Source organism: Gorilla gorilla, chromosome 6 (genome assembly GCF_029281585.2).
Source record: "Gorilla gorilla gorilla isolate KB3781 chromosome 6, NHGRI_mGorGor1-v2.1_pri, whole genome shotgun sequence".
Taxonomy (NCBI): Eukaryota; Metazoa; Chordata; class Mammalia; order Primates; family Hominidae; genus Gorilla; species Gorilla gorilla.
In genome coordinates, this window is record NC_073230.2 from 127,377,986 (window position 1) to 127,450,074 (window position 72,089).

The 72,089-nt window shown below is 35.8% G+C and overlaps 2 long non-coding RNA genes across 4 annotated transcripts in view; both read left to right on the forward strand.

Annotated features, from left to right (window-relative positions):
• The first annotated feature begins 8,678 nt into the window (after positions 1 to 8,678).
• On the forward strand, positions 8,679 to 44,034 carry LOC134758946 (uncharacterized). Its single transcript, XR_010134751.1, has 4 exons — positions 8,679 to 8,760; positions 20,153 to 21,905; positions 42,659 to 43,001; positions 43,067 to 44,034. It is a non-coding gene; the product is annotated as an uncharacterized lncRNA (long non-coding RNA).
• A 19,697-nt stretch (positions 44,035 to 63,731) lies between these two features.
• LOC129534717 (uncharacterized) overlaps positions 63,732 to 72,089 on the forward strand; it is a 30,068-nt gene continuing 21,710 nt past the window's right edge. The window contains exons 1-3 of one of the 3 annotated variants that reach the window (XR_008681403.2): positions 63,732 to 63,873; positions 70,124 to 70,214; positions 71,098 to 71,205. This is a non-coding gene — a long non-coding RNA (uncharacterized lncRNA). Of the gene's footprint in view, positions 63,874 to 69,073; positions 70,215 to 71,097; positions 71,206 to 72,089 lie in introns of those variants that run through there. The other 2 variants (XR_010134752.1, XR_010134753.1) reach the window with 2 other exon arrangements.

Here is a 72,089-nt window from a genome sequence, read left to right on the forward strand (position 1 = left end):
TTATTAATAAAAACATACATATACTTAACATTTATACATATATGTAAAATATTATACCAGTGTACAGACAGTGCTAGATAATCACTTGTATTAACAGGCCAGTTGAAATAAGCTCATGGCTCCCTCGGCATCTGAACCCCACACATTGGGAACCATTGTTATAGGGGAGTTCTTTTTGTTTCCCTTCTGTCTTTCTCCTCCTCCCATTAACCTTCCTTTAATTAGCTTTCCTTAATGATTATCAATAATTATTTTTTGGCATAGATTATAATACTTTTAAAAGGGTATAATTTTTGTCCAAACAATTTTAATAAAAAGTAATGAAGTCATTGAGCCGAAACACAACATATGAATTGTCAACATAGAACAGTCATACCTGCTGAGGTAGTTATCCAAAGTCATTTGACAACCATCTCTTGTCTAAAAATGGTGTACAAATTAAAATATCAATTAAGTATTCACTAGGAATTATGAAAACAAAATCATCCATCTAAAGCTTTTCTATAAAACAAACATATGCTAACTATAAGTGTGTTCTGCACAAGACAGTTAAATAATTTTACTTTCTGAATAATTGATACCTTTTAGTGGAAACAGAACAAAACATGTTAAAGTTTTAATCAGCCACAGGTTTACTGTGTTTGTAATCTCAAGTTTCTAGTAGCAATGTGTTGTTTAAACTAAGTGATGTAAGACATGTGCCTAATCATACTATGTGGTCATTTTTTCCCCCATTGAACAAGGGTTTTTTATTGTATGTTTGTGTTGCATTCAGAAGCTAATGAACTAGTCGGGATGATCAGTCACATGTAGGTACAACCATAGCAAAGGTTATAAAATGATGAATTTAAAAATGGATGCACAGACACATTTCCACTCCTAAAAAAAACAATCCTCATCAACTTCAGCCATTACAGATCATTTTTAAGAGTGGAGTATTAGGTAAAAATAGCTGCTTCAATAAACAAAGCTAAAAATATATTAAGTCTGAGTAAATTATTGAGAGAATACTGTGTGCCAGATACTCTACTAAATACAAGTGAAACCACCATAACTAAGAAATAAACTTTGCCCTCAAAAAGGTGCTAGTGTGAAAAGGTATATATGAAATAAAATCTTTACAAGAATTTTTGTTAATAGATATAATAGAGGTAGAGGCAAATTTAAATGGGATTTAGAAAGTGGAGAGAATAATGTTGTCAATGGAGGAGATGGTTAGAATGCCCCGTGGAAGTGTTAGCATGTGTCTTGAGGAGTGAGTGGAGTCTGCGAGTCAGATATAAATATAATTTATATTCCTGGAATGGAGTACTTGACTGTGGGACTAGACAATTCTTGGAATAGTCTTTGAGACTCTGGATTGTTAGTTGAACATTCTTTATAATATAAACTATAAAGATTCAAAATTACTAACAATTATTTTATACCTCCAGATCATTTATCATTCTGGTTCTTACCTCTGTTTCTCTTCATGCACAGACACAAACAAAATAATTCACACAAGAGTAACTAAACAAAGTAAACATGATTATTCCCAATTTGGTGAAGTTAATAAAAACTGGTCTGATATTAAGGCAAGAGTTAGCTTTTAAGGATGAAAATCCTTACCAATTAATTGTCTTCTTTGAATAAGAATTGGAGAGAGGATTTGTATCTGACGTCCCATATATGTCCATTATCCTTGTTTGCATCTTGCATTTCTCCATTTCTGAATTATCCACTTAAAAGAAAACTATCTCCAGCACTATGAAAGGAAAGTCTTTTTTTGACCCTTTTACTCAAGTTTCACAAAAAAAATTGAGAGCAGGCCAGGGAACTTCACTTTTGTTTTCCTTCCACCTCTTCCTTCTAATTTCCAAGATATTGCAAGAAATAGTTCTTGTTTTATTAATACGGTTATTGTGAAGATTGAGATTAATCGTGATGCATTATTATGTAGAAAGCATACCCTGAAGATTAACGATTGTTGTGACACTTATCTTGAGTGGAGGGAAAAAAGTTTAGAAACCTAAAGTTCATGGCTTCATCATCCTTTCCCTGGGCATCCCTTTACATCAATTAAAGATAAACGATTGACCAAATTTAGTGATATAATAGTATGTTATCAAGGAAACATTTCACTAGATAATTATTGTGTACATAAAAATGGAGTAGAGAAAATGGAAGAAATATGGAAAATGAGGGTATTAGGATGAGAAGCAGCAAAATACTTTGGAGATCTAGTCTAGTAGAAATATTTGTTGTGGTAGAGTGTATGTCAAATACAGAGAGAATAAATGAAAGAACTGTTGGCAAAAGACAGTTTATTTTGAAAATTTAACCTGAGTTTCTTCTCCAAAAGTGAGCAGTTTCAAGTGTGGATTATTATCAGAATATGCAGCCCAACTTTACATGGATTCATTCAAAAGTAATCTTTAAGCTATGCTGTTACTCAAATGCACTAAGTTAATAATGCAGTTAATTGAACAACATATATGGAGCGTTGCCTACACTTCGGGCATAGCTTAATCATTAGATACAGAAATATGAAAAAAGACAATATGCTTGCCCACATGGCACCAATAATAGTGTATATGATGCAGTTTAGGTTACAAAATAGTCATAATTAAGTGGGACAACTTATTTAAAATATTATACAAGATACCATATGTTCCTATGAGAAGATGCAACTATTTTCACAAGAGTGGAACCTGGAAAGTTTAAAAGAGAAGTGATAGAAAATATAATCTTTTTTTGAGAAAATTAATTTTTTGAGAAAATTAAGATTAGTTCCTCAATTTAACTCTCCTTCAGAATTTTAAACGACTAACACTCTTTAGACTCATTTAAATGATGTTTTCTTAAGAGAGAGGAAAAAGGAATTTGTGTTTTTTTAAGGAATAAAATCATCTGATGAGGTTTTAAATTAAGTACACAAACTGATTAAGATTTAAATTATTTTAAACTAACATTTCTTCTATAATAATGATAAAGTATAATTCTTAATCAAACTTCCAGAAGTTTCTTATGATTTACTTGAAACAAAAGAAAACCAGACAAAATAAAGATGTCTCAAAATATTGTGCTGGTAAATTGCAAACTAGAGCTGGCACTAAATACTTTAATTTGTTTTCCTTGTTTATTCTATAGCAATTCTGTTACTTTGGACAACAGTTGTTTTCTACATAACATTTTCCTATTTGAATGAGTTGCGAAAAATACATTTCCTAGTTGAAGAATCCTTGATGTGGGAAGAATTATTTCAAAAAATGAATGTTTATATTTAGCTCAGAAGATAGTGAATTGCTGAAAACTTTTATATTCCTTATATAAGATGCATGGAAGACAGAAATAGTTGCAAATGTATTTATATTTAAAGTATATAAGCCTTCTTGATACACTAAACTTCAAGTGCCAAATGTTTCAAGTATGCTATTATAAATTCTTCCTTGATATATACATATATATAGCTTCACCAAGAATCAAGGAAGGATTTATAATATAATATATATTTATAATATATAACATATATATTTATATATTATAATTATATTACATATATATTTTATAATATATATTACACATATATAATAAATATTATATTATAAATATATTGTGTTACAAATATTATAATATATATTACATATATGATATATATTATAAATATTTATTTATATATATATATTTTTAAGATGGAGTCTCATTCTGTCACCAGGCTGGAGTGCAGAGGTGTGATCTCGGCTCATTGCAACCTCCGCCTTCTGGGTTCAAGTGATTCTTCTGCCTCAGCCTCCCAAGAAGCTAGGACTATAGGTGCGTGCCACAATGACCAGATAACTTTTTTTATTTTTAGTTGAGACAGGGTTTCACCGTGTTGGCCAGGATGGTATCAATTTCTTGACCTCGTGATCCACCCACCTCAGCCTCCCAAAGTGCTGGGATTATAGGCATGATCCACCACGCCCGACCGGTAAAGCTATATTTTATAGGCAATCATGCTTGTATTATTTTGGTGGCTTTTCTTCTTCCTCTTTGTCCTCCTTATTCCTGCTCTTCATCTTCCTCTTCCTTCCCATCTTCTTGTATTTAAACAGAAAATGAGTTTACTTACTCTGCATCTAATAGCAATGAAATAGAACATACGTATGTGATCTCTCTATATACTAATAAATCACTAAAGACTCATAAGATATAGCAGAGTTGGCTCAACCATTCACACATTAAAAGAAATTTGGGTTCTCTTCAGTATTTGGTTATTACAAATAAGGCTTATATGGACATAGTTTTCCTTTTTTGTAGCATAAATATTCACAGGTGCCATTGCTGAGTCACAAAGGATATGTTTAGTTCTAAGAATTTTTTAAAAGGTTGATATTATTTTTATTGTTATTAGCTTCTTGCAATCATAAAATTGATCTGTTTTAGTTTCTTTTTGCTGTTGTAACAAATTATCAGAAATTTAATGGCTTAAAACAATAACAATATATTATGTTACAGTCTGAAGTCTGAAATGGGTCTCAAGAAGCTAAAATCAAGATGTTAGTAGAGTTGTGTTCCTTCTGAAAACCCTAGGTGAGATTCAATTTCCTTCCTTTTCTGTCTTCTAGAAGGCTGCTCACTCATAGATCTCTTCTGTCTTCAACACGAGCTATCACATCACTTTGACCTCTGCTTCTGTCATTATATCTCTTTCCTTGACGCTGATGCTCCTGCCTCCCTTTTATGTGGATATAAATGCTTGTGATTCCATTGAGTCCCTCCTGGATATTCCATCATAGCCTTCCTATCTCAAGATCCTTGACTTAATTACATCCATAGTCTAATCTACAAATATGTCCATCACAAATACAAATTGATAAATCACATCTTTTGCCATGGAAGTTAACATACTCAGATTCTGGGAATTGGGACATGGACGTCTTTGAGGCAGCATTATTCTACTTACTACATACCTATTAGTTAGTAATAATCTTGCATTCAGAATTGAAATCCAAATATATTGATGTAATAGTTCTTTTCAAAAATTATATTTAAACTAATGAATTAGTTGTTGCAATTTTAATAAACATATAGAGTTAAATATGATATAATTTCTTTAAAGGGATAGAAATCATGAAGAGATAAGTTTACCTAAAGCAACAGAAATACTTTCAAATTCTCTCTCCAAATCAAAGTATAAGAGAAATAATGTTCAGCAATGTTGTGTTTTACCCAATTTTTGAATACTTTCAGTATGGCATTAAGAAATTCAGATAGATTATATTACAACAATTTCTCTGCTTGTGAAACAAAGGCTATGCCTTGGTGATAAATTTTTCCTTATTTTTTGCACACACCATATCCCCTATTGATGAACATGGATTGGCATACCCAATTAAGACTATAATCAACTAAATATTACACAGAACAAAATTTTCCTCTTCATTTGCTTTAATTTATTCTAGTTGTAAATGCCATTGCCTTTCTTAACCACAGAATAAATCTCACTCTAGGCTGAATTACTACAGCTTAGAATTAGATGTGAGTTGTTTTATAATTATATCAATTTTGGAGTACCATTTTAATTATCATAACTTTTGTGAAGACATTGGATCTCAGAAAATGACATACGTGACTACATTTACATCCTCTCTGTAAAACTTAAAATTATATAAAACATTTTTTCATATTTCATTGATTTTACAATTTCAAAAAGTAAACACCTAAACAGATGTTTACTACATGTAATATAAAATCTATGCTGTGACATTAAACGTTTTCTTCCTTCAATAAAACTTATCTTTAAGAATTGTAGAATGCTCTAAATGATTTTCTTTTACTTTGCATAAGACTAAAGAATTTGATAACTTCTTGTCATTAATTTTTTCTGAAATATTCTTACTCTATACTGTTTTTTGAAGATGTGGTAGTTGTCTTTCCCTCAGTGTTCCTGGTGAGGAGTAAGTGAGGTCATGTCTATAAAGGATTTAGCACAGCCGCTGGCATGTAGAAAACCACTGGTAACTTTTAGTGTGTGGCCTGCCTTTGATTAGATGATAAACTCTTGGGAGGCCGGCACCACAATTGTATTTTCCACAGTCACGTTGGAATGATGCAGAAACTAAATGAATCTGCAGCTACTTACTCATCCTGCCTCTGGGCAGGGTCATCTTAAAATTGTTCTTGCTGCCAAGCTTCCTATGTTCAAAGAGCCCTTGGGGAAGCAAGCTCCACGGCCCCCATTGGTAATGCATTCCTCAAAGTTTTTCATAAACCCCCATCGTTGCTATTAAAATTTTATATGCCCCTTACACACGTAGAAAATGATACTCAAGTCCACCACCACATAGGTAATCACTGTGACACTGCAAGGGTATCTCATCTGGTGTTTTGCTGTGTGTGTGTGTGTGTGTGTGTGTGTGTGTGTGTGTGTTTTACAAAATCTGGGTCCTACTACATGTATGGTTTCTGTCCAGCTCTTTTCAGTGAAGAGATGAACTTCTGTATCATTAAATATTTTTGAGAACATGAAAAAAAGAGAAGTCTTATAAAAAGGAATCCAGGTTTAAAGAGGCTTGCATGTATCGTTTCAGTTAACATTATTATGAATTTACAAGTACTTGATGTTATAGTTGGAAGTATAGTCACTCTACTTAATGCTACATTAATCGTACCAATGGATCAACTATGACTGTTATTAGTTCAGTTGTGCGTCCCCAAGTTTATATATTGAAGGCCTAACTCCCAGTATCATAGAATATGACCTTATTTGGAGATAGGGTCTTTACAGAGGTAGTGAAATTAAAATGAAGTCATTAGGGTGTGCCCCAATCCAATATGACATGTGTTCTTATTAAAAGGAGAAATTTTGAAGCCAATCATGCACATAAGAAGAATGCCAGATGAAATTAAAGAAGCACTTAGGAAAATGCTTCTGCAAGCCAAGGAATTCCCAGGAGTGCTAGCAGACCACCAGCAGCTAGTGGGGAGGCATAAAACAGATTCTTCCTCCCAGCTCTCAGAAAGAACCAACCCTCTTGATACCTTGATCTTGCAGTTTCAATCTCCAGTATTGTGAGACAATGCATTTATTTGTTTAGGCCATTCGGTTTATGGTACTTTGCTATGATAGCCCAGGAAAACTAATACAAGAACTTTGTCTTTAAATATTGTATTCCATTGATATGTTGAACTATATTATGAAGTCTGAAGGAGTATTTCTCTTTAGCATCAGTTTTAAGTGTACAATATATTGCATTTGAATAATTTACATTTTTGGTTTCAGAAAATGTCATTGAACAAGATTTTAACAAAAATTTATAGGTTGGGCAGAGTAACTGATTGAAAGGTAGACTTTTTAAACTTTTATTTTAGTTTTAGGGGTGCATGTGCAAGTTTCTTATATAGGTAATTTGCATATCACAGAGGTTTGCTGTACAAATTATTTCATCACTCAGGAAATAAGCACAGTACCCAATAGGTAGGTTTTTAATCCTTACCTTCCTTTCACCTTCTACCCTCAAGTAGACTCTGGTGTCTATTTTTCTCTTCCTGTTTTTGTGGGTATTCAAGATTAAGGTCCCACTTATCAGTGAGAACATGTGGTATTTGGTTTTCTGTTCCTGCATTAGTTCATTTAGGATAATGACCTCCAGCTCCATCCATGTTGCTGCAAAGGACATGTTCTTATTATATTTTATGGTTGAGTAGTATTCCATGGTTTATATGTACACATTTTCTTTATCCAGTCTATTGTTGATGGGCATCCAGGTTGATTCCATGTCTTTCCTATTGTGAATAGTGCTGTGATGAACATTCATGTGCATGTGTCTTTATGATGTAACAATTTACATTCCTTTGGGTAAATCCTCAATAATGGAATTGCTGGTTAAATGGTACTTCCATTTTAAGTTCTTTGAGAAAACTCCAGACTATTTTCCACAGTCACTGAATTAGTTTACATTTCCACCAGCAGCGTGTAAGTGTTCCCTTTTCTCTGCAACCTTGTAAACATCTGTTATATTTTGACTTTTTAATAATAGCCTTCCGACTGGCATAAGATGGTATCTCAGTGTAGCTTTATTTGTATTTCTTTAATGATTAGTGATATTGAACTTTTTTCATATACTTGTTGGCCACACGTAAGTCTTCTGAAAAGTGTCTGTTCATGTTCTTTGCCCACTTATTAGTGGGATTGTTTGTTTGTTGTTTGTTAATTTAAGTTCCTTACAGATGCTGGATATTAGGCCTTTGTCAGATGCATAGTTTGCAAATATTTTCTCCAATACTATGGGTTGTCTGTTTACTCCATTGATAGTTTTTTTTTTTTTGCTGTACAGAATCACTTTGATTTGATTAGGTCCCACTTGTCAATTTTTGTTTTTGCTGCAGTTGCTTTTGGTGTCTTCTCATGAAATCTTGCCAAGGCCTATGTCCAGAATGGTATTTCCTAGGTTATCTTTCAAGGTTTTTATAGTTTTAGGTTTCACACTTAAGTCTTGATATGGTTTGGATTTGCATCCCCTCCCAAATCTCATGTCAAATTTTAATCCCCAGTGTTGGAGAACAGGCCTGGTGGGAGGTGATTGGCTAATGGGGACAGATTTCCCCCTTGCTGTTCTCATGATTGTGAGTGAGTTCTCACAAGATCTGGTTGTTTGGGAGTGTGCGCACCTCCCACTTCATTATCTCTTCATCCTGTTCCAGCCATGTGGGATGTGCCTCCTTCTTCTTTGCCTTTTGCCATGATTGTAAGTTTCCTGAGGACTCCACAACCATGCTGCCTGTACAGCCTGCAGAACTGTAAGTCAATTAAACCTCTTTTCTTTATAAATTAACCAGTCTCAGCTAGTTTCTTATAGCAATGTGAGAATGGTGTGGAAGCAGCTTTGCAAGGGGCTAATGGGCAGAGGTTGGAACAGTTCAGAGAGCTCAGAAGAAGACAGGAAGATGAGAGAAAGTTTTGAACTTTCTAGAGACTTATTAAATTCTTGGGAACAAAATGCTGATAGTGATATGGAAAATGAAGTCCAGGTTGAGGTGGTTTCAGATGGAGATGAGAAACTTATTGGGAACTGGAGCAAAGGTCACTTTTGTTATGCGTTAGCAAAGAGTTTGGAGGCATTTTGCCTCTTCCCTGGAGATCTGTGGAAGTTTGAACTTGAGAAAGATGATTTAGAGTATTTGGCAGAAGGAATTTCTAAACAGCAAAGCATTCAAGATGTGGTCTGGCTACTTCTAACAGAGTAAGTTATATGCATGAGCAAAGAGATAATCTGAAACTGGAACTTTTTTTATATTTAAAAGGAAAGCAGAGCATAACAGTTAAGAAAATTTGCAGCCTGACAATGTAGTAGAAAAGAAAAATCCGTTTTCTGGGGATGAATTGAAGCTGGTTGCAGAAATTTGCATAAGTAATGAGGAGCTGAATGTCAATAGCCAAGACAATGGGGAAAATGCCTCAAAGTCATTTCAGAGAACTACATGGCAGCATCTCCCATCACAGGCCTGGAGGCCTAGAATGGAAAGAATGGATTCGTGGGCAGAGGCGAGGGCCCTGCTTCCCTGCATGACCTCAGGGCACTGCTTCCTGCATCTCAGCTGCTCCAGCTCCAGCTGTAACTAAATGGGCCTCAGATATGTCTCAGGCCACTGCTCCAGAGGGTGTAAGCTGTATGCCTTGATGGCTTCCATGTGGTGTTAAGCCTGTGGCTATGCAGAGGGCAAGAGTTGAGGCATGGGACCCTCTGTCCAGATTTCAGAAGATGTATGGCAATTCCTGAATATCTAAGCAGAAGTTTCCTGCTGAGGTGAAGCCCTAATGGAACCTCTACTAGGGCAGTGTGGAGGGGAAATATGGGGTTGAAACTCCCACACAGAGTTCCCTCTGGGGAATTGCCTAGAGGAGCTGTGAGAAGAGGGCCACCATCCTCCAGACCCCAGAATGGTAGATCCATCAGCAGCTTGCACTGTGTTCCTGGAAAAGCCACATGCACTCAACATCAGCCCATGAAAACAGCCGAGGGCGCTGTGGCTGCAGAGTCACAGGTGTGGAGCTGCCCAATGCCTTGAAAGCCTGCCCCTTGAATCAGTGTGGACTGGATATGAGACATGGAGTCAAAGGGGATTATTTTGGAGCTTTAAGGTTTAATGATTGCCCTGCTGGGTTTTGGACTTGCATGGGGCCTTTAGCCCCTTTGTTTTGGCTGATTTCTACCTTTTGGGACAGGGATATTGACACAATGACTGAACCCTCATTGTATCTTGGAAGTAACTAACTTTTTCTTTTTAATTTTACAGGCTCATAGGTAGAAGGAACTTGCCTTGTTTCAGATGAGACTTTGGACTCTGGACTTTTGAGTTAATTCTGAAATGAGTTAAGACTTGGGGGACTGTTGAGAAGGAATAGTTGTATTTTGCAATGTGAGAAGGACATGAGATTGGGAGGGGCCAAGGGTAGAATGATATGGTTTGGATTTGTGTCCCTGCCCAAATATCATGTCAAATTTTAATACCCAGTGTTGGAGGAAGGGCCTGGTGGGAAGTGATTGGATCATTGGGGTGGACTTCTCCCTTGCTGTTCTTGTGATAGTGAGTTCTCATGAGATCTGGTTGTTTGAAAGTGTGTGGCATCTCCCCCTTTACTCACTCTTCCTCTTGCTCCAGCCATGTAGGACATGCCTTCTTCCTCTTCTTCTTCCACCATGGTTGTAAGTTTCTTGAGGCCTCCACAGCCATGCTTCCTGTACAGCCTGTGGAACTGTGAGTCAATTAAACCTTTTTTTTTTTATTATAAGTTTCCAAGTCTCAGATAGTTCTTTATAGCAATGGACTAATAGAAGTCTTTAAAATGGACTAATAGAAGTCTTTAATCCATCTTGAGTTGATTTTTGTATGTGGCATAAGAAAGGGGTCCTGTTTCAATCTTTTGGATATGGCTAGCCAGTTTTCCCTGCATCATTTATTGAATCCTTTTCCCATTGCTTGTTATTGTAATCTTTGTCAAAGATCAGATGGTTGTAGATGTATAGCTTTATTTCTAGGTTCTATAACCTGTTCTGTTGGTTTATGTGTCTATTTTGTACCAGTACCATGCTCTTTTGGACACTAATATTGTAGCCTTGTAGTTTGAAGTTGGGTAAGGTGATGCTTCCAGCTTTGTTCTTTTTGCTTAGAATTGCCTTGGCTATTTGGGCTCTTTTTTGTTCCATCTGAATTTAGAATAGTTTTTTTTTTTTTTCTAATTCTGTGAAGAATGTCATTGGTAGTTTGGGAAGAATAGCACTGAATGTGTAATTTGCTTGGAACTGTATGGCCTTTTTGACAATATTGATTCTTCTTATCCATGAACATGGAATACTTCTCCATTTGTCTGTGTCATCTCTGATTTCTTTCAGCAGTATTTTGTAATTCTTGTAGAGATCTTTCACCTCCCTGGTTAGCTGTATTCCTAGATATTTTATTTTTGTGTGGCTATTGCAAGTGGGGTTGCATTACTGATTTGGCACCCAACTGGGATGTTGTTGGTGTATAAAATTCTACTGATTTTCATACATTGATATCCTGAAACTTTGCTGAACTTTTTTTTATCAGACCTGGGAGCTTTTCGGCAGAGACTATGGGGGTTTCTAGACATAGAATGATATCATCTGCAAAGAGATAGTTTTACTTCATCTCTTTTTTATTTAGATGCCTTTCATTTTTTTTCTCTCCCCTGATTGCTATGGCTAGAACTTTCAATACTATGTTGAATAGGAGTGGTAAAAGTGACCACCATTGTCTTGTTCTGGTTCTCAAGGGAAATGCTTCCAGCTTTTGCCCATTCAGTTTGATGTTGCCTGTGGGTTTGTCATAGAATGCTCTTATTATTTTGAGGTGTGTTCTAAAGAGTAGAACATAATCATACTAATTATATACTCATAATAATCTGACATCAATCCCAAAGATAAACTTGCATGGGTAGCAGTCATACACTTCCTGGGTATAAGACTAGAGCTCCCGGGTCAGGGGTGGACGACCATCTTTGCTGATTCACAGCCTCAGCCATTGTGGCCTTAGGGCTCTAGGGAGTCCAAGGCAACTAGATCCTGGAGTGGCACAGCTGCTGCATACTGCAGCAGCCCTATGGAAAAGTGTTAAGTCTGTTACATGGGTGCCTATTTCCATACCTCCTCAATGGGCAGGTCCTCTTGTCCTGGATCTCCAGCAACTCCCTGCTGGGAATATCAAGCCAGTAGCAGCTCTGCAACTCCTTGGACAGAGCTCTCAATGGAAGGGATAGGTTGGCATCTTTGCTGTCTTGCTGCCTTCACCTTTCCTGTCTCCAGGCTTGGGAGAGTCTGTGTGGACCGAGGGCTGGTCCGGACCCCCAGCACAGAGGAACTACCTCACAGAAAAGTGGCCAGACTGTTCTCCATGCAGATCCTGGTCCTCACCTCTCCTAACTGGGTAGGGCCGCTCAACCTGGAACTCTAGCACAACCATTCTTACCCCACACGATCACTGCAATCAGAGGCAGCCCAGCATTTCTCCAAGGAGGAAACCCCAAAGTCAACCCACAACACCTCTGCCCCTACAGTGGTGCGGCCCTACAGCCCTAACAGCCCAGAGAAGGAACAAAGAGCCTAGTTATTACACTGGCACCTTCAGCACACTGCAGCCACCATACGGAGAGGAGTCCAGCCCCTCTTCCCTGGGAACCCTCACCCCCACTTTTCACCAGGCAAGGCCCCTGGCTCATGAATGCGGAACAGTTGCCCCATCCATGGCTAAGCATACCCACTGGTAGTGGACTGGAGTTTCCCTGGGGAGAGGCTCCTAGATACTTACAACAGCCCCTCTGCCACTGCCACAGTAATAGTTCTATTTCTGCTGCCCTTGGTTTGAGGAAGAAACAAAGAGCCTGAGGGCTACACTCAAGCTTACAGCATGCCACAGCCACCATACAGAGAAGAGGCCAATCTCTTTTGCTTATGAGCCTTGAACACCCTGCTCCCTAACAAGTGGAACCCCAAGGTCATGCCAGGAGTACAGCCACCCCAGCCCACTGGCCGAACACCCTCACTAACAGCAGCTCCACATTTCTTGGAGGTGGAGCCCCCAAGGGTAACTAAAAGCCTCTGCCACTCCTTCTGCAGTGGAACTGCCCTTGTCACTATCAGACTAGTGAATGAACAAAGACCCTAAGTGCCTTATCTGCACCTCCAACAAGCTGCAGTCAACCCAAGGAGAGGAGAGGTTTGTCTCCCATAGGTGCCCCTCACTCTGTGCTTGTCACCAGACAGGAAATCCTGGACTTTGGCTCACAGAATAAATGCTCATCCTGGGCTGATTGTGAAGTGGCATCGTTGTCCGGGGTCTACTCAAGATTTGTTGTCTCTGAGCTATAGAAAACTAGGATACAGACACAAGAGTGATGTTCAGAGTGGAAGTCTAATAGGTGAGAAAAGGAGAGAAGCTCTCGCTACAGAGAAGGGTCCTGGAGAAATGGGTTGCCACTTCTGTGGTGAAATGCAGCAGGTTTTATAGATGAGTCTGAGGAGCTGGTGTCTGATTTACATAGAATATGCAAAATTGGTTGGACCAGGTGTGCTATTTGCATAGGGTGTGAAAATCTGGCCGCTCCCACCCTAATCTTTTATTATGCAGATGGGTTCTCTGCCTTGCTGGCATCATGTTGCCCGTTTCTTTACTGTACACGTGGTGAAAAAGAGAAGGGAAGATGGAGCCTCCATGTTGAACATACCTGGCCCCCAGGTAGCCCTTTTCTATTGGCACAGCTGCTGGCATTCACCTGTGCAATCTTCCAGCTTGCTTATCTATGTTTGCAACTCGATTTTTCAGGCTGCTCTTTGTTAGAAAAGAAATGATTTTTTAAGCTGCTTTTTGTTAAAAGGGAAATTCTGCTGAGACTCTTTTACCCTCACTATCTGCCTAAATAATTTCTTTCTCTCTCCTGTATCAATTGCATTGAGCAAGTGCTGACCTGCATCTCCTTGTGGTGGAGCCCCCAGTAGACAAGCAAAAGACTTTTGGCCACAACCACTACTAAGGTCCCTTCTTTTGCTGCCTTCAAGATGGGGAAGGAAAATACACCCTGAGATCACCCCAGAGTTGAAGTGGGCAGCCCAGGAGTGCCAAGCTGTGATCTACAGCTAGCACTGCAGTGGAAGAGGAACCCATACTTTCAGAGCATTGAGAGGGACCAAAGTTGCAACTCTGAGGAAATATAGGGGAGCCGCATGACCAAGCAAGATCAACTGACCAGTACACCTAAGTGCCACCTACTGTATCACATCCCAAAGCTGTAACACCAAAAATACCTTACTAACATGAAACCAAAGACAAGAAGTTAGCTTCAAATAAAGACCCTACACAAAGCCTTGTCCTATGAAAACATCTAGAAAATAAGTCTATTTACTGTACTCAGTGTGCGCTGCAGTTAAAGGAACACCCACATGCAGAGATGAGAAAAAAACCAATGCAAGAACTCCAATAACTCAAATGACCACAGTGTCGCATGTCCTCCAAATGATCGCAGCAGTTCTTCAACAGGGTTCTTAACCAGGCTGACCTGACTGAAATGACAGAGATAGAATTCAGAATATGGATGTAAATGAAGATCATCAAAATTCAGGAGAATGGTAAAAAGTGATCCAAGAAAACTAAGAATCACAATTAAATAATACAGGAGTCGAAAGATAAAACAGCTGTTGTAAACAAGAACCGAACATATCTGACAGAGCTGAAAAACACACTGCAAGAATTTCACAATGCAATCACAAGTATTAACAGCAGAATAGACCAAGCAGAGGAAAGAATTTCAGAACTTGAAGACTGGCTTTTTTGTAATAAGACATTCAGACAAAAATAAAGAAAATGAATGAAAAGGAAGGAACAAAACCTTGAGAAATATGGGGTTATGTGAAGAGGCCAAAATCTACAAATCACTGGCATCCCTCAAAGGGATGGGGAGAAAACAAACAACTTGGAATACCTATTTAAAGATATTTTCATGAATAATTCCCCAACCTTGCTACAGAAGCCATCAGTCAAATTCAGAAAATACAGAGAACCCCTACCAGATTCTACACAAGCTCATTATCCTCAAGACATGTAAACATTGGATTTTCCAAGCTTGAAATGAATGAAAGAAGTTAAAGGCAGCTAGAGAGAAAGGGCAGGTCACCTATAAGGGGAACCCCATCAGGCTAATAGCAGACCTCTCAGCTCAAACCCTGCAAGTCAGAAGAAATTGACGGTCTCTATTCAACATTTTAAAGAAAAAAAGTCTTCAACCAACAATTTCATATCCAACCAAACTAAGATTTCCAAGTAAAAAAGAAGTAAGATCATTTTCAGATAAGCAAATGTTGAGGGAGTTAGTTACTTCCAGACCTTCCTTACAAGAGATCTTGAAAGGAGCACTAAATAAAGGAAAAACTGTTACCAGCTAATACAACACACTTAAATACACAGACCAGTGACACTGTAAAGCAATCACACAAACAAGCCAGCATAATAACCTGTAACACACAGCATAATAACCTGTAACAACACAATAACCAGTAATAACCTGTAACAACACAATGACAGGATAAAATCCACATATATTAATACTAATGTTGAATGTAAATGGGATAAATGCTTCGTTTAAAAGACACAGAGTGGCAAGCTTGGATAAAAAAGCAAGACCCAATGGCAAGATGTCTTCCAGAGACCGTCTCACACATAATGACACCCATCAGCTAAAAATAAAGGGATGCAGGAAAATCTACCAAGCAAATGGAAATCAGAAAAAAGCAGGGGTTGCAATTCTATTTTCAGATAGAACAGACTCTAAAAAAACAATGAGCGAGAAAGACAAAGAAGAGCATTACATAATGGTAAAAGGTTCAATTCAACAAGAAGACTTAACTATCCTAAATATATTTGCACCCAATACAAGAGTACCCAGATTCATAAAGCAACTTTTAGAGACCCACAAAGAGACTTAGACTCCCACAGAATAATAGTAGGAGACTTCAACACTCCACTAGCAGTATTAGAGAGATCATTGAGGCAGAAAATTAACAGATATTTGGGACCTGAACTCAACATTAGACCAAATGGATCTGGTAGATATCTACAGAACTCTTCACCCCTAAACAACAGAATATAAATTCCTCACGTTACCACATGGAATTTACTCTAAAATCTACCACATATGTCCATAAACTGGATATAAAACGATCCTCAACAAATGTGAAAGAATTGAAATTATACTAGGTACACACAGGGACCACAGCACAATATAAATATAAGTCAAGATTTTAAAAAAAATCACTCAAAACTATGCGATTACATTGGCAATAAGCTCCTGAATAACTTTTGGGAAAGAATGAAATTCAGGCAGAAATTAAAAAGATTTTTGAAAATAATGAGAACAAAATTACAACATACCAGAATCTCTGGGACATAGCTAACACAGTGTTGAGGGAAATTCGTAGCACTAAATGCCCACATCATAAAATTAGAAAAATTTCAAGTTAACAACCTAACATCACAACTGAAAGAATTAGAGAAGCAAGAACAAATCAACCCCAAGGCTAGCACAATACAATAAATAAACAAAATCAGAGTTGAACTGAAGGAAGCCAAAATATGAAAAACCATTTAAAAGATCAACAAATCCAGGAGTTGATTCTTTTTAAATAATAGCGTAGATAAGCCTCTAGCTAGACTAATAAAAAAGAATATGCAAATAAACACAATTAGAAATGACAAAGGAGATGGTACCACTGGCCCCACAGACATAAAAATAACCATCACAAACTCCTATAAACACCTCTATGCACACAAACTAAAAAACGGAGAAGAGATGGATAAATTCCTGGACACATATGCCTTCCCAAGACTGAACCAGGAAGAAATTGATTCCCTGAACAGACGAATAACAAATTCCAATGTTGAATGCATAATAAATAGCCTATCCTACCAACTGAAAAAAAAAAGCCCAGGACCAGAAGGATTCACAGAATAATTATACCAGATGTACAAATAAGAGCAAGTGCCATTCCTGCTGATACTGTTACAAAAAATTGAGGAAGAGGAACTTCTACCCTACTCATTCTATGTGGGCAGCACCATCCTGATACCAAAGCCTGGCAGAGACACAATAAAAGAAGAAAACTTCAAGCCAGTATCCTTGATGAACACTATGCAATAATTCTCAACAAATTCACCACCATCAAGCAGGCTTCATCTCTGGTATGCAAGGTTGATTCAACCTATGCCAATCAATAAATGTGATTCATCACATAAACAAAACTAAAAAAAAAAGATAATCTCAATAGATGCAGAAAAACTTTTGATAAAATTAAACATTCCTTCACGTTAAAAAACTCTCTATAAACTAGGTATTAAAAGAACATACCCCAAAATAATAACAGTCATCTATGAAAGATGACACAGCCAATGTTATTTTGAATGGGGAAAAGCTGGAAGCATTCCCCTTGAAAAGCAGCACAAGATAAGGATGTCCTTTATCTCCACTCCCATTCAACATGGTATTGGAAGTCCTGGTCAGAACAATCAGGCAACAGAAAGAAATAAAGTGCATCCAAATAGGAAGAGAGGAAGTCAAACTATCCATCTTTGCAGACAACATGTTTCTATACCTAGAAAACCACATAGTCTTGGCCCAAAAGCTCTGTAAGCTGTTAAACAACATCAGCAAAGTCTCAGGATACAAAATCAATGTACAAAAATCACTAGCATTGCTACACACCAATAATAGTCAAGCCAAGAGCCAAATTGGGAAGACAATCCCATTCACAATTGCCACCAAAAATAAAGTACAGCTAACCAGGGAGGTGAAAGATCTCTACAATGAGAATTACAAAACACTGCTTGAAGAAATCAGAGATGACATAAACACATGGAAAAACATTCCATGCTCATGGTTAGGAAGAATCAATATCATTAAAATGGCCATACTACCCAAAGCAATTTACACATTCAATGCTATTTTTTTGTCTTTTTTAAAATTTCTTTCTTTTTTTTTTTTTTTGAGATAGAATCTCATTCTATTGCCCAGGCTGGAGTGCAATGGCAGAATTTCAGGTCACTGCAACCTCTGCCTGTCAGGTTCAAGTGATTCTTGTTCCTCAGCCTCCTGAGTAGTTGGGATTACAGATGTGTACCACCACACCTGGATACTTGTTGTATTTTTTGAAGAGATGGAGTTTCACCACGTTTACCAAGCTGGTCTTGAACTCCTGACCTCAGGTGATCCACCTTCCTGGGCCTCCCAAAGTGCTGGGATTACAGGTGTGAGCCATTACAGCTGGCCAATGCTGTTTCTATCAAACTACCAATGACATTCTTCACAGAAGTAGAAAAAGCTATTTTTAAATTCATTTGGAACCAAAAAAGGGCCCAAATAGCCAAGGCAATCCTAAGCGAAAAGAACAAAGCTGGAGGCATCACGTTATCCAACTTCAAACTATACTACAGAGCCACAGTAAACAAAACAGCATGGTACTGCTACAAAAACAGAAACATGGACCAATGAAACAGAATAATAGAGAGTCCAGAAATAAGACCTATGACTGTGTGATCTTTGACAAGGATGACAAAAACAAGCAGTGGGGAAAACAGTCCCTGTTTAATAAATGGTGCTGGAAGCAAAAGGTTGAAACTGGACCACTTCCTTACACCATATGCAAAAATCAACTCAAGGTGACTTAGACTTAAATGTAAAACCCCAAACTATAAAATCCCTGGAAGACAACCTAGACAATACCATCCTGGAATAGAAATGGGAAAAAGATTGGTGACAAAGGTGCCAAAAAGAATTGCAACAAAAGCAAAAATTGTTGAATGGGATGCAATTAAACTTAAGAGTTCCTGCACAGCAAAAGAAACTATCATCAACAGAGTAAACAACCTCCAGAATGGGAGGAAAGTTTTGCAAACTATGCATCTGACAAAAGTTTAATATCCAGCATCTATAAGGAACTTAAACAAATTTACAAGAGAAAAACAACTTCATTAAAAAGAGGGCAAAGGACAGGAACAGACTTTTTTTAAGATAAGGCATACATGTGGCCAAGAAGCGTATGAAAAAAACCTCAATATCACTGATCATTAGAGAAATGCAAATCATAACCAAAATGAGATACCATCTCACATCAGTCAGAATGGCTATTATGAAAAAGTAAAAAAAAAAAAAACAGATACTGATGAGATTGTAGAGAAAAGTGAACACCACTTTTGGTGGGAGTGTAAATTAGTTCAACCATTGTGGAAAGCAGTATGATGATTTCTCAAAGAGCTAAAAACAGAACTACCATTTGACCCAAGAATTTCATTACTGGGTATATACCCAAAGGAATACAAATTATTCTACCATAAATACCCATGCATACAAATGTTCATTGCAGCACTATTTACAATAGTGAAGACATGGTGTTAACTTCAATGCCCATCAATGACAAATTGCATAAAGAAAATGTGGCCTACATACACCATAGAATACTATGCACACACAAAAAAGATGAGATCATGTCTTTTGCAGGAAAATTGATGAAGCTGGGGGCCACTATCTTTAGCAAACTTGACACAGGAAAAGAAAGCCAAATACCATATGTACTCACTTATAAATGGGAGCTAAATGGTGATAACTAATGAACACAAAGAAGGCAACAATAGACACTGGGGTCCACTTGAGAGTACAGGGCAGGAGGAGGGAGAAGAGTAGAAAAGATAAGTATTGGGTACTAGGCTTAGCATCTGGGTGATGAAATAATCTGTACAACAGACCCCCATGATATGAGTTTACATATGTTTCAAACCTGCACATGTACCCCTGAGCCAAAAACAAAAGTTTCAAAAATTTCTTTTTTGTTCTTTAGCATAGTTTCATAATTTTTTATATGGTATATTCTCACGTCTTGGAAAGTGTATTAATAGAAATTGTATATTTTTGTTGTGTCCCAAGCTTCCTCTATAATTTTATTTTTTTAAGTAAATTCTTTTTATGTGAGCTTAAAAATAATTCCTTATTGTTTACCAGGAATATGACTGAAGATTATATATAAACTTTTAAAAATCTCAGTTTCTTTATTTGTGTGATAGAGATAAGGAGAGTCATTGCATTTCATGTATCTTATCATATTTACAAACTCTTTCTTTGTGCCAATCACTCCTGTAGCAGACACCAGGAGAAAAGAAGTCACAAAGACGACTGGTTTTTGCCTTGATGGAGCTTACAGTCTAGAAGAGAAGATAGATATTAAACAACGTCTTCACCTACAATGATGGGAAGACTACAAAAGGGAAGTGAACATTTTATTAGAGCAATTAATGGAGAATTAATGAATTAATTTGGGTATAAGACCGTAGTGTCAAAGAAAGCCTCCCTAGGGAAGAAATGTTTCAAGTGCAACTTGGGAAATGAGTAAGAGTTGACCAGTGAACTGGAGGCAGAGTGGTTCTGGCATAGAATAAAAGCTCATGCCAGTTCTTTAGGGTATTCATAAAACCAAAGGAAAGGTTGAATATCTAAAGGGAGATGTGTTTAGGGAGGGTGGCATAAAATGAGACTGGAAAAATGATCAGAGGCCAAATATCAAAGGGTCTTAAAGATGAATTTTTAGAGTCAAATAGGGTGATGCTAATATTAGGTTGGTGCAATAGTAATTTAATGGCAAAAACTCCAATTACTTTTGCACGAACCTAATATTTATGTGAAACCATGATTGTCCTGACTTGGTGAGACTTTTTTAAAGCAAAGTTTCTATAACTTCCTAATTCTAGTTTATGTTTATTCTCTTCGAAAGCATATGTTATTTATTTATTTATTTAATTTTATTTTATTTTGAGACAGAGACTTGCTCTGTCACCCAGGCTTGAGTGCAGTGGCATGATCTCAGCTCACTGCAAGCTCCGCCTCCTGGGTTCACGCCATTCTCCTGCCTCAGCCTTCCGAGTAGCTGGGACTACAGGTGCCTGCCACCACACCTGGCTAATCTTTTGTATTTTTAGTAGAGACGGGGTTGCACCATGTTAGCCAGGATGGTCTTGATTTCCTGACCTCATGATCCGCCCGCCTAGGCCTCATAAGTTATTTATTAATTTTGTGCCTTGGTACCAGAAAAACTTTAAAATTTCAGAAAAATTTTAAATTTTCTTCCATGAAGGTTTATGAGAAGGCCAATCACATAAATAAAAGGTAGGAAATGAATCTACTACATATATAATCCTGACAAAAAATCCCTTTTTACCTGAAATCAAGTATATATTCAATTAAAACTATTTTGAGGATCTGAGACCTTAAGTTAGCTCTGTTTTTTCTTTCTGTTACTACTGTAGAAATGTTTCTAAAACTCTGTTCTTCACCTGTATTCTCAGCAATTTGGGAGGGTGAGGTGGGGATCACTTGAAGCCAGGAGTTTGAGACCAGCCTGGGCAAGATAGTGAGACTCCCGGTTCTAGAAAACCAAACAAACAAACAAAAAATACAATTGGCATGGTGGCATGTACCTGTAGCCCTAGCTACTTGGAAGACTGTGGTGAGAGAATTGCTTGAGTGCAAGAGTTCCAGACTGCAGTGAGCTGTGATCATGCCACTGCACTCCAACCTGGGTGACAGAGACCTTGCATCAAAAGAAAACAACAACAACAACTGTTCTTGCAATTCATGTGTATGGATTTACCTATAAAGAGAAAACAAGATCTAATTAAAAGGAAATAATAGCAATATGTTGACAACAGGACATATATTGGCCTTGAATTTGAGGTTTTATTTTAATCTGGCTAGGCATTGTGCTGTGTTTAATGTTTGCTGTATGTGTGTTGCCGGAATTTTTCAAACGCTTCTGATGTCCTTTTTTTTATTTCCTTTGCTGATTTCAGGCTTCTCTACGTTCTTCTTTTCAAATTTGTATCTTGCAGGACTTTCAGCAGTAAGTCCTGTTGGTATGATGATAAGGGGTGGGGAAGTGGAAGCCTTCTCTAATCTTATGATGAAATCTCTATCTTTCAGTGGATCTGTGTCCTTGGTCTGTGACTTTTAAGTAATTCTTAGCCTTTGTTCCCTAATTAGTTGAAGCAGAAATCCTAGAAGGAGGAAGAGAGTGATAAACTTAATCCCTTTTGAAACAAAGTCCTATTAAGACTTTTCCCTGAAAGTAACATTTGTTATGAAGAATGCCCGGCCTGGCACAGTGGCTCACGCCTGTAATCCCAGCACTTTGAGAGGCCGAGGCGGATGAATCATGAGGTCAGGAGTTTGAGACCAGCTTGGCCAATATGGTGAAACTCCATCTCTACTAAAAATACAAAAATTAGCTGGGTGTGGTAGCACACACCTGTAGTCCCAGCTACTCGAGAGGCTGCGGCAGAAGAATTGCTTGAACCCAGGAGGCAGAGGTTGCAGTGAGCGGAGATCATGCCACTGCACTCCAGTCTGGGTGACAGAGTGAGATTCCGTCTCAAAAAAATAAAAAGAGAATGCCCTGGCTGTATGTTAAAATTCTACTCCCCTTGACAGTGGTTTGAAGGGATCTTTGCTGGCTCTTCCATGCAAATCTTCTGTGATTCTTGTCTACACCAGAAGTAAAACACTATATTAATGATGAGAAACACATCATTATTACTCTGTTACTATTATTATAGCCTTTTGTTTTATCAACTTCATATATAAATTAAGTAACAGATAAAATGGGTTTTAAACTCTGAAAAGTATGAAAATTGTGGCATGTTAATCTGCTTTAGAACCAGAATTATAATTACCCCTTGCTTATCTGTAGTTTACATTTATAAAATTGTAGATAGAAGCAGACATTGTAAGAGTTCATTATAAGTCAATATGTTGAACATCTCGTTGTTTCTCTGTTGTTTGTTACAATACCAAAATATATTATTCATAGACTCACAAGCTTAGAAACATCATTTTGAGTGTTTCAAAAACCGTTTTTGGAGTTTCTGGTTTTAGCTTTGTCCTAAGACCTTGGAAGTTCTCACTCACATCTTAAAAACAAACAAAAAAATCTGATCAAACTGAAACCCAGTGACATTTTTGGACCCATCAGAAGACTGAACTCATGGGGCAAGTGTGATTACCCCAAAATCTAAAGACAGGCAAATCCAGAGTAACAGTTTACATCTCCTTACCTGAGCCATCTGAAGACTTGTACTGGTAGAAACACAAGGTAATTTTGAGGAATTGCTAGAGGCTGAGCATGGACTAATATGAGAGTGAGGATTTCTTTGGGGGAGATTATAGGCTTTTTAAGGGGTTACATTCTTGGGGGAGGTTACACTATTGTGAACTTTAAGTCTGTATTAGACAGGGTTCTCCAGAGAAGCCAATAAGATAGATAGATATAGATATAGATAGATGATAATGATAGATAGATAGATAGATAGATAGATAGATAGATAGATAGATAGACAGACAGACAGATAGAGATAGAGAGATATATGAGAGGGGATTTATTAGGTGAATTGACTCATGAGATTATGGAGGCTGAGAAATTTTACATTAGGCCATCTTTAAGCTGGAGAACCAGGGAAGCTGGCTCAGTCCAAGTCAAAAGGCCTCAGAACATGGAAGCCGATGGTATAACTCTCAGTTTGAGGCCAATGGCCTGAGAAACTGAGGGACCACTGGTGTTAAGTCCCAGAGCCCAAAGGCCAGAGACCTGGAGTTCTGAGAGAAGTAGGAGAAGTAGAGTGCCTCAACTCTAGGAGAGAGAAAGGGAATTTGCCTTTTTGCTCTATTCAGGCCCTCAGTTGATTCATGGTGCCCTCCCACACCGGGTGAGGGCACATCTTCTCTACTTAGTACACTGATTCAAATGCCAATCATGTCTTCCTTTCACAGAAGGTTTCTCTGTAGTTTGCAAAGCTGTTTAATAACATTTTACCCACAGTAGAATTTATTTCAAAATTATGATCAAGCTTCTCAAACCCTGCCACTGCTTTATTAACTAAGTTTATGTAATATTGTAAATCTTTTGCTTTCATTTCAACAGTGTTCACAGCCTCTTCACCAGGAATATATTCCATCTCAGGAAACCACTTCCTTTCCTCATCCATGAGAAGCAACTCCTCATCCAAGAAAGTTTTATCATGAGATTGCAGCAATTTACTGTCATCTTTAGGCTCTGCTTCTAATTCTAGTTCTCCTGCTATTTCTACCATGTTGCAAGGCCTTCTCTACTGATGTCTTGAACCCCTCAAATTTATCCATGAGAGTTGAAATCAACTTCTTCCAAACTCCTGTTAATATAGATATTTTGAGCTCCTTCCATGAATCACAAATGTTTTTAATAACACCTAGAATGGTGAATTCTTTTGAAAGCAAGATTTGAGAAAGCAAGATTTTCAATTTGCTTTACCCAGATCCCTCAGAAGAATCACGATCTATGGCAGGGATAGCCTTATGAAATCTAAATCTTAAAAAATAAGAATTGAAAGTCAAAATTACTCCTTGATCCATGGGCTACAGAATGGTTGCTGTGTTATTAGGCATGCAAACAGCATTGATCTCTTTCTACATCTCCATCAGAGCTCTTGGGTCACCAGGAGCATTGTCTATGAGCAGTAATATTTTGAAAGGAATCTTTCTTTTTGGGCTCTAGGTCTCAAGAATGGGCTTAAAATATTCAGTAAACCATGCTGTAAACAGATGTGCTATCATCCAGGCTTTTTTCTTCCATTTCTAGAGCACAGGCAGAGTAGATTTAGTATAATTCTTAAGGGCTCTAAGATTTTTGCAATGGTAAATGAATATTTCAAGTTAACCGCATCAACTGCATTAGGTCCTAAAAAGAGAGTTAGCCTGTCTTTAAGCTTTGAAGCCAGGCATTGACTTTTCCTTTCTAGCTGTGAATGTCCTGGATGGCATCTTATTCCAATAAAATCTGTTTTGTCTACAATGAAAATCTGTTTTCTGAAGCCACCTTCATCAATGATCTAAGCTTGATCATGTGGATAACATGCTGCTCCTTCTACATTAGCACTTGCTGCTTCATCTTATACTTTTATGCTATGGAGATAACTTCTCTCCTTAAATCTCATGAATCACCTCTGCTAGCTTCTATCTTTTCTTTTGGAGCTTCCTCATCCCTCTCAGCCTTCATAAAACTGAAAAGAGTTAGGGCCTTTCTATGGATTAGATTTTGGCTTAAGGAAATGTGGCTGGTTTGATCTTCTACCCGGACTTACTGAAATTTTCTTCCTATCATCAATAAGGCTGTTTTGCCTTCTTATCATTATATGTTCACAGGAGTAGCACTTTAAATTTTCTTCAATAACTTTTTATTTGCATTGACGTCCTGGCTATTTAGCACAAGAGGCCTAACTTTCAGCCTATCTTGGCTTTCAACATGCTTTCCTGACCAAGCTTTATCATTTATAGCTTTTGATTTAAATTGAGAAACGTGCAACTTCTCCTTTCACTTGAACACTCAGAAGCCATGATAGAGTTATTGATTGGCCTAATTCCAATATTGTTGTCCCTAAGAGAATAGGGAGGCTCTGGGAGAGGGAGAGAAAGGGGGAATGGCCAGTCAATTGAGCAGTCAGAACCACACAACATTTATTGATTTTGTTCTCTGTCTTATATGGGTGTAGTTTCTGGTGTCCAAAACAACTAAAATAGTACCATCAAAGATCACTGATTACAGGTCACCATAACAGATATAATAAGACTGAAAAAGTTGGAAATACTGCACGTATTACCGAAATGTGAGCCAGAGACATGAAGTGAGCACGTACTGTTGGAAAAATTGCTCCAAAAGACTTGCTTTACACAAGGTTCCCACAAATGTTCAATTTGTAAAAAGTGCAGTATCATGAATCACAACAGAGAGTGATAAAGTGAGGTATGCCTGTATTTTCATTTACATTTTAAATTTATATAATTTACTTATAATTAACTTTCTGATGCTTTTTATTTCTTTATCCCTTTTCATAGATTCATAATTCCACATAGTATCATTTACCTTCTGCCTGACAAAATTACTTTAAGGACATGAACTCATCCTTTTTTATGGCTGCATAGTATTCCATGGTGTATATGTGCCACATTTTCTTAATCCAGTCTATCACTGATGGACATTTGGGTTGGTTCCAAGTCTTTGCTATTGTGAATAGTAAAAATTACCATCCTCTTAAATAGCAGAAATTTTCTCCCTTATTCAGACATCTGAAATCAGTATCGCTGGGGTCTGGGGCCAAAATAGAGGTGTTGGCAGGGCCCCACTCCCTCTAGGGACTTCAGGAGATAATTAATTCCTTGACTATTTCTATTTCTTTTAGATTTTTGGTGGCCGAGAGGAGGGCAGGGTCTTGCTTTGCCAACCAGGCTGGAGTGCAGATCACAGCTCATTGCAGCCGTGACTTACTGGGCTGAAGTGACTTCCCACCTCAGCCTCTGTAGTAACCGTAAAAACTGGAGTGAACATGTGTTTCATTTCTGTTATTGGTAATTTGTTTCCTTTCTCTTTTTTCCATGATTTGTCTGACTAGAAGTTTATCGCTTTTATTGATATACTCAACTAGATTTGGTTCCATTGATTTTTTTCTATTCATTTTCTGTTTTCTATTTCATCAATTTGTATTTTAATGTTTATTATTCTACATCTTCTGTTTAATTTGGGTCCACTTTGCTCTTTCTTTTTATTTCTTCTTCTTTTTTTAAATGCCTGAATGTGTCATGGAAGCTTAACTTTTCTTTTTAATACAGCTGTTTATTAAATTTTATTCCCCAAGTGTACTTTAGCCACATCATCAGAATTTTGAGTTCTTGTGCTTTCATTTTCATTCACCTGAAAACACTTTGATTTCCCTTTTGATTTCTTCTTTGACGCATGGGTTATTTAAAAACGTATACTTTTGTTTATAAATATTTGGAAAATGTATTAGTTTCCTAGAGTTGCCATAAAAATATACCACAAACTGGTCAGTTTAAAACCAAATACATTTATTTTCTTACTGTTATGAAGGCTAGAAGTCTGAAATCAAAGTGTCAGCAGAACTTTGCTCTCTCTTTAAGACTTTGAAAAAGAATGATTTCTTGCCGACATCTGGCTTCTAATGGTGGCTGGCAGGTCTTGGAATTCCTTGGTTAAATCACTCCGATCTCTCTGCCATCACATCCTGTTCTGTGGGTGTGTCTATGTGTCTTTTCTCCTCTTATGAGGACACAAGTCATAAAGAATTAAGGGCCCACCCTACTCCAATATGACCTCATCTTTACTTAACTAGTTACATCTGCAAAAACCCTGTTTCCAAATAAGGTCAAATTTTGAGGTTCTGGGAAGGATGGGAATTTTAGTTGACACTATTCAACCCATTATAAGGAAAATTCCACATTTTTTTTGTTTGTTTCTAATTTTCTAATCTTTCTGGTTTCTAATTAACTTCCGTTGTGGTCAGCTTACTTACGTATTATGTGAGACTTGTTTTGTGGAGCATATTATGCTATCTTGGCAAATGTCTACATCGATTGGAAAATAATGTATATTCTAGTGTTTCTGTATGGAGTTTCTAATGACTATCATTTTGGTCAAGTTGGTTGATAGTTTTATTCAAGGTCTCTATATACTTATTAATTTTCTATTTTTTCTATTTCCTACTGAGAGAGAAACTTAGAAAAATCTAAAAATAAAGTCATCAACTTGTTTATTTCTTCTTCAAGTCCTATCAATTTTCCTTCAAATATATTTAGGTTCTGCTGTTAAGTTCATAAACATTTAAAATCGTTACATCTTCTGGATGAGATAACTTTTTGTTATTATAAAATGACCTGTCTTTGTACCTGGTAATATTTTCTGCTTTTAAATCTGCTTTATACAAAACTAATTCCCGATTTTTGGGGATCAGTGTTAGCTTATGTAGCATTTCTTTCATTTACTTTTAAATTCTTTCTGTCATTATATCAAAAGTGTGTCTTTTGAAGATGACATTTAAATATAATGTGAGGTTTGATATAGGTGGGCTTAAGTCTAAACAAATTGTTATAGTTTCTATTTGTCTAATTTATACTATGTTCCATTTTCCATTTTCTTCCTTCTTTTGTATTGTATAGCTTTATAATCTATTTTTAAAAATCTATGTTGACTGTAATTATAACCCTAGGTTGTATTATTTTTGCAGTTGCTATAGTTTTATAATATATGTATATTTAAAAGATTATTATATTCCTACTTCAAATGATATTATAACATTTCAAATATAGTGTGGGAAACTTAAAATAGTGAACATCATTTCTCCCTGTCAGAATTTGGTGCCACTGTTGTATTGCATTTTACTTCTGTATATGTTATAAATCCTATAATACATGATTATATTTTTACATGTTCATTATCTTTAAAAAATACATATTATAATATAATATATAATTTCTCTATATAATTTACTTACAATTAACTTTCTGATGCTTTTCATTTCTTTATCCCTTCTGGTAGATTCATAATTCCACATAGTATCATTTTCCTTCTACCTGACAAATTTACTTTAACATTTCTTGCTATGCATATTTATGTGTGCTTCAGTCTTTGAGCTCTTGTATGATACAAAATGGTTATTTTACCTTTGTTTTTGAAGTATATTTTCACTTGGTATAGAATTCTAGTATATTTTCACTGGGTATAGAATTCTTTCCTCTTAGCAATTTAAAGATATAGCTCCACTGTCTTCATGCTTACACTGTGTTTGAAAAGAAATCTGGTGTCACTCTTACCGTTACTCCTCTACATACAATTTAATTTTTACCCCCACTGGCTGTGTTTAAGTTTTCTCTTTGTTACTGATTTCAGAAAATTAACTGTGATATGCTTTAATGTCGTTTTCTTCAGTTATATACTTTTTGGCATTGGCTGAGCTTCTTGAATTTGTGGGTTTATACTTTTGATCAAATTTGGAAAATTTTTGGCCAATATTTTCTCAAATATCTTTTTTCAGACCCTCTTCCCAGCTCATATGGAGACTCGAATTGCATGTATATTTGGCTACTTGGTGGTGTCATACAATTCACTAATGTTATATTTATATATTTGTTTTCATTTATTACCACTCTGTGTTTAAATTTTGCTATGTTTGCAACATTTTCAATCTTTTCTTCTGCTAAGTGTAGGCCATGAATGTATAGCTTCCATCAGACTTCTTTTTATCTTTATTTTTCCAACTTTTATTTCAGGTTCAAGGAATACATGTGCAGGTTAGTTATGTGGGTAAATTGCATGTTCACGGGTGTTTACTGTACAGATAATTTTGTCACCCATGTAATCAGCATAATGTATCACTATGTAATACAGATAATTTTGGCACCCATGTAGCCACCCAAGTAATACCATATAGGTAGCTTTCAGTCTTCATCCTCCACCTAGCATCCTCCACCCAGAAGTAGGCCCCAGTGTCTATTGTTCCCTTCTTTGTGTCCACGTGTGTTCAATGTTTAGCTCCCACTCATAAGTGAGAAATGTGTTATTTGGTTTTCTGTTCCTGCATTACTTCACTTAGGGTAATGGCCTCTAACTCCATCCATGTTGCCGCAAAGGACATGATCTCATTCTTTTTTTAACGACTGGGTAGTATTCTATGGTGTATATGTACCACATTTTCTTTATCCAGTCTACTGTTGATGGGCTACCACCCTTTCCTCTGAGTCCCCAAGTCCATTATGTCATTTCTATGCCTTGGCATCCTCATAGACTAGCTCCCATTTATGAGTGAGAACATATGATGTTTGATTTTCCATTCCTGAGTTACTTCACTTAGAATAATGGTCTACAATTCCATCCAGGTTGCTGCAAATGCCATTATTTCATTCCTTTTTATGGCTGAGTAGTATTCCATGGCATGTGTATGTGTGTATATATATACATATATATATATACACATATATATGTATGTGGTGTTGGTGTGTATATATAGTATGTATATATATGATGTATGTATATATGTATATATGGGGTGTGTGTGTATATATGTGTATGTTTATATATATGTATATATATACATATATATGTATGTATATCTATTTATATATGTGTGTGTGTATATATATATCTCAAATTTTCTCTATCCATTCATTGATGGATGGACATTTGGGCTGCCTCCATATTTTGCAATTGTGAATTTTGCTGCTATAAACATGTGTATGCAGGTATCTTTTTTGTGTAATGACTCCTTTCCTCTGGGTAGATAACCAGTAGTGGGATTGCTGGATCAATGGTAAATCTACTCTGAGTTCTTTAAGGACCCTCTACACTGTTTTCCATAGTGGTTGTAATTAATTTAATTTTATTTTTTTGCCCAAAAGTAATTCCAGAACAGATTTTTAAATTTTAATTTAGTTGCATGGTTTTTCAAGATCTTCTTGGTACTCATTTCTGTTTTTATTGCCGTGTTGTCTGAGGGTGAACTGGGATAATTTCAGTGTATGTATTTTTTGGATTTGTTGAGAATTGCTTTGTTACTGAGCATGTGGTCAACTTTAGTCTATGTGCCAGGTGCAGATGGGAAGAATGTATCTTTTGTTTTTGTTGGGTGGAGTGCTCTGTAAATGTCTATGAGAGTCACTTGATCAAGTGTCAAGTTTAGGTACCAAAAATTTCTGTTAGTTTCCAGCCTTAATGGTCTGTTCAATTAGTCAGTGGGTGTTGAAGTCTTCTACAATTATTGTGTATTTATCTAAGTTTCTTTGTAAGTCTCTAGGAACTTGTTTTATGAATCTGGCTGCTCCAGTGTTGGGTGTCATATATATTAGGATAGTTAAGTCTTCTTGTTGGATTGAACCCTTTATTATTATGTAATGCCTTTCTTTGTTCTTTCTGATCGTTGTTGGTTTAACGTCTGTTTGGTCTGAAATAAGAATAGCAAGCCCTACTCTTCTGGATTGTATGATAGATCCTTCTTCATTCTTCTACTTTGAGCCTATGTCCTTGCATGTGAGTTGGGTGTCTTGAAGATAGCATACAGTTTGGTTTTGCTTCTTTTTTCAACTTGCCACTCTGTGCCTTTTAAATGGGGGTGTTTAGTTCATTTACAATCAAGGTCAATATTGATATGTGTGGATTTGAGCCTGTCATAATATTGTTCGTTGGTTATTATGTAGACTTGATTGGGTATTCGCTTTATAGTGCCAGTATATGTAGCTGATTGTGTTATTTTGGTGGCTGGTAACAGTCTTTCTTTTCCATGTTTATCACTCTCTTAAGCATCTCTTGTAAGTCAGATATGGCAGTAACAAATTCCCTTAGATTCTGCCTGTTGGAAAAGGATTTTATTCTCTTTCACTTATGAAACTTAGGCTGGATATGAAATTATGGTTGGAATTTATTTTCTTTAATAATACTAAGTATAGGCTCCTAATCTCTTCTGGCTTGTATGCTTTCTACTGAAAGGCCTCCTGTTATCCTGATGAGGTTCCCTTTGTAGATGACCTCACCCTTCTCTCTAGCTATCTTTAATATTTTTTCTGTTGCATTGTCCTTGATCAATCTGTTGACTATGTGTCTTGGGGATGGTGGTCTTTTGTATTATCCTATAGGGCTTCTCTGAATTTTCTAGATTTGAATGTCAATCTCTTTAGCAGTATTGTGGAAATTTTCATGAATAATATCCTCAAATATTTCCTTCATGTAGCTTTCTCTCTCTCCCTCTCATTCAGATATACCAATGAGTTGTAGAATGAATTTGGAAGTATTCCTTGCTGCCATATTTTTCATAATAGTTTGATTAGAATTGGTATTAGTTCTTCTTTAAATCTTAGGTAAGATTTGGCTACAAAGCCTTCAGGTCTCAAACCTTTCTTTGCTGGGAGATTTCTTAAAAATTATTATAGCTTCCATCTCATTACTTGTTATTAGTCTATTCAGGTTTTAGATTTCTTCATGGTTCAATCTTGGTATGTTGTATGTATCTCAGAATTTATCAATTTTTTCTAGTTTTTCCAATTTATTGGCATATGATAGATCATAGTAGTCTCTAATGAGCCTTCTAATTTCTGCTGTATCAGGTGTAATGTGTCCTTTTTCATTTCTAATTTTATGTATTTGCATTTTCTTTCTTTTTTCTTTGTCTGGCTAAAGGTTAGTCAATTTCAACCTTTCAAAAAACAACCTTTTTTGGCTGGTCTTTTTGTTTTCAATTTTATTTATTTATGTTCTGATTTTTATTATTCTGCTAAGTTTGGGTTTGGTTTGCTTCTGGTTTTCTAATTCTTTAAGATGTGTTGTTACATTGTTTATTTGAAGTTTTTCTACTTTTTTGATGGGGTACTTGTTGCTATAAACTTTTTTCTTACTACTGCTTTTGTTGTATCCTGTAGGTTTCCATATGTTGTGTTTCCATTTCCATTGGTTGTGTTACCAAGAAATTTGATAATTTTTTTCTTAATTTCTTCATTGACCCACTGGTCATTTAGGAGCATATTGTTTAATTCCCATATGTTTGCATACTTTCCAAAGTTCCCATTGTTACTGATTTCTAGTTTCATTCCATTGTGATCAAAGAAGATAATATTTTTCCCCTGACCTATCCCAAATCTCATACCCTTCTCACGTTGCAAAATGCAATCATTCTTTTCCAACAGTCCCTCAAATCTTAACTCATTCCAGCATTGACTCAAAATTCCAAAGTCTAAAGTTTCATCTGACACAAAGTCTCTTTTGCCTATGAACCTCTAAAATAAAAAAAACAAGTTAGTTACTTCCAAGATGCAGTGGAAGTACAGGCATTTGATAAATAACTTCTGTTCCAAAAGGGAGAAATCATCCAAAAAAAAAAAAAAAAGGGGGGCTACAGGCCCCATGCAAGTCTGAAACCCAGCAAGGCACTCACTAAATCTTAAAGCTCCAAAATCATCTCTTTTGACTCCATATCTCACATCCAGTGCATACTGGTAGACGGGGTGAGCTCCCAAGACCTTGGGCAGCTTTGCCCCTCTGGCATTGCAGGGTATATTCCCCATGACTGCTTTTTTTTTTTTAAAGCTATTTTTCAGACTTGTTTTCTGGCCTAACAAGTGGTCTATCCCTGAAAATGATGCATGAGCTGAGAAGAATGTGTATTCTGCAGCCATTGGATCAAGTGTTCTGAAATATCTATTGGGCCCATAAAATCTACAGTGCAGATTAAGTCTGATGCTTCTTTCTTGAATTTCTCTCTGGACGAGCTGTTCAATGCTGAAATTGGGGTATGGAAGTATCCAGCTATTATTGTATTAGGATCTATCTCTCTTATTAGCTCTAATAATATTTGCTTTATATACTGTGTGCTCCAGTATTGGGTGCATATATATTTATAATTGTTATATTCACTTGCTGACCTGACTCCTTTATCATTATATAATGACCTTCTTTGTCTCTTTTTATAGTTTTTGTCTGGAAATATATTTTGTTTGAAATAAGTATAGGCACTCCTGCTCTTTAGTTTTTCTTATTTCCATGGAATATTTTTTTCCATTTCTTTGTTTTCTGTCTATGTGTGTCTTCATTGGTGAAGGGAATTTCTTGTAGGTAGCAGGTAGGTGGGGCTTATTTTTTTTTTTTTAATCCATTCAGGCACCCTATGTCCTTTGATTAGAGAGCTTAGTCCATTTACATTCAATGTTATTAGTGAAAATTAAGACTTACTCCTGCCATTTTGTTATTTGTTTTCTGGTTGTTTTGTTGACTCTTAATTCCTTTTTTCCATCCTGTCTTCCTTTTTGTGAAGGTTGTTTTCTCTGGCAATATGTGTTAATGTCTTGCTTTTTTTTTTTGTATATTAATTGTAGGTATTTTGACTTTTAAGTTACCATGAGCTTGCAAATATCTTGCTATTACCTATTATTTTATACTGATGACAACTTAACACTGATTGTAAAAATGAAACAGATTAACAAGGAAATGAAGCAAGAAGTAATAGAAACACTATACTTTAAATTAATTTCCCCTGCTTTTTTGTTGTTTCTTTTTTATCTTATTGTTCTGCCTATGTCTTAAAAAGTTGTAGTTATTATTTTTCATAGGTTTATTCTTTAGTCTTTGTACTCAAGATATGAAGAATTTACACAGCACAATTTCAGTGTTATACATTTTGTTTATCTGTGTCCTTACTATTACCAGTGAGTTTAATACCTTCAGATGATTTCTTATTGTTCATTACTATGCTTTTCATTCAGATTGAAGAACTCTATCATTTATTTTAGCACAAGTCTGGTTGTATTTGTCTGTTCTTGGTTTCTTACAAAGAAATACCTGAAACTTTGTAATTTATAAAGAAAGAAGTTTAATTGGCTCACAGTTCTGCAGTCTGTACAGGAAGCATGATACTGGATTCTGCTTCTGGCGAGGCCTCAAGAAACTTTCAATCATGGTGGAAAGTGAAGGGGAAGCAGGCACATCTTACGTGGCCAGAGCAGTAGGAAGAGAGAGAGCGGGGACATGCTGCACACTTTTAAACAGCCAGATCTCATGAAGACTCACTTTTGTCATGACAGCACTAAGTAGGATGGTGTTAAACCATGAGAAACTTCCCCCATGATTCAGTCACCTCCCATGAGGCCCTACCTCCAACAATGGGAATTACAATTTCACATGGTGGGGACACAGATCCAACTCATAATATTTTCCCCCTGACCTTTCCCAAATCTTATGTCCTTCTCACATTGCAAAATACAATCATGCTTTTCTAACAGTCCCTCAAAGTCTTAACTCATTCTAGGATTAATTCAAAATTCCAAAGTCTAAAGTCTCATCTGAGATAAAGTCTCTTGCCTATGAGCCTGTAAAATCAAAAACAAGTCAATTACTTCCAAGTTACAATGGAAGTACAGGCATCGGATAAATACTTCTGTTCCAAAAGAGAGAAATCATCCAAACAAACAAAAAAAAAGGGCTACAGGCCCCATGCAAGTCTGAAACCTAGCAAGGCGGTCACTCAGTCACTAAATCTTAAAGCTCCAAAATAATCTCTTTTGACTCCATATCTCACATCCAGTGCATACTGGTAGAAGGTGTGAGCTCCCAAGACTTTGGGCAGCTTTGCCTCTCAGGCATTGCAGGGTATATTCCCCACAACTGCTTTCACAGTCAGGTATTGAGTGCCTGTGGCTTTTCCAGGAGCAGGGTACAATCTGCCAGTAGATCTACCGTTCTGGGATCTGGAGGATGGTGGCCCTCTTCTCATAACTTCACTAGGCTGTGCCTCAGTGGGAACTCTGTGTAGGGGCTCCAATATCATATTTCCCCTCCATTCTAGTAGAGATTCTTCATGAGGGCTCCATGCCTGCAGCAGGCTTCTGTCTGGACATTCAGGATTTTTCCATACATTGTCTAAAATCTAGGTGGAGGCTCCCAAGCCTCAACTCTTACACTCTGTGCACCTGCACATTTAACACCATGTGGAAACTGCCAAGGCTTATGGCTTGTACCCTCTGAAGCAGCAGCCTGAGCTGTATTTGGGGCATTTTATTTTGCTACTGCTGAGGTGGAGTGGCTGGCATGCTGGAGCAATTTCCTAAGCCTATGCAGGGCAGAGGGGCCCTGGGCCTAGCTCATGAAACTATCTTTCCCCCTAGGCCTCCAGCCTGTGATAGGAGAGGATGTGAAGAAGATCTCTGAAATGCCTTTATGGTCTTTTCCCCATTATTAGTTATTAGTACTTGCCTTTCTTTTATTTATGCACATTGCTGCAGCTGGCTTGAATTCTTCCCCCCCGATAGGTTTTCTCTTTCTACCACATGACCAGGCACAAAATTTTCAAACTTCTAATGCTCTTCTTTTCTTTTAAACATAAGTTCCTATTTTAGATAATTTCTTTGCTCATGCATATGAGCCGAGGTTTTTAGAAGTAGCCAGGCTACATCTTGAACACTTTGCTGCTTAGAAATTTTTTCCACCAGATACCCTAAATCATCTCTGTCAAGTTCAAAGTTCCACAGATCCCCAGAGCAGGAGCACAGTGCTGCTAGTCTCTTCATAAAAGCATAACAAAAGTGACCTTTATTCCAGTTCCCAGTAAGTTCCTCATTTCCATCTGAGACCTCCTCAGCCTGGAATTCACTGTTCATATCACTATCAGCATTTTGGTCACAGCCATTTAACAAATCTCTAGGAAGTTCCAAACCTTCCCTCATCTTTCTGTCTTCTTCTGAGCCCACCAAACCATTCCAACCTCTGCCTGTTACTCAGTTCCAAAGCTGCTTCCATATTTTCAGGTATCTTTATAGCAATGCCCCACTCCTGGTACTAGTTTTCTTTATTAGTTCATTCTTCATTGCCATGCAAAAATCTGAAACTGGGTAATTTGTAAAGAAAAGAGGTTTAATTGCCTTGTGGTTTCACAGGCTGTATAGGAAGCACGATGCTGATATCTGCTTCTGGGGAGGACTCAGAAAACTTGCAAACATGGCAGAAGTTGAGGAGGAAACAGGTACATATTACATGGCCAGAGCAGGAGGAATAGAAAGAGGTGAGGTGCTACTCACTTTTAAACAACCAGATTTCATAATATCTCACTCTCGGCATAACAGCACCAAGGGAGATGGTGTTAAACCATAAGAAACTGCCCCCATACTACAATCACCTCTCATCTGGCCCCACCTCCAACACTGGAGATTACAAATTGATATGAGATTTGGGTGGGGACACAGATCTAAACCATATCACTGGTGCTGATAAAATTCCTTAGAATTTGCTTGCTTGGGAAAATATTTATTTCTTTTCTTTGTTTGAAAAATATTTTCACTAGATATCTTCTAAGATAAAAGTTTTCCTTTCAGCCCTTTAAATATGTCATGCTACTCTCTCCTGCCCTGTAAGGTTCCCACTGAGTAGTTTGCTGCCAGAGATACTGGAGATACTTTTCATATTATTTGTTTTATTTCTTTTGCTGCTTTTAAGATCCTTTTTTATCCTTGACCTCTAGGAGTTTGATTATTAAATAGATGCCTTGAGGTAGTCTTATTTGGATTAAACCTCTTGTATTCTATAACCTTCCTGTACTAGAATATTGACATATTTCCCTACGTTTGGAAGTTCTCTGTTATTATCTATTTGAGTAAACTTTTTACCATTATTTCACTCTCTACCTCCTCTTTAAGGCCAATAACTAATAGATGTGCCATTTTGGCACATTTTGTTATAACTAATAGATGTTCTAGATGGCTCTGACTGCATATTTTCAAATAGCCTGTCTTCAAGTTCACTAATTCTTTCTTCTGCTTAATCAATTCTGCTGTTGAGTGATTCAAATGCATTCTTCAGTATGTCAATTGAATTTTCCTGCTCCAAAGTTTCTACTTGATTTTAAAAAAACTATTTCAATCTCTTTGTTAAATTTATCTAATAAGAATCTGAATTCCTTCCCTGTGCTATCTTGAATTTTGTTGAGCTTCCTTAAAACAGCTATTTTGAAATTTTCACTTGAAAGGTTACATATCTCTGTTACTCCAGGATTGGTCACTGGTGCCTTATTTAGTTTTTTTTTTGGGAGGCCATGTTTTCCTGGATGGTATTTACACTTGTGGATGTTCATCAGTGTCTCAGCTTTAATGAGTTAGGTTTGTATTGTAATCTTTACAGTCTTGGCTTCCTTGTATTCATCCTTCTTAGGCAGGTTTTTGAAGTGTTAAAAGGAAATTGAGAGTTGTGATCTAAATCTTTGGTTACTGCAGCCGTATATACATGAAGAGACACCTCAAGCCCAATAATATGACTGTTACACATTCAAAGAGGTACCACCTTGGTGTTCTTAGGTAATACCCAGAAAACTTCCCTGGATTACCAGGCAGAGACTCTTGTTCACTTCCCTTACTTTCTCCCAAACAGAATCTCTCTCCATGCTGAGATGCCTACAGCTGGGGGAGAGGTGACATGAGGTCTCTTGTGTCTACCACCACTGAAACTGCACTGGGTCAGATCCAAAGCCAGCACAGCACTGGGTCTAACCCCAGGTCAGTGGCAACCACACTCTGGTTAATGCTGATGTTCACTCAAGGCACCCAGGCTCTTCAGTCAGCAGGTGAATTCAGCCAGGCTTGTATCATGCTCTTCAGGGTGAGCTTCCCCTTGGCCTAGGGTAATTCCTGCAATGCCATTCAGAAGCCTGAGCCTGGAGTTCGAAACCTTAGGAATCTACCTGACACTCTTATTCTACTGTGTCTGAGCTGGCACCCAAGCTGCAAGACAAAGTTCTTCTCATTCTTTCCTCTCATGTTGTAATGCAGAATGAATCCCTTCCCATGGCCACCATTGCTCCAGGCCTGCAGGGATTACTACCTGGCTACTGCTAGAGTTCACTCAAGGCCCAGTGGCTCTTCAGCCAGCCTTTGGTGAATGCTGCCAGATTTGTTTCTCTCCCTTCAGGGTAAAAGGCTTCCCTCTGGCCTATAGCAGATCCAGAGATCCAGAGGAGTCCCTGCCTGGAATTTGGGATCCCAGGAGCCCTTTTGGTGCTTTATGCCACTGCTGCTGAACTGGTGCTCAAGCTGCAAGATAATGTTTCCTTTACTCTTTCCTCGCCTATCACTGAGAAAAAGGAGTCTCTCCCCATGGCCATTAGAGCTGGGAATACCTGAAGACAGTGTGGCCCTGGGTCTCACCGAAGGGCTGAAGTGAGAACTGCTGAATACCACTGATGTTTATTCAAGGCCCAGTGGCCTTTTATTTAGCAGATGATGAATCCTTCCAGGTCTGGGTCCTTCCCTTCAAGGCCACAGGTTCCTTTCTGGCCCAGTCTGTGTTCCCTTCTGGCCCAGAAATGTTGACCAGGAGCTAGTGCCTAGAATGGAGACCTCAGGGCTCTGCCCTATTCTACTGGGGCTAATCTGGTATTCAAGTTGCATGACAAAGTCCTCCTTGCTCTTTTATCTCCTCTTCTCAAGCAGAAGGAAGGCATCTCTCCCAGAGCTATGAGCTGTGCTTCCTAGGGTTGTGAGAGGGGTGACACAAACACTTTCTTGGCCATCCCCGCTATTGTCTCACTGGGTGATATGCTTTCCAAGTTTACTAGCTCTGAGCCAAGCACAACATGAGGACTTGCCCAGGAATTTGAGTCCTGGTGGCCTAGACTGCCTTTCAAGTTTACTTAGAACCCCAGAGAACTTTAGCTCACAGTGCTGCAGCTACCCAGAACTCAGGTTCTGACCACTGGAATGAGTGATTTTTCTCTGGCTGGCACTGGTCTAAGTGCATCCTTCATGATGCTACCTTTAATTCTGCTCCATGTTGCTTTCTGCTGTTACAGGGCAGCACTGAGTTCTAATGCAAAATTCCACAGTTACTGTGCTCTCCCTCCCTCAAGCTCACATATTCTCTTACCATGCCACACAGCCACTGCTGAGGATGGGAGAGTGGTGGTGTTGGCATTTCAAGACTGTCTTTCCTACCCTCTTCAGTGCCTCTTTCTTTGATATGATGTTAAAATCAGGTACTGTGATTGTTCAACTGAATTTTGGTTCTTATAAGGGAGCTTTAGAAGATAGTTGTTTTTGGATAGTTTTTCAATTTGGTATTTCTTCAGATGGGAAGATCGCTGGAGGCTTCTAGTCAGTCATCTTGTTCCACCTCCTTCTTCTAGAAGATCCAATCTGCTATTTAGTCCATTCAGTGAGTTACTGATTTCTGGTTTTGAATTATTTTCTAGGAGTTTTCTTTGGTCTCTTTAAACAACAGCAACAACAAGAAAACCTCTTTTTATTTTTTTTTTAATCTTACTTCATTTGAACCATGTTTTCCTATACATGGATTAACATGTTTAGTTAGTTATTTTAAAGTAGATTACTGCTAACTCAAACATCTAGGTTGTCCGTGGTTACAAATCCATACACTGGTTTTTCTATTTTTAGGGGTCACATTTTTCTTTTAATTTGCATGTCTAGTAATTTTTTTGTATACTGCATGTTTTAGGCATTAATTCTAGACACCTTAGATTTATTTTTTAATATTTCTCAGAAGAGTGTTGAATTTTGTTCTAGCAACCAATTAATTTCAAACATATTAAATTGATCTTTTGTCAGTTTAATTTTAGGCCTTGTTGTAACCGGCTTATTTCAGTTTTGTTCTTAGTTTTACAGAACTATCATTAACCTGATGCATGGTTTTCTCTTCTAAGTTGTGGCTCATCTTGGATTTCACTGAAGTCTCGAGATTTTGTCCAAGCACTTCTAATGTGATAGAACTTGCATTCTAAATTATCTTCTTTATCTCTATAATTGATGAAATTTCTACTTAGCTTTTTCACCTTCCAGCTATTGCTTCTTGATGGGTTTCTTGGACTATCGTTCTGTGTTCACCCACAGTTTATGATTCAACCAGTGTTTAAGTTTTGCACATGAATACTTCGGCAAGTCTTCTGTGCTCCTCTCTATTTGAAAATATCCCTGTCAATTTCCAGTACTCTGGCAACCTCATCTTCTAATCTCTTACCCTTCCTAACAGTATGCTATACATGTTTTACTGGAACTATTTCCCCAAATACTATATGCACTAGGGAATTCCTTCTGTGAAAAGATTCATAAATATAAAGTTTACCTAATTTACTTCCCTTCTTTCAAACATCATTTGCCACCAAGCATCTGTCTAGTTTTTGTTGCTCCTTAGTGTCTTCAAATATATATATTATAGTAGTTATAGTTTATAATTGTTGCTGGCAAAGAATTACCCTGATTAAGCTATTTTGCCATTATCAAAAATAGAACTCCCAAAATTCAATTTTTATTTTAAGTTTTTTAACCTTATGAAATAATAATTTAATTATTTTAAAATTAGCATAAAAATAAGTGAATCTTCAAAGATCTAACTGGACTATTTTAAGCAAATACCTAGTGAAAGATCATATTAAAAATAATCAGGATGAAGTTATAATCATAATAAGAAATTTATTATAGTAATCCTATATTTAGCATTTTTCTTCAGTGCCTTAACTTAACAAATGTATGCATTACTTAATTTAGTTCTTCCTATAACCTTGCAGGTTATATGATAATAGCTCTAGTTTACAGACAAGGAAAGGACGATAAAATGAATCAGCTTGTCCTAGATCACTTTGAGGTTGCAGAGCCATGAACTCAAGTTGTGTTTCATAATTCCAAACCCTATTTGTAGGCTCTAATATTAAGGACTATAATAATATGTTATATACTGGGTTATTAACCTTATTTAAAGCAAAATAAGAATATGTTTTAAGATAAAGACATAGAGGATATATTCAGTTAAGAAAAATGGAAATATAAGAAAAGGAGCTTTGTATTACTTATGAGTTCTCATTTTCTCATATTACAAATAGGAAACACCATTTAGCTATAAAGAAGTGCTACTCCAACATGAATTTTGATTTTTGGCATGACTTTTTTTCTTGACTTCATAATACCAAGTATGAAGGTATTGGAAACACTTATTAAAACCTCTCGTTTTTTCTCTTCACAAGCATTATGAAGCCTTAAAATCTTTTCAGCCTCAGAGGATGTCTTTTGCCCCTATGGTATGTCTGTCTACTTGAGTCCTTCTATATATTTCTCTTCCTTGCAGGCAGCATGAACTAGTGTGATCACAGAATCTTAGAAAATTATGTTCTATTGCAGCCCCTCCACCAATGCACCCCATACACATAGTCTGCACATCCATGCTGTATCCTAGGGAGTCAAGTGCTTTTCACATACTTGCATACCAGTTCACTGGTCTTTTAGAACCTTTTAGAGGATCTGTGATATAAAACTTATTTTTTCTTTTTTTTTTTTTTTTGGAGAGAGGGTCATACTGTGTTGTCCAGGTTTGAGTGCAGTGGTGTGATCTCAGCTCACTGCTGCCTCAACCTGCAGGGCTCAACCTCTCCCTCCTGAGTAGCGGGGACTAGAGTTGTGTGTCTCTATGCATAAATAATTTTTTAATTTGGAGGGGAGATGGGATCTCGCTATGTTATCCAGGATAATCTCAAACTCCTGAGCTGAAGCTATCCTCCTGCCCTCGCTTTCTGAAGTGCTGGGATTACAGGCATGAGCCACTGTGCCTGGCCTATTTTCAAAATAATTCTAAGAAACTATGTGACTTATTCCTTAAACAGATTTGCAAAAAATGTATAACAATTGTATTGTTTGTTATATTTTCTAGTTTTAAAAATTACGTTTCTCCTAAAATGCAGTACTAACAATGGTTTTATTGTTATTTTAAATGAATTAACAAACTATTTTGTAAATTATCAGTTTTAATTACTAACATGGTAAATATTTAGAGACATAATTGCTATTACAAAATCTCATTGGAGTTTCTGTTAATTTTAAGAATGTAAAGAGGTGTCTGAGACCAAATATTTAAGAACCGCTGCTCTAAACCCTTTTAAAATGAGAATCTGCTTCTCTAAGCAGATTTTATTTTTTCTCCTAAGAGAACAGGCATCCAAGAAAAACAGGCTGAGACAGAAAAAAATCTGTAGAGACTCATAATGTAAGACCACATAAACAACAGACACACAGATGTGTTAATGCGTATAGTTTTAAAGGCATTGTGAAACAAACCCGATTTATCAGTGTTAAAAACTCCTGCAGGTAATGTTTCATGTCAATTACCTTCTTCAGTAATTCAGATATTATTACTGTAGCACTGAGATCTACTGAGGTAGAGTCTCCCACAAATTATGTTTTACAGAGGTTAGCACTGTTCAAATGTTTGATCAGTCCTTAAAGGCTGAAATTTATTAGATTTTGTATTTCCCTTTTCCCTAGGTTTGTTCTCACGTGGCACAGAAAAAGCAAGAGCGACTTTTACAACTATTCACAAATTATTTTTAGCATATAAAAACTTATATGTTGAGCCTAAACTTGCACCCATCTTCTTAGATAATATGATAAAAGTCTAACTTTTCAATTGTTTTCTTGTTGTCTATGTGAAGAAGTTTGCTTATTGTTTTCCGGGTGTGGTAGAAGAATAATACCCCTCTTTCCCAAAGTTGTCTACCTCCTAATCCCTGAAAACTGTGAAAATGTTACCTTATATGGCAAAATGGACTTTCCAAATATGATTAAGATTAAAAGCCACAAGATGGCAAAATTAGCCTGGATTATCCAGGTGAGGACAATGTCATTACAGGAGTCATTAAAAGCAGAAATTTTTCTCCCTTGTGGTCAGAGAAGGTGAGGACAATGTCATTACAGGAGTCATTAAAAGCAGAAATTTTTCTCCCTTGTGGTCAGAGAAGGAGCTGTGATGACAGACACAAAGTCAGAGAACTGCTATGCTGCTGACTTTGAAGATGGAGGAAGGGATCCCTGAGTCAAGGGATGTGGGATCTAGAATCCTCTAGGAGTGACAAAAGGTGGGGACACAGATTCTTCCTTAGAGCCTCCCAAAGGAATGCAGCCTGGCTGACACCTTGATTTTAGTCTGATGCCATAGATGCTTAATAAAAACCTTGTTCTGTTGAAAAGAGATCACTTGTTGAGCCATTCAATGCTTTACCTAGTGCAAATTCCAGAGAAAATTCTAAAACGATTACTTAGACTAGTATTACTAAGAAGTCTTAAGGCACATACATTTCAGTTGAATAATATACTAAAAGTACATATATGCTCTGCGTTTATGAACTCTGTTATCACAGTATGCAAGTAAAACTGGATAGAGATAATCTTGGCAGGAGGAAATTTAATTCCAGCATGAGGGGTCTAATTTAGATTAGTTTAGTTTCATTTGGATAAAAACAAAACAAAATAATAAAAAGATATTGGGAATTTCATATTTGATATTTCATTGATACTTTACCTCAATGTATCTGAAGCTTAGCTTATCATTTGTATCTCCCAAAAACAGGCTGGTTACAAATACAACCCTTTTATCTAAAACTTACATTCTATATAGATGCAATGCTTCTAACATCTTATCAAATAATTAGGAGCAATAACATCTTGCTGCTTTAAAGTGTTAAAGCAGTAGAAAATGCTGTATGAATGTATCTAGCTTAGACTGTAAGGCTATTTACTTAAACAACCTATTTCATTCTTAATATACACAAATTTATAATTTTGTTATTTATCATGGTTTCAATTTTGTGCAAAGAAAATATGTAAAATATGCAAGTTTGACAATAAACTTTATATTAAAATACAACAAAATTGAAAGGATATTTTAAAATGAAGTAAGAATTATGGTTAAAGGAGAACAAGAAATTTTTCATTCAAACAGTCAAACTTATACGTGCAAATTCTAAATGTGTCTTATGATCATATGCATTTATAAATAATTAATAGAGCATATTATATTTTATCACAAGTCAAATCAAGGTCACAAAGAAAAGCTGGATTATTTATCTTCAAAGGTTCATTTTAATTCATCCCATAACTTTGGGACATGAGGTGAAACTGTCCATTGTTTCTTTCCGCATTAAATCTTTCATCTCTCTTTGACCACTGATTTGAATAGCACGACACTTCCCCATGATCACAAACATTTTATGGGATTCATATATGAATTGAGATCTCAATTTATTGTTTAAGGATAGACAGCTTAGAAATGTATTTTAAAAGCATATCAATTTAGAAGTGGAGGAAGGTACAATACAGATAAAATGTTGAGAAGAAAATCATTTACCAATGAAGCACAAAAGAATTTGTCACTTAAATTCTTACATGACACTTTGGATCAATATAAGTGACTTTCATTAAAATTTTAAATTGTAAATATTTTTGAAGTCCATTGACAAAAATATATAACTTTCTCTGATCATCTCCATTAAGTATACAATAATGTATCAAAACTAGGCAACATGGAAAGTGATCTTCTAAATTGATCTGTCATTTATATTTTTAATAAAAGATAATGATGTGAAGGTTTCCATGTAACATATTTACTGCAGTTTTCAGTGGAGAATGGGGTGGCAATATTTATGTGCAGTTACATGCAATAAATCATTTTATTTCAGGGGAATTCTACATGGTTTAGCAAGAAGAATTTAAAAGTATAATTCTAATTCATAGTGGTCACTAAAAACTTACTTTTACAATATTAAATGTATGCCCAAAGATAGGAAGAATAAGTGTATTTGTCAAGGGAAATTCAACCATTCAGATTCAAAGAGAAATAAATACTATCAATAACTCATATATTAGGTTAATACCATGTTTTTGTTTTCATTTTTTTCACAACTACTTTAAATATTCTCTCTTCCCTGCACTTTACCAATACTTGCAGTAGATGCTACAACTTTGCAGGTCACTTTCATGTGTTTAAAAATAGTTTCAGGTATTAAAAAGCTTAGTCATGTCTAATGTCAAAACTCCAATTTCTTGCCTATGTAGTTCTCCACCCCTGACCCTGCCAAACCTTTCACATCAGCAGGGGATGTTTTTTCCTTCCTTTTCATGTTTGCATTGCTTCTTGGTTCTCTAGGGTTGGCAATAAATCGTTAATGGTAAAGAGACATAGGTGACTTTACTTAGCCAAAGTTTCTTGTCCCATCTTCTGCCATATCTAGTATCTAGCTATTGGAGTTGTCTCTCTCGTGGGGAATATCTAACTTTTTTTTTTTTTTCTGGGAATCTCCCATTGGAGACTTTCACACTCTGCTTATACCTTATATACCTTCCCCTCATCTCCTGCTTTCTAACATTAGTCTAGTGAATTTCTTCACATCTTCAAATAAAATCTTAGGTGAGATATTTTTCAGATATGTAAATGTCCCCTTGACCTATAGAAAGTGTGCCCCCTTACCCTAACCTTATTTTCAATATAAGTGTGCAACTTCCTGTCATTACGGCTACCTGCTCTCATCCTGTGCTTGCAGAGAATGACCTATCCAGCTCTTACTCTTAGTGGTGTCAGTACCATCTCTCTATTAGTCCATTTTTGCATTGCTATTAAAAAATACCTCAGACTAGGTAATTTATAAAGTAAGGAAGCTTAATTGGCTCTTGGTTCTGCAGGTTGTACGGGAAACATAGCTTTTTAACATTATGAATAAAATCATTAAATAACATTGACAGTTCTAAAATGAGCATGCAGTACATATAGGTGCCCTTTACCTATAAAAGCTGGTGTATAGAAGCAAAGTAATGACTTTTTAATGCCAATATTATTGTATTACTGAGAATTTGGAAGAAGAAGAATATAAAAATTAGCATTATATAGTAATGCTCTATTCTAAATGAGCAAATCAGAGATTATATTTTTATTTACATGCAAGAAAAAACTTGATAAATATATGCTAAATGACTATATTATAGAATACAGCAACTCAAAAATCAGTAACTTATGATGGCTAGACCCTTGCAGTTTAATTGAGTCATAATTACTTATAAGTGACGATAACATCAAATATGCTACTGCTTATCAATATAACTGTAAAGGAAATGGTGATTCAAAATGAAATTGACAGTAGTAAGATGTAAAATACAAACTGTCATTAAAACAATCAAGAATAATTTAATTTTAATGAATTTCAGCCTTTTTATTCACTTCCAATTTAATTATTTTGGGGAATACTAATATTTATTAGAACTTTAAGGATATCATAATATAGTATCTCTTATGTCCACAAGTGTTTTAATTAATTTGTAAATGAATATAACTAATAAACCATTATTTGTACAAATTTGTAAAAAGTACCTTATGTATACGTAAGAAAGGTTCTGATTGAATTAGAATCAACCTTAATACAGATTGTTGATTTTTATACAGTGTGCAATTCAATTCAAATTTACTACACACACACACACACACACTCAACTTTATTTATATCCCAAAATGTGTGAAAGTATAATCTATGGCTGCTTTTTTACTGCAACGAAAGAATTGAGTGCTTCTACTTGGGCTGGTATGGGGTTACAGGCATGAGCCACCGTGCCTGGCCTCATTTCCCCTTTTATATGAGCCCAACTTTGAGTTTATAGAAGAGTCTCTTATAGAGGGGTAGGTTCCAGTGTCTAACATTCTGTGTCCCCCCACCTTTTTTTTAATCTATTTTTATTTAGTAGGCCAGGAAACTATTATTTCCTCTAGGGTGAGAAAACTAGTTATGACTGATAACTATGGCTGTTGCAAACTGATGGGCGACCTTCAATATCCATTTCCCCCTACCTTTATTAGGAAATTTTTAAAAATTTTAATTGGGAAACTTGCCACTATGAAAAAAATGCCAATTATATTTCTTAGCCTCCTTCGAAGTTAGATATGGCCATGTTACCAAGTTATGACCAAAGATATATATGTGCATGTGATATTAACAACTTATAGGTTATGCCATTAAATGGAATGGCTTGCCCTTAATAAAGTATAATTTTCAGAAAGATAAAATATTATGGCACTGAAGCAAATAGAAAAAGAGTATGTGTCAAAGATATTATTTAACATAATAATTAACAAGGGAACAAGCAACATGTTATGACAGGTTAAAAGACCATCTGAAAATCAAGAATATTATAGGCAATTTAACAAAAAAATGTCAAAATAAGATGATTGAGTTACATATAAAACAGGATAGTGGGTAACAGGGTCATAACATTAACAAATTAGCAAGCATCTTCACTAAGACTGAGACTGTTAATTAATAACAGTGAGGTTAACTAAGTACATTCTCCAGTGCTTGTGTGGACTTTGCTTCCCTAAGACATTGAAAAGATTTACCATCCATTTTTTAATTTGTTCCTAAGGTTTAGGTAATTTTTCTGTCACATTCCAGGTTTTTTTTTTTTTCATGGAATGTTAATTATTGCCAGGAGCTGAAGTAAACATCCTAATTCTAAAGATGGTCTTATAAATGAAAGGGAAACATGTTTAGGAGGGTCATGGGTACCTAAGAGCAACAAAGACATTGACTTTTCTTGAGAAGACTCTGGATTTTATGCAGATAGGGCAGCTTTCTTGATAAAATGTTCTGGGTTCTTTATAGCTAAGTCTTTATCCTAACATAATTTTCTCCCAAAAGTTGGTCACTAAAATAAAAACTAATTTTTTTAACAGTTGACTGGAATGCACTGAGGAAGCATATATTGTATACTAGGAAACTTGCGAATCCTGTTAATCCATAGCTAGGTATAACTGCTGCTTGCAATATATCGGAATCCAGGCCACAAGCTGACTGAATTTACAAGTGCTTTCAGAATTAATATTGGTTTGTGTCAGTTTCTTCTCTCACCAAAGACCTATAGGTGGGAGAAGAAATCAAGCCATACTTGCATATGTTGAAAGCAGAGAAGGAAGAGAGTACAGCTTTGCTAAGGGAGACTCTTGATGCCTGTAGCCTGCCCTCTAGATTGAGGGATAAAACCATAATTGGAAGCCTGTCAGAGGTCAAAACAATGAGTGATTCTGTACCTTCAAATTAAACCAGTGACATCAGGAAGCTCTGAAAGAGTGAAGACTGATTATGTCCAAGCCTCTGTACTCGATTAGACCACAACCTCAGATTATTATATGAGAATGGCATACATTTTTGCCTTGTTTATACCACTGTGTTTTGGGGTATATTTTTAAAAGATAATCCTAAACCTGCTTAAATAATACAAGCATTGTTTCAAATATAGTGTGCATTCCTCTAGTCCTTCAGGTTCTTAGCTTTTTATATTCAAAAGTTTGGACTCCCCCAAATCAAAAACTTTGATGTCCTAGATAAAAAAATTATTTAGTTTTGCTGTCTTCCTCAGGCAATGAATGCTGCCGATTCTTTGAAGAAAGGGCAAAGAGTGTTAGGAAACTGTGTTCGTATATGCATGTCTGCATCAACAAATAGCCCCAGATATTATTCTGCCATAGAAAAAACTCTTTTCATCTTGTTTACTTCAATCCTGAGAGAAATGTACATTATTGTTTCATCTCTCTCCCTCAAGATTGCTATATCACAAATGGAATATTACTTTTAACTGCTTTATTTGCTTTTAAGATATTCCAAGCATACACCTTGTTGGCTCAGTTACTCTCAAATTTTATTACATTGCTCTGTAATTTCAAATTCTCATTCTTTGCAAACTATTTCAAATCTTTTTCAATATCTTTAAAAATCCCAAACACTCCCTCTTTTTTCATGTGTACCTCATGGAGAACATTTAAGTATATTAGCTACAACACTATTAAATCCTCAATATCACATTTATAATCCAACCATCTTTGACACATCTTTAACATCAGCCATTCTTTTTAGATTGGTTTCATTAGTGACGGTATGGCTCCCCTTAACTAAAGCACAATAATCTCCCATGCTTTAAATAGTTTTTAAAGTGGGAGTTTCCTCGCACTTTTTTTCTGAGCATTATCAATTATTCCTTCTTTCTTCTCTATATCCACTAGTTGTTTTTAACTGGATTAATTCTATGACTATTATAAACATGACTGAAAAAAAATTCCTCCCTTAACACCATGTATTCCTCCACCACTTGACTTACCTCTTGTCTTCCACCCACAGCCCAACTTCTCAAAACATATTTTTTTATAACCACAGGATTAATTTGTTCACTTGGCACACACTTGTCATCCCCATATGTCTCAAAACAGGGGTTCCATGTTGTTAAAGCTCATGTGTATTTTCAGTTCTCATCTTCCTTCTTTATTCCTAAAACACTCTCATTGGCTTGTGTGATTATGCTGTTGTTATTTTCCCCTAGGCATTGCTCCTTCTCATTCTCCTTTCGTGGTTTCTCTTCATTCCCATGGACAAGGAATAGGGGGTTTCCTTAAAGTGCTGATACCCTTTCTCTACTGACTCTTATGGCATTATATATCACCACAGTCTAAATTCTGCTATTGAGTACTAATTGATTGCCCAGACCTCTCCTGTGAGCTTGTGTCTAACTGCCTTCCTAAGATAGCAACTAGGAGGCCTTATGGACAACTGAAATTTGACATGTTTAAGATTAAACATATGATGTTCCCAACAATACCTCTTGCCATGTCCTATCAACTTTAACTTAAATATCTTTCAAATATTTCAGCTTCTTTCCATCTGCACTGCCACCACTTTAAGCTGCAATCATACCCCACCTAATCTAGAGCAGTAGACCCTCGGTAACTTTTCCCTCAGACATGTTGGAGACCCCTGGAATTTGCATTCTGCAGTAAAGGCATATTTTAAAAAGCAGACATCTACTTATGTTTCCTGGCATAAACACTTAGATGACTTACCTTTACACATGGGATACAGACTTAACTATAAGCATGTCCTATAGTCTGGCATGGAGGGGTCCCAACACTTTTCCATGGGCCTATGCTACCCTTTGATGTCTGTTCTGTTATCCTCAACTTCTTTTATTTCTTCACCTGTGCCATGCTTTTTTTCTACCACACAGTCTTTGCATATGTTCCCTTTCTCTAGGTTTTTCTCCAACTCTTTGCACAGGAACCCCCTACACATTTTTCCATGATACTTCCCAGGGTTTTTTGTATATCTATGAGCGATATTTACTCATTCAAGTCTAGTTTAGGTATTATAGTATAGATAAACTTGCATATGATGTGGTTCCTTCTCACTAGAGTTTACATTCTGCTTCAGACAGATGAAGTAAAACACCAATACACAAAATGACAACATAGTATCCATATATCAATGCAATTATATTTAAAAAGAACACATGCATTTAACATCTTCTGTGTATGAAGGATTGTAAGAGGTCTTGTCATGTGTTTTGTACTACAGAAGCTCTCAGTTTATCATAGTTAACAGGCCGGGTGTCAGGGCTCACACCTCTAATCCTCATACCTATAATACCAGCCCTTTAGGCAGCCAAGGTGGGAGGCTCACTTGAGCTCAGGCGTTTGAGCCCAGCTGGAGCAGTATAATGAGACCCCATCTCTACAAAAAATAAAAAATTAGTCTGGTGTGGTGATGCAGGCCTGTAGTCCCAGCTACTTGAAAGGCTAAAGCGAGAGAATTACTTGAGCCCAGGAGGTTGAGGTTGTAGTGAGCTGTTATCATGACACTGTACTCCAGCCTTGTTAACAGAGGAAGCCACTGTCTCAAACAAACAAAGTATTATAGTTAACAGCTTATTATAGAAACTGTATAAAAAGAAGCTTATTTTGATAGAAAGATGATGCAAAAGATTATAATAGTTTATGTATTATAATGAAGGATATAGCAGGGTTACACAAGAGAAATAAAAGAGAATACATATTATGAGTTCAGTTGTGGGCAAAAATAATATAAAGAACTTTAATGGAAAAAGACTTTAACTGGGGCTTTACCATTTAAGAATGGTGGGTAGAATTTGGATATATGAAGATGTTTCTACCATGAACAAATAATATTTATAGAGAGACAAAGATAAAAAAGGTCCAGTCTTTTTTAGGATGCAACAGGTGATCATTTTGATTATTGCAAAGGAATCAAGTAAATAAGATAGACAGTAAGAATAAACAGTTAAGTTTGGGTCATATTTTTGAATTTCCTAGTAGAATATTAAAGAGATGGTAGTTCTAGCTTCTCTCACAAATACAAAATATGTGTCTGTAAAAAAAAATTCTATTTTAATGACCTTTTCAGGTTAAAATCATGCAAAAGAGACAATGTGGGAGATGGAGCAGATTTACCTAAATAAATTATGTTATTATGACATTCTGTATCCTTATCATGTTACATGTATTACATTAGACTACCTATTTTAATGGCTTAAGTCATGGTTTATTTTCCCAGACTGTCATATATCAAACACTTAGAAAATGTTTAATTAATAAATAAATATTTCTGGCTTTGGAATATAAAGTTGATTACAACATGGGTTTTGAATCTTATAAGTAAGCTTACATTAAAACAAATTATCAGTGTTAACTGGAACTTTGTTTTGGGAGTATCAAACAAGTTTTTAAAATCATTTATCTGGGATGATAATATGGTTTAGCTGTGTCCCCACCCAAATCTCATCTTGAATTGTAACTCCCATGTGTTGTGGAAGGGACCTAGTGGGAGGTGATTGAACTATGGGGACAGGCCTTTCTTGAGCTGTTCTTGTGATAGTGAATGAGTCTCATGAGATCTGATAGTTTTAAAAATGGGAGTTTCCCTGCACAAGCTCTCTTTGCCTGCCGCCATCCATGTTAAGAGGTGACTTGCTCCACCTTACCTTCCACTGTGATTGTGAGGCCTCCTCAACCATGTGGAACTGTAAGTTGATTAAACCTCTTTGTTTTGTAAATTGCCCAGTCTTGGGTATGTCTCTATCAGCAGCATGAAAACAGACTAGTACAGATGAATAGCATTATCTTGAAGAAAAATGTTTAAAAAATGATAAAAACCACCCCATAAATCTATTAAATTCTAGGAGTTTCTGAAGGTAGCTTGGCAAAGCCTGTGAGACAATATCTATGTTCATATCTGTCTGCATCATCAAGTGTCCAGCTAAGTTATTTTTTAATTAAAATTTTTTTTTCATGGAAATACAAAACAGTATGTGCTTCTTTCACAACTGGGGTTTGGAAACAGCCAAATGATCCAGACTGAAGGTCAGGCCTGTTTATCTATGCAGGTTTTCAGGGTTAAATGCAGGTGTGCCTACGGAAGGAGTAAAAGCAGTGACAGATAGCCTGGATGTCGGTGATCTAGGAGAGGAATGTAATTCCAGAAAAGAATGAACCTAACAGAAAAGCAATTAAACAGGGATGGAATAATAATTAAAATGCGGTTATCATAAACCATAATGGTAGTATAATACCAGTGTATTAGTATAGACAGGAGAAAGGCAGGTAAGCCTTTAGAAGTTAATGCGTCAGAAAATGTCAGATTAGTGGCATCTGGAATTATGCCAACAGGTTTGAGAAAACCCTCCAGGTGTGACCATAGTCCAAATACTGGGTTAGAGAATTACTCAGGTTGAGTATCTTTCATTGATCTTAACTGTGGTGAGTATTGGTCCCATAACATGGGTTGAGTGAGCTTCCAGGATGGCCTAACATTGATTGATCTAATGAAACAGTCAAAGAGGGATAATAATATACTGAATCTACCTTGACGTGCCTTCTCAAAGTCACCATTGTAAACATCAGTTATTCTACTTTGCTGTATGTGATGTTCAGTAATTACTTTGTGACGTGTTAGTGTCCCATGCCCTGCAGTCTGGAGAACAGAGCCCATACTATGTAGTAAAATGGAGAGCATGTAAATCTCAGAACTAGTTAGCCTGTCGGAAGAACTAAAAAGCCACACAGGGGCCATGAAGCAATCCAAAGAATAGCAACAGGAAGATGTTACTATCTTCCCTTGGGCTATAAGGATCAAAGAAAGATACTTTTACCAGGGCTCACAGCCATGAAGGCAGATGCTGTCCAGGGAGATGTAGAGACATGGAAAAGACATAGCTAAGAACACAAATAGTATTCCACACCAGTAGTACCCAATGAGCTATAAGGGACATCCCTGCTCTGAGCTTGATCTCTTATTAAAATACATTTATTAAAGTATGAAATTTAAACTATATATATTTTTAGTTTCTTTGAGGTACTATGCTTATACCTTCTAAAATATAATGGGTATGAAGTGCAAAATCGTAATTATTTTTTGTTGTGAAAACAAGACTCCAAGTATACAATGGATAAATTACTCCATTTAAATTTAACATTGACTAAACATGTTAGTCAATTATATCTATCTGTGTCAGAATAAAAAATCAGTCAGTTTGTCATTATGTTTATCAAAACCAATAATTTATTTAAAATGTGAACTTGTGGAAGGTCATCAAGAAAAGGTAAATTAAATAGAAAAACATAATATATTTTTCTCTTTAGCCTTTGAAACTTCTTGCCCAACACGTTTTAAGCAATTTACCATTTGACAGATTTCAGGTTTGATGGATTTTATTTATAATTTTACTGGACAGGGTGAGAAAAGAAACTGCTTTAAAAAAAAGGCCAAAATATAGAGAAATTTATTTGTCCCACTGTTAAAGAGCTTTACAAGGGAAATTTTTTATTTCAGTGTTTGAAAATCTTATTGGGTTTCTTACTTTAGATAATTACTTCTTCAAATAAGTTTTGCCCACTAATTTCCTCTGGGACTTAACTTGCCCACTTGTCATTCAGTATATTCCTAGAGAGTAACTTGTTTTGTGTTTTCTGAAATCCATTCCAATTGTTAATTCTGATGTGAAATCAAGATAGCTCTCCTTTGAGATTTCAATTTATTTAAATTTCTTTTACTAAAATTTTCACTATATAGGCTGGCCACATTTTTCAAATATTTGTCTTCTAAATTACTGTATTAACTTTCTATCTTTTAAAATCTATTATAAAAACAGTATCTTTTGTATTTTTCCGGGAAGAAATTATTATTTTTTAATACATTTTACTTCATTTCTCAATGGCTTTTTTTCTCCAGCATGTCTTAGAGAGTTTTAGGCTATTTCTCTATGTGTAGCTGAAGAATACTTACCTTATTTTAAAGATTCAGAAACAACACTAGACTCTATAATAAAAGAAATGATTTATCACTCCCTGTCCAGGAAACATCATTATTTTATTTTTCTGGCTTTTGTATCTTGTGAAAAGATAACGACTTTAAGTTGGTTTGGTAATGATTCATATATCGTATTTTTTTCTCCCTATGACACATTAGACTGAAGATGATATGACTTTGACACTCATTCAGCTGAATTTCATCTGAAATGCTTTCCACAACTGAACAATATCAAGCATTTGGCTCATTTCCTGATATCATTAAACAGCAAACTCATTGCCGACTACATTTAACTCATTTTGTTGATTTTCTGTTGTAAAGACATATAGATTCAGGTTATTTTAAGCTGGGTTTCCTTTCTTGTGTATTTTTCTTTCCAGAAGTACTGAATTTTGCTCACTTGAGAAACACATGCATCTGTGTGTTCATGTGCGTGCACATAAACACACAGACACACAAAAAAAGTAAGCCCTGATATCTCATACAATTTTGAGACATAGAATTCTTTTCAATTGAATTCCATTTTAGTGGCCAGCTAATTAAATGCTACTATCTGCTATTTCAGGTTTAAGAGCTTTTAAAAAAAAATCAGAAGAATCATATTTTTCAAACGATATCTGATACAGAAGTTTGATGTAAGAAATGAGAATATTTTGATTTAAAAGTGAGTGTAGGACCAAAACTCCACATAGTTGTACTTTCCATTCTATGCAGAAGCCTCTGAAGATTGTATAATACACTGAAGTATTTTTCCTGGCAGTCCTTGCTAAGTGAAACAATTCTGAGTGTGATTGGTGGGAATACATTCTACATGTTTAGAATTCACCTATAATAGGAAATGAGGAACTTCTCATGGGTCATCAGTGTTACATTAGCTTTTTATTTTGGCATTTTTCATTTATCAGCTCTGTCAGGAATGTTTCCTATCTATTTCTCTGTTGTTAATTTTCCCTTAGACCTTACCCACTAGCTCAATCAGAAAACTGATCCACAGGGCTAGACGCCCCATGAGTGGAGTCAGTGCTTCCCCTTTGTCCATTCTCTGTCATATGAAGTAGGCTTCATACAGACAAACATACAGGGTTATTTTATCCACTAGGTAGAAAAGAGTCAGGGATCAATAATCCCAGATTAGAAAGGTGAGGATAGGAATGACCCAGCCTATCCTTATTTTAAGGATTCAGACAGAGATATCCAGATGTATTGTCATGGTGTCATATTTATGAATGGATTCTTCTTCTAGAAAACATAATGCAGGCTTGCTCTCAGCACTATAATATTTGACAGAGGAAAAGAAAAATTGGAGGAAGTAGGCATGATATTTATGTAAATTATATAAATTCTTGTGTTACCTCCTATCCTTATTTCCTGCCTTCCCACAGCCCAGAATATTTCAGCAAGATGTCTAATGGTGACTGACATTTATTTCCATACGTATTAAATTTTAATACAAGTTCACTTAATCATGCAAACTATGTCTTCAGTCTCTTATTATCCCTCTTGTTTTACTGAATCGCCAGTAAAATGGATTGCTTGATCAGCTGAAAAGCAGGGGGTACAAAATAAAATAACATTTTATTTTATAGGCCTCTAACAGAGTTTGAGGCATTTGTCTCACTTGCCAGCTATGCAAATCCATGTTGAGAATAAGCATTCATTCTGGTCAAGATCCACCAGTATCTACTTGAAGCTATGGTTAATGGGCCTAAAATATATATTTAATAGCTATGTGCTGGCCTTAATTCTCTTGGTCCACAGCCCATAGTTACCTTTAATCTCTGATGCTCTGTTAAAAAACAGAAACATTTGATAGTCACATTTCAAGGTTCTAAATGGAATAATAAGATAAGGCTCATATCACTATTCCTGCTAAAACCATGTAACTGCATAAAAATAAGAAAAAATTTTACAAATTCAAGTTGAGGACGTTTTACAAAATAGCTGGCTGGTGACCTTCAAAAGTGTCAAGGTCCTTGTAATGGACTGAAAATTTGTGTCCTTCCCCTCCAAATTTATATATCAAAGCCCTCCCCACCAGTGTAAGTTATTGGGAGATGGGGCCTTTGTGAGGAAATTAGGTTTAGATGAGGTCATGAGGGCATAATCCCCTAATGGAGTTAGTGTCCTTCATTTTTTTTTTTTTTTTTTTTTTTTTTTTTTTTTTTTTTGAGATGGAGTCTCACTCTGTCGCCTCGGCTGGAGTGCAGTGGAGCAATTTTGGTTCACTGCAACCTCCACCTCCTGAGTTCAAGCGATTCTCCTGCCTCATCCTCCTGAGTAGTTGGGACTACAGGTGCGTGCCACCACGCCCAGCTAGTTTTTGTATTTTTAGTAGAGACAGGGTTTCACCATGTTGGCCAGGATAGTCTCAATCTCTTGACCTCATGATCTGCCCTCCTTGGCTTCCCAAAGTGCTGAGATTACAGGTGTGAGCCACTATGCCTGGCCTAGTGTCTTTCTAAGAAGAGGAAAAGAGATCACAGCTCTCCTTCTTCACCATGTAAGGACACAGTGAGGAGACAGGCAGTGGCAAGCCAGAAGGAGAGCTCTTACTAGGAACCAAATTGCCTGGCACCTTGATCTTGGACTTCCTAGCCTCCAGAACTGTGAGAGGTAAGTGTCAATTGGTTAAGCTATCCAGTCTATGGTATTTTGTTTTATCAGCCTGAGCAGACTTCACACAGCCCTGAAAGCAAAAGAAGACTGAAGAACTGTCAGGTATTAGAAAAGACAAAGGAGACAGGACAACTAAATTCAACAGGGGTTTGGAGAGTCAATCCTGTCTGAGGAGGAACAGTCATATGCAGGCCAAGTGCAAGATGTTGAATAATGTCATCAATAAGTTAATATTACTGTATTGATGCTATTTTCCTTGTTTACAAAAATTGTTTTATGTTTGCCTAAAATAGGAAACAGCTAAAAAGGAGAGGAGAATATACTGGAATGTACTGTGGAAACTCACAGAATTAAAAGTATTAGGGAAGTTGAGGATGGGTTATGAAAACTCTCTTTAATGTATCTATAATTTTTCTGTAAAAAATTATCTCAAAGTAACAGGCTGAAACAAAGAATGAATGGGTAAGACTTCCACATTTAAATAGGAAAAAAGTTACTTTTAACTGAAAAAAACTTCTGCTGGCATCATTACCATTTAACATTATTTCAAAAGCTGTAAATAATGCAATTTAGACAGAAATAACGAAGAGGCCTAACTATTAGCACAAAAAAAAACTTACAAATTTTACAAGTGATATAGTCACATATTTTGCATACTTTAAAAAGTCAACTGAAAACTGCTAAAATTATATGTATCATATAAGCAATAATATACCTAGTTATAGGAGGAACACACTCATGTAGGCTCAAGTAGAGCATGCAACAAATACATTAGAGTAGTATTCTCATATAGTTTGTATTAGGTTGGTGCAAAAGCAATTGCTGTTTTTGCCATTACATTTAAATTGCAAAAACCTCAATTACATTTGCACCAACCTAATAGATTGGCACTTTTTGTTGTAACAAGCCATAAGTGCTGGCATGTGACCGTGACCCTGGCTTAACAAAACTAAGTGTTCTGTTCCTAATATATGGCACACACACACTCACACACACAAACACACACACACACACACACACACACACACACACACACAGAGAGAGAAAAACATAAACCAGATAAGGATCAGAGCTTGAAATGAAGCCAGTTCTATGAATCCCAAGTCTTTTTACCTAGGGCTTTAAAGAGAATATAAACTTTTCCTCCTCCAAAATTGCATAGATTACACAATAGGTGCTTGAATATGGTAGTCGTAGTGGCAGGGGATGGAGCCTATGCCTGGAGTCACAACTACAGGCTCCCATTTACCAAGATTAATCTAACTACTGTTACTGCCAAATATCTAACTTGACATCAATAGAAATCAATGGTAAGTCGCTGATATAACATTATTAACAAGAGAAACAAACCACATAGAAGCAAATTGGTACTATATCCTTTCTACTCTACACAAGGTAGTAATTAATTCATTCTGACAATAACCAACTCTTTTCACTGCATGTCTTTGCATTTCCTGTGCATAGGGCACATGCACATGAACTCACAAAATGTTTGATCCACCAACACAGCACAATATATTAAAATACACCACATCTTAATAGCACAGAAGTTGCAGAAATTAATGCATGAGAATGGGATGTGCTGGTCCTATCATATACCATATATGGAATCACCCAGAAATTAGCAGCATACAGCAATAAAGCAGTGGAAGAGCAGCCTGATGAAGTTGCAGTGAAGGTGCCAGTTTTGAGATAATGCCCATGAAGATGAGTTGTCATCTGACATGAAACCACTCTAAATTAATAACCATTATACAGTCTGCAAGCTCATTGTATAAAATATAGCAAGGGGTAGAAACAGATATGGCTCCCATTACCCTCACCCAATGACCCCCATGGGGAATTTTTCCCTCAACTTGAGTCTCTGTTGATTTAATGGTTCTCATTCCAGAAAAGGGAATACTTCTACCAGAGGAAACAAAAGTCAGTAAACTTTAAGCTAAATCTGCTGCCCAGGAACTTTTGTTTTCTCTCTACAAAAAGTCAGCAGGTAAAAAGTAGACTACCTATTCTAGCAAGGGCATTTGGACCTGATCTGCAGGTTGATATAGAACGGCTGTTATGTAATGAGATAAGCAGGTATTTGTTTGGTACTCAGATGTGTCACCTGTCCAACTCTTAGATTTTTCTTGTACAGTTTTAAGTAATTTTTGTTGGAATTGTGTTGAATTTATAGACCAAATTGGGGAGAATTGATATGGTATACATTTCTGTCTACAGAGGTCTTTGATTTCTTTCATCAGAATTTGTAACATTCAGCATAAATATCATGCACATATTTTGTTTAGGTTTATACCTAAATGCCCCATTTTGGGGGGGTGTTATAAGTAGTATTTGTGTTTGATTTCAAATTTCACTGTGTGCATTTCTCATATATAGGAATATAATTGACTTTTTGTGTATTGGTCTTGAATACTCTGACCTTGGTAAATTATTTTTTACGTTCACCCTGTTTGGTGTCCTCTGATATTATTGGATTTGGGGTTTAGCGTCTGCCACTAATTTTGAAAAAAAATAATGTTTGCTTTCGTGATCATTTATTCAAGTATTTCTTCTTCCACTTTCTCCCTTTATTTTCCCGCTGAATTACAATTTTGATTATGTTATGTCATTCCATATTGTCTACAGGCAATTCTTGGAAGTGTGATTACTGTGTTTGTACTTTTTTTTCTATTTACCACTACTTTTCTCAGCATTCTTCATTTCTGTTATAATGTTTTTGACTTCTAGCATTTTCATTAATTCTTTTTTATAATTTTCATCTCTCTCCTGAAATTATCTTTCTGATCTTGTGTGCTGTGAATGTTTTCCAATAGAAACTTTAACATGTCATTCATAGTTATGTGAAACTTCTTGTGGATAATTCATATGCCTGGGTCACATCCAAATTGAGTTCTAGTAATTTCTTTGTTCTTTTCAGACTCTGTTGTTTACTTACCTTTCAGTATGCCTAATAAATGCTTGTTAAAAGCCAGATGTGTTGTATAGGACAATAGATTTAAGTAATTTTTATTCTTAAAGATTAGCATAACTTCTCTTGTCCTAGGTGTTAATATTTTAAATATTTTTAATACTACATCTATCTATCTATCTATCTATCTATCTATCTATCTATCTATCTATCTATCACATTTATTAACTGATCAGTACCTGTTTGCCCTGTACTGTCCTTGGGAATAAGTTAGGATTATTGAACATATCCCCTGAATATAAAAGAAGTTACACACACAAGATCTTACTCAAGGAGCTCCCATTCTGTTTAGAGAAACAGACCTGAATGAAATAATTTCAGAATATTTACAAAATTTTCTTCCACTATCTTTATGTAAATAACAAATTCTGAAGAGAAAACCATATAAGTGAGCTGGAATAGTGAGAAATGTCCTCACCTTTAGAATACATAGCCACCAGAATCAGGGGATAGGTTTCTATTAGGTGGGGAGATCTAGAACTTCAAGCCTATATTTCTGCTTTGTGAATTTTAGGCTGTTGGGATTGTCAGACTCACAGATCTCATTCATATTAGGGCACTAGAACCTAGAATGTCTTTCTAAAAACCACATTTCTTAAACATCACTCAGTTTATAAAAATTATTTCTAAGGTTCCATATGCTAACTACTGAATCCTTTGACATGGACTTTGAATACTCCCTATAAAGAAATTTGCCACATTCAAAAGTGGATATGTAATTAAGATATTTCAAGTGCTAACTACTTGTGAAGTTAAAATTAATTTTGTTATAAAAATTATCAAAAATTTGAAAATTTCAGCTAAAGGTGAATGGCACATTCTTTCAATGTCATATATGTATGAAGGCCATCCAAGTATTTATCAAGGGCAGAAGCTGACAAATATTTTCTGTAAAGAGCCAAATAGCAAGTTCGTTTCCCAATAAAACTTTATTTGTTATAGTAAAACAGAAATCAGGCTAGTTTCAGCCTGAAGCTTGTATTTACTCACCCTTGATCCAGGCATGGGCACTTTTGTGTCTTACTATTTAACATTGATTAAATTTCCCAGAATTTTGATGTTACATGTTAACTTTTAGAGGTTGTCTGGTATAGATGAAAATAATTTCTTTCCAGTATAAATAATAATTCCCCAAAATACAATTTATTACACTGCAGGAAATTAACCAGTTGTGCATATAATACAATATATACTAAGCTTCTCAAATATATTACTATCCAACAATTTATATGGAATATTTCAAAATAACCACAGACAAAACAAATAGCATGCAAATTAAAAGAGTGTGATACTCTAAATCAAGGAATTATTGATATCTGGTTTACTATTCCCTAGCAGCCAAAATAAAACATTTATTTCATCTTGATTTCTCTTCCAAGGTTAACTGTATTACTGACTTGTGCTTTGATTTTGATGAAGGAAGTTTGATATGCAACTCTCCAAAACTGTTCAAACAATCCATGTATCAGATAGAAAAGCAACTGAGAGTTGAGTGTTGTTGTAGGGAATAGTGGAAAACCCTTCATAATCAAAGACAGAAATTTATCTCTGTCTCTGTCTCTTTCATACACACACACACACACACACACACAGAGAGAGAGAAATATACACAAAAATCACATAGAAAAATGTGCATTTTATCAATAGTTTACTAATGTTAACTTTTCCTCCAACTCTCACAATTTAAATATGAATAGAAGCCAACACTTGAATAATATCAACTACCCACGGCATCACTAAATGCTGCTAAAATGTTATTTCTTTGATTGCTAAAGAAATTAACGACCACCTTGAGTTGTATTTTAATAGCTGGCATGTATTTAATAGCCTAAGAAATAATATTCTAACTGACACTAATTTCTATTGTTACATTTATTGCAAGGCTAAAAATAATGTTGCTAAGCAACAATTTAAAATACAAGAAACTAAAATGTATTTTCCATTCTAAAAACATGAACAACTTGGCTATACTAAAAACTTTTCATTAATTGACCAGTTTTGTAACTGATAACTGGAAGTCATGATACATTCAAATCCAAGATTACCTGGACTGTTTTCAAATCATTTTTATAGAAAAAACAATAGTACAATAGTTTAAATATATATAATTGTGTTTGTTTTTTCATTACTCCTCTGAGTGAACATTAGTATTCTACAGAGCTCTGGAGCAATATTGAGTAGTGGTCATGGAGATATTTCAGCTCTACTTTCTTCTTTAAAGACTATGCCTTTGTGCACAGCTCCTTTCCTGAGGGACAAGGTGATGTTGGCAGAGCAGCAGACATGGAAATCATGTTGCAGTAACACAGAAAATGAAGGAGTTCTTTGGGGAGAGACTGAAAGAAAATGTTGGGCTTAATTACAGTTGAGTTAGATACAACAAGGGAGAGGAAGGGTTAGAATAAATATTTGGTATTGATTCATGGGTCATTATGAACATTTCAATAGCTTTCAATGATACAAAATTATAGTTTTACATAAAGAACACTGCACATAAGAAATTAGTGTCCACAAAGCAATCCAGACAGGAATCAATATGTTTAAAGGTATGTTGAAAATAGAATACTTATACCAATGAAAACAAAACAAAACAAAACAAAAACAAAAAATAATCAGACTCTTGTATTTTGTATAAAGTTTTCAAAACATGGGAGAAATAGATTGTTATTACTGCAAGTAGCAAAACTTATATTACATTTCTATGTAGGTAAGTTAAATGTTTAGAAAAATGCTCATGGAATTGATTATGTTAATAAGGGAACATCTTAAAACTAATTCAAAAAATTTGGGAATGCACAGGAAATTGAACACATGACAGTGCTGAGAAAAGAGCCCAGAATAGAAAGTAGTATGACCTTAGGAAGTCATGTGAGCACTATGCTCCTTAGTTTGGTTCTCTGAAAAACAAATAAGTTGATTAAAGTAGTCGTTGGTATGTTTTTTTTTCCATCTTCCACCCTTTACTCCATGCCAATGACTATCGCTTAAATCAGTCTTAAAATAGGCTGTCATACACTGCCATAGTTGCTTTAATGATTTAATTTTAATTTAATAATTTAATTTTTGCAGTTAAAAAATATATTGTATTATATCTGTCTGATGATACCTCAACATATTGCCTTGTGTCTCTCTCTTCCTGTATGTCTTAAAAAAATTTTGTTAAACATAAGAAAAGTTAAACCTAAAAAGAAATATCCTCTCCATAAGTAATATTTTGTTTCCTGTTCTAAAAGCAAAGTAAAATACAATTTTAATGAAAAATTTCCAGCACCAACAATTAGAGAAAATATCTGTTTCCAACATTCATAATAGCTAACCTTAAGATATTTCCTTCAGATCAAAATGTTCAAAGATGAATTCCAGTTTAAAGCCCTTAACCTATGAACCTACTATTTCCCACCCTGTGAGGCATCTTTCATTAGAGAAAGCTATTATCCCAAACTTGGAGTGTATCCTCTGCCTCTATGCTTGTTACTCTCCTATGCTGGGTTTTAACACAAATTTTATTATGGGCCTTTTGAATTATTTTAAGACTTAATGTAACTGTCATTATGCTATATCATTCTTCAACTTGATACTTTTAAGTCACATTTTTGCAATGAATCTATGGTAAAACATGTAACTTCTAAAATGACCATATAGTTCATTACAATTTCTTATGTAAATATAATATGTTATACTTCCTTGTGTAAATATAGTACATTATATATTTCCTTGTCTAAATATAGCGCACTTTTCCCATTTGTTACCTATTGTTTCCATTTCATTTAGCATTGATGACATTCATGAACAATTGTTTTCAGAAATTATGAACCAATGTAAAACCATGTATATTTATAGAATTCGCTACACTAATAACATAATAATCAAAGGACCATGTCTTTCCTCAGTTCTTCTAGATATCGATAAATTGCTTTCCAAAACTGCTGGACTAATGAACACTTCCCACATTTGTGTATGAAACTCTCTGGTTCTCTACAATATACTAACCAGTTAGTATTGATTTTTCACTGATTTCATTAAGTGTCACTAAATGTCAATAGATGTGCAATAGTATGATTTGTTCCTAATTTGTATTTACCTGATTACTAGAGAGTTTGAGCTTCATCCTTAAATATTTCATGAGGTCCACAAAACAATTCTTAAAGATGAAATACTATCAATATTTCCATTCAAGTTAGCAATAAAAAGAAATGCAAATGCTCCTTTACTTATGAGTGGATTGCATTCTGATAAACTCATTGTAAGCTGAAAATATTTTGAACTGAAAATGCATTTAATACATCTAACTTACCAAACATCATAACCTAGCTCATCTTAAACATCTTCAGAATACTTACATTAGTCTACAGTCAGGCAAAAATCATCCAATACAAAGCCTATTATATGAGAAATTGCTGAATATTTCATGTAATTTATTGAATAGAGTACTAAAAATAAAAAACAGAATGGTTCTATGGGTACTTGAAGTAACAATAACAAAGTAACAGATTTAATATTGCTTAGTAATAGATAAAATTGCTGCTATGTGATTTTATACCTAGAAAATTCAACAAATATGAGTATTGTTGCTTATAAGATGTAAAAACACATTTTAAAGATATAGTGACTAAAAGGTATTTTTAGTGAAAGCATAGCCAGATAATTATAGACCTATGATGATAGCAGACTTTAGTGTGTATAAATTTGACATTTAAAATCATTGAAATATGATTCACTATTCACAAAATAATAATGAACCAATTTGCTCATCCAACTGAAAAACAAAAATAAAACTATAATTTTCTTTCACTACAAAAAACTGCATTCATTAAATTTCTGAGTAAAAATTTACACAAATACAGACAATAAATAACTGAATTAAAACACAGTTATGATTTATGTTATTTTTTAAACAATAAAAAATAAAATTCAGAGAGCTTGAAACAAATGTTTTCAGGTCATCTCTAAATATTTTAACAATGTACAGGAAAAAACTAAGAGAAATGTTTGAAACATATCATTATAAAATGATTAATGTACATAGTAAAAAGAACTACCACAAGCAAGACAATAGATTATTAAGTAGAGGAATTGCACAAGCAATTCACAGAAGAAGTAACTCAAATGACCTATGAGCATATGAACAATGCCAAATACCTTTAGTAATTAGTAAAATGAAATTAAAATAACCAAAATATCTAATAGTTTGCCCACCATGTTATCACTCTTCATTTGTTAATATTACATTTAACAGTATGTGGGGAAAATTATACTTTCATAAAGATCTATTAATATGTTGTGGAGGACAATTTGAGAGCCCTCAGAACTTAAACATAAATATTCAAAATTCAACAGTTTGATTTCCTATGGAAATATATTTACATTTAGACAAAGAGATATGTAGAAATGTTTAATTGCATCTTTTACTGTAATAATAAACTATTGGATATTAATGTAATTTTATTAATAGAAAAATGGTTAAGTGATTTATGGCACATCCAATTCAAGCAGATGTTAAATGTGATATAGCTGTTAAACATATTAATCTTTATTGTAGTGACCTAAAAATATGTTGAAAACATTCCTACTGAATAAAACAAATATAATGAGTAACAATGGCTTTTTCTGAGAAAAGGACTGTAGTTATGAATAAGGCTTGGTGAGAGAGATTTTGAACTTTCTACTCTGTACACTCAATTTTTAGAATAACTTTTAATCTACCTTTGTATTACAATACATGTACATTAAAATAGTCAGTTTCAAAAGATATATCTGAAACTATTCATGAACATTTAGATAAAGTTAATATTATCGTGCAACTCTGATCTTGTGTATATTATCTGATAATATTATTCATGCAACCTGTAGGAATCAAAAATTCAACCCTGATAACTTTTGACTCATTAATTTTAACTTTTTATTTTGAGATATTATAGATACATAAGCAGTTATAAGAAATAATACAGATAGAACTCATATGTCCTTCACCCCCAATGGTAATATTTGCTTAGCAATGGACTCATTAAATTTTATATCAAAAAATGCTTAGTGCATTTCTTTACAGGAAAAATACGTTTTCAATTACTTTCTCAACTTATAAAATGACTTTGGATTAAAAATAGAGGTACATAGATTTATGTCTTACCTTTTGGTAAGGATTTTTATGTGTATTCAAATATTGCAGGAAGATATTATATGAAACCAATTTTCTTTAATTCAATAGTTACCAAAATTTCAATTGTGCACCACTATTAATAAAATATATATAAAATGCATATATGTGCTAGAGTACCAACAATAGTTAAATTACAGACATAAAATAGAAAAATGAGTTGAAAAATAAATTAGCATATTTAGCAAATATTGTTTATTGTACCTAAATATGATATGAATTTTATTAAAAGTATTATTTTATGCTTTTTTAATATGCTTAGTTATATTTGAAAATCTTGTTTTATTCTTTTGAAATAAAGCAGTTCAAACATGCATGCCTGTTAGAATTGGAAAAGGAAAAAGTGTCTCCACAAAACAAAAGCACCTTATTTCTGTGTTTTTGAATGTGTGTACATGTGAGTACTTAATTATCATCACAAAAAGATGGAGGTTGAAGACAAAAAAAAGAAGAGCAAATTGATAGAATGAAGTCCCAGAGGATGTAGAAGAAAGAAGGGTTCTGATGCATGATTCTTGGCTAGGAGGAGCACTGCTTCACCTGAAAGAGAAGAAAGGGGATTCTGAAAGACAGGTAGATGTAGATGTTGTGACTACTTCACTTTAGACAAAGTTTCTCATCTTACATGAGAAAAAAACAAATGCTGGCTTTCATCAGATTTAAGCAGAAAAAGGGGAATCCACTGAATCTATAGTTTATCCATTTTTTGCAACAGAAATTTAATTTATAAAGTTTTAATAGGCCAGATGTTTATGGCTTATTGTATTATAATTGTTTATTGGTTCCAGCTCTTGTAAGCACGGTTACTTGACGAGACCGAGATCTTCATAATCTATATTCTAACGAACTATGTGCTAACAACACTGATGTCTAAACAGAACTGGAAGTTTAACATTACAAGATGAAGATTTCACATATTCTGTTGTTTCTTTTTTTTTTGGTCTGCATATATACTCCTGTTTGCTTCATTCATCACAAGTTAGATTCTTTGAAGGCACGTGTTGAAAGATGTTTATTATGAACCAAAACCTGTGAAGGGAAGAGGAGGAAGCAGGATTGTGCAGAGAAAGAAGTTCAAGAGTTGTGCAGGCTCAGCAAACCTCAATCAACTTAGTGGGAAGCTCAAAAGTGAAATTTCTCATCCCAGAGTCCTGGTTTGGTTGGGATGGCCAGGCCTTTATATCCCTGCTTCATTTAGTCACTCCATGTAAGCTGCCCTGGGAAGGACGTGACTTCTGCCAATGCTGTAGCTGAGGCAGCCCTTAAGGAAGTAGCTACAGAGCTCTGTGATTCTATCTTTAGAGCATAGGCAGAGCATATCCACCAACTGTTGACCTATGAAGTGTTATATATATATTGAATATGCCTAGTCAGGCTACATCAATTACATTCCCTAGCTAAATATCAGAACTTTATTTTGCTATCGTTTGCACATCGTGTCCTCCTCTCCACCCCGTCTCCTACCTTTCAGTGCCAAAACCAAAATATGCTAAATTATTCCCTAAATCACATCAGGACATTTGACTCTCAAAATTCAAGAAAAGGACATACAGTCCGCTCTTTATATCTGAGATTGCCACATCCATGGATTCTGCCAATTGCTGATCAAAAATATTTTGGAAAAAAATTTTACAAAATTCCAAAAAACAGAACTTGAATTTGCTGTGTGCTGAGTATGACATTGAATTCATGTGATGAAGCAATGTTGGGCATTGCATTAGCAGTTATAAGTAACCTAGTGATGATCTGAAGTATTCAGGAGGATGTGTATAGGTCGTATGCAAGCACGACACCATTTTATAAAAGGGACTTGAGCATCCAGAAATGTTGGTATCTGCAGGGGTTCTGGAACGAATCTCTCATGGATACTGAGAGACAACTGTATTCTCATGACACAGAGGTAACTTTGGACTCAGCGATTAAGTAATCAGAGTCAGACATATTAACAAACCTGGACAGAAAACATAAAACCAGGACACCATATGGACTTATAGAATCAGGCACTCTTAGGGTCAACAGGGCAGATGTGTGTTAAAACATACAAACAAAAAGTTCGTCAGTTTGATTGGAATGACTAAGAAACCCCTATTCCATAATAAGCTGTATATAAGTTATGAAGAAGTAAGTTCTGAAAGTGTAATTAAGCATGGAGATTTGGGACAGCTGATAAAACAGAACAACCTGATGGAGGTTAGTACAGTTGCCTTGACCTCTTTCCTGGTGGCACTTTTAGAAGGAGATGACTTTTGCCTCCTATATGCCATAAAAAAGCGCATATAGCATAAAAATATAATATAGAAGTGAGAGTAATATGTACAAAGGAATCCAATCTGTGCCAGACATGAAGTAACTTGACCAGGAAAATGTCAGAAACAAGACTGGGATGTAAAAGGTGAGTAAAGCTCTCAGGGTAAGGATTTGTATCTATGCTCACCTTGGTTCTCTCTTGCACATATCAGGGCATCAATAAATATTTATGAGAAGGAGTTACAAGGAAGTAGAACAGGTAACTAAGTTCATGAAGAAGTGGAGGTAGCACTGACTGCAGGTACGTGGCAGCACCCATCTGCTGTACCGATGCCTGATGGTGGATTGGACAGCAAACGTGGGAGGCAAAAGTCATCTCCTTCCAAAAGTGCCTCCGGGAAAGAGGCCAAGGCAACTTTGCCAGGACTACTCCTAACCTCCATCAGCAGGCTCACCAGCATATTGAGTTTCCTAGTTTAATAAGAAAGCATCTGCAAATGTGTAGAGAGATGATTGAACTACATTTTATGGTTTAAAATAAACATTGAATATTTCTAATAAAAAATTAATTCATATAATGTCTGTTATGCAACCTTGGCCATTTGTGTTTACTACACATTTCCTTAAACATGCCAGAACAGAAATATTTTCTGTAAACACTTAATTACAGAATATTTTTGAATTGACCCAAATTTTCAGTAAATTAAATGTGAGTAATCTATGCAATTTTTAAGATTCAAATGTTTTATTTAGCTCTAATTATTTAGGCAGAATAAACTTGAAGGTAACAATTTAATACATTAATTTTCTATTTCAGATTATAAATTCCTTGCTTACTCATAGCAAAAAATTTGAAACATAATTATGTAATAATTGCCTTAAATTTGTTCTTTATTTTTCCTGTGTCATCAGAGACTTGATGTTATTATGGCATTCTGTAACTAAAGTTAAATATTTTACTTTAACAGAAAACTCATGTTAATCCTCTTTTCCTAAAACATCTTTCCATAAACACAAATTTTCTTCCCTTCCCCTTGTTTTGTCCTTTTCTTCTCTCAGATTCTGTTTTTCTCTCTCTCTTATACAGACACACACAGCTCACAGACACACAAAGTCATTTTGTTACTATATAGTAGACGGAGTACTCATTTTAATTCCAGGGCATAACCTATTGTATTAGTCAGGGTTTTCTAAAGGTGCAGAAGTAATAGGATAGATGTGTATATGAAGGGGAGTTTATAAAGGAGTGCTGACTCACACAATCACAAGGTGAAGTCCCACAATAGACCACCTGCAAGGTGAGGAGCAGGAAAGCCAGTCCAACTCCAAAAAACTCAAAAGTAGGGAAGCCAACAGTGCAGCCTTCAGTTTGTGGCTGAAGGCTTGGAAGCTCCTGGCAAACCACTGGTGTAAGTCCAAGAATCCAAAAGCTGAAGAACCTGGAGTCCGATGTTTGAGGGCAGGAAGCATCCAGCATGGGAGAAAGGTAAAAGCCTGAAGACTCAGAAATTCAAGTCCTTCCACATTCTTCTGCCTGCTTTATTCTAGCCACACTGGCAGCTGATTAGATGGTGCCCACCCAGATTGAAGGTGGGTCTGCCTCTCCTAGTCCACTGACTCAAATGTTAATCTCCTTTGGCAACACCCTCATAGACACACCCAGGAACAATATTTTGCATCCTTCAATCCAATCAAGTTGACACTCAATATTAACCATCACACCTATTAATAACACTGGGTGCATGTATCAGGCAGCACCATGTTAACTAAAGGCTTTGCTTTAATCCCATAAAGTCCTCACAGTAATTCCAGGAGCAAACATTATTGTTCTTTTTTCACAGATGAGGAAGATGAAGCCCAGAGTGTTCCAGTGATGGGCCTCGATTCACTCAGCTTCAAATCAGCCAGACTCCAATGCGCAGGCTCAATCAGGTGCATGTACTGTTTTCTTGTCTATGAAATACTGAATATTTTTAGAGGAAGGGAGGAAATAGAGACAATACTTCTGCCTTGTGGCCTGGTGGTGTACACACATGCCTCTCCATTGTAGAGTCTGCTCAATTCTGCCTAATACCCAACAGTGCGTTAGAAATGACCAGGGATGAACTCAACAAACATCAAGGTTTTCAGGTAGTGACACCTAGTCAATACAACATGACATTTTGGGGAGAATTCATTGTAAGATGAGATGGGATAAGGTAAAAACATAAAATTAAGGTAAAAACATAAAAGTTAACAAAATTATAAAAGAAAACAGGGAACATTTTATTTAAAAAAGAAAATGCTAAAGTATCGATTTCTGTCTTACCTTTGCTAAAATGTCTATAAATTGTGTATCTTGAATATAAGAATGAAGGATTCTGAACTAAGGCAAGATTATTAACATGATTTTTCATACCAGAAAATAAAGCATTTTCTTAAATCAAGAAGAGTACTATATTTTAAAAATATAAATAACACCTGCCAAAGGATATTCATATTCTGCACTTTTTTTTAACAGTCTGAATTTAGTTAGTTGAATCCCTCTAGCCTTATCTATAAAATGAGGATAATAGTCTTACTAAGGGTAGGGGCAAATTAAATGAGATAATATATGAAAGAACTCAGCACTACACAAGTCACTGGTACCATTTATTGGTATATACTATAAATGATATATAGTATTTGTAGAATTTATTATAAATTACAGAATTAAGTTTTGGGGTTAGTTCTAATTACACATAGATGTAACCCTAAATTACATTCCAGATTTCTGCCAACATAAATGTACAAAACTCTTGCAATTATTTTGATATATGATCTATTTCTACCCTAGTCAGACTTGGTATTTGTCTTTCTGGATCATGCTGGGGTATGATTCTCATTGCGGACAGAATAACAACAAGAAGACCTTGAGAATAAGCATCCATTTGTGAGCCCCAAGGTGAGGTTATAGTATAGGATCTTCCAGTAGGGAAAGACTGGTCTCCGAAACAAAAGAGGAGACTACTTCCACTGGCAAGGGAGGTTCAGGGTGACTTGGGGTTGAAGTTTCTCAGCTTCATTTGTATCCAATCCAATGAAATCTTTTCAATTATGAGGATCCCATTCTTTCCCAAGCAATATCCTAACGTTTACGTGAGAGAATTGATGAGGCTGCAAATTTGACTTCTGTTATACTTTTGCAACCCACTCAATTAAAATTTATGTCTGATTTTAATTAAGACCAGGCCTGTAGCTATAAAGAATAAGGGTTTATTTTAGGACTGTTGTAGAATCTCTACAGTTATCTGACTCTAATTTGAGCTGTGACAGGGCTGAGCTTGTTGTTTTGTTTCTGTAAATAACCCAGTGCACCCCTTGGAGTCATCCTGACTACAGTTAACAGTTGAGAGAAGCAGTCGCTTGGTGCCCCAAGGAACTTGATTCATCAACATAAAACAGAGGCAGTAATGTGATTAATCATGATGGCACTACATGTTGTGGATTAGCTCCATCCATTTGCCACTTGTAAGGAGCTCAGTACTGTGTTCTCTACTAGAGACATAACCAAACCAATTTCAAACTTCCATCTTTGAAGGGTTCTATTTTTGAGTCCTCCCTCCTGGTACCAATATCTTTTTCAGCCAGGGTGGTCCAATAAGGAGATATATACCACATCAGTTATTTTAACAGAAAGAATTTAACATAAAGAATTGTTAACTACAGCTTGAAAAAATAAAAAAGGCTAAAGCAACCACCAAAGTAACACATAGGTAATAACAGCAAGAAGTATTCGACAACCTTAGGGCTTAGTGACAAAAGGAAGAGTTTAAAAACTTAGAAGCA